Here is a 59,222-nt window from a genome sequence, read left to right as displayed (position 1 = left end):
ATTATTTGGGAGTACTCTGTTGTTGATGCTTATTATAAGATATCGTTGCTACAGTGATGTTGTGTAAGGGAAGTGAGCCGGGAGGCTAACCCTTCTATTTGTTATAATAAATTATAATATGAAAGAGATGAGATATATCGCAAGACAGTGGTAGAAATCTCAAGTAACTCTGGTGATGCTTGTTGAGTGTGAATTCCAAGTCTAGGCGAGGGGAGAATCCCAGGACAAGGCGAGTTGTAATGTGTTCTTTGATGCTGGATGCTGGTGGAAATCCCAAGTAATTTGCATGATGTTGGTTGAATGTAAATCTGAGGTCTTGGTGAGGTGAGAAACCTAAGTCTAGGCGAGATGGTGATGAGAAGCTGGTTGAATGTGAATCCCAGGTCTTGACAAAGGGAGCGTTCCAGGTCTAGGCGAGATGGTGATGAGACCCTTGTTGAATGTGAATCCCAAGTCTAAGAAAGATTGTATGTGACAAGACGCTGGTAGAAATTCTAAGTAACTCATGCGATGCTGGTTGAATGTGAATTCCAGGTCTTAGCAATGAACTTGTTACGAGATGATTAAAGCACGCGATGTTCATAACGCTCGATGATTGGGCGATTATCTTTTTTGTGGTTTGATGTGATGAGATTTATCTGTTGTAGTTTGACCTTATTGATTATGTGTATTTTCCTCAAAAAGATTTTCTCAAACTCGTCACTCACTAAGTCCATTTGACTTATTTTTTATGTTTTTCTCTCCCAAGGTTATCAGGTGTTGGAGCCAAGCGAAGGATGGTTTTCAGGCGTTGTAGCCTAGTTAAGGAGAAAAGACAGAGTTACTTTGTAGTCTTACATGGCATGCTAGCCATGACATCTCATCATCCGTCTAAGGAGCCAGTTGGTAAGTGGATTGCTCCTTAGTGCGCAGATGGTCTGACTTAAAAGGCGGACAAGTGCATTATCCAGGTCAGTGAGGTATAACTCGGGGAGCTAGAGAGCCAAAGAGTTGAGTTAGGAAAGAAAAAGCCCTAAATGCAGCCCGCAAAGAGAGGTGGTTGGACGACCAAAGGCGAAGGACGAAGTTGAATTTTTACATCTCTAGGTACCCGCCACAAGGAGCAATGTTTAAAGGCAAAGAAAGGAAAGAAAACTCTAAAGGATGTCCTTGAGTTGGATTGTAGATAATAAAAAGAAAAAAAAAAGTTTAGACCGGAGTCATATACTCTTAAATACCTTGGCGCGAAGAGAAGCACCTTGGTAGGAAGAAGAAGGACAGCGTGAGAAGATCAAACTCGATTTTGTTTTATGCAATAGTAAAGTTAAAGGGTTTTAATTTTTAATTTATGAACTCTGTAAGTGTTAAGTTAATAAGGAGAAGAATTTTAGTTATTATGTTTTTCTGTTGTTATCTCTTTGAGTTTATTGCCTAGAAGTTAAAGTCAAGTTGTGTTATGTGAGAGTACTAAATGATGGAGTAAAGTTCTAAAGAGTTGTAAAAAAATTTTCGTGGTGTTTATCTTTGTACTTATCCCGCCCCTAAAAATTGTTGACTAAGAGTTGGGCAACAAGGTTAATTTGAAGAAGTTGTTTTCTGCAGCAGAAAGTTGTGAAGGTCTCTAAGGCTCGATGGAAGAGCTTTGCGAAAAGAGACAAGAATAAGAGTTGTTTCGCTTACTAGGCATTTAATGCGTCATGTCACAGAGAAATATACAATGGATGTCTAGGTGGCACGCCTTGATTTGTTCGTGAGAAGTGACCTTTCGCGCATGGCGTGACATCTCATGCTTCTTCCTTAAACAAAATAATTTTAATGAAAGATAAAAAAGACACGTTAATTATGATAAATTCACAAAATAAAGACTTACTAGTTTTCAAATATGTCAATTTTTCTTCTCGGAAGATTCGAAAATCTATCACACTCAAATTTGTCACATTAGATTGATCAAATATATTATTATTTTATGTGCAAAATTGGCTTCCACGTTTTTCTCTTTTTCTTGTGGAGTTTTTCTTTTATGGTCATCATTTTGTGTTGTTCTTTTTTAAATTTGGATGATTATAACAACCAACCATAAAAATTAATTATTTCTTCCTTTACTGCAATCACAACTTCGGTCACAATCGTCAAATGGACAACACTCACTTTATGGAATTCAATCATTCCTATTGCCTAAAATTTATGATTTTTCATCGACCATTATTATGAAAATTTACGACATTCACTTATAAAAATGTCGTTGCTCTAGCTGATTGATATTCATGATTTTTTCAATCCATAATTTGTTATTTCATTTAGCCAAGTTAAGACACTAAATGAGTGCATAGCACTTTATAAAACATTTATCTCAATATTGCTACTATAGAAGCATATCCAAAATGTAGAAAAAATGTCTTCTCTAACTTATTGATTTAAAATTTTGGAGTTTCAAATGCATCCATTTATAATGAACTTTAGGAAGAATAGTTGTTTTCTGATGACTATATTTTATGGCTATCGGGAGATTTAATATAAGCCCAGGAGAGCTCAAGTCCCTCCTCAACTTTATCATCTTTATATAATATATATAAAGAAAACTATTCAATTTTTAATACTTGTAGATACTTCTGTGGTTATTCTGTCTATCAGCCTCTTTCCAACTCAAGTTTGAGTCGTACCTATTTTTCATATTTTTCTTTTAGTCCCTATCAATATATTTTCTGCATCTGCCACTGTTTATGGCGTCTTCGAGTATTTCAACATTAATCATTCATGACAAATAATTATTACTATTAGTACCAATACTTGAAATTTTAATTTTGTAACATTTTCAATGTACCACTATTACAAAATATTGTAATTATATTAGAAAAATAATATATACCAAATATACAACATGATATTTAATTTATTAATTATAACCAATAGGAAAAAACTAACATACCTTAAGGATCTACCTTTAGCTGTAAGAAATGATCAATAGGAGTTCATGCTTATAATTTGTTATAAAAATGAGTCACAACAGAAACATAGATATTAAAAAACTATAATATTAAAATAAATATAATATAATATATAAATAAAAAAATAAACATAAAAATAAAGACTTATTCCCAAAACATCCACTTTCTCCAAGATTTATGAAACTTTCATCAAATATGTGTCTTTTACAAATTCCACTTAATGCCATTTTTATAGGCACTTTGACAAGTATGTGTGGATTGAAAGAAAACTATGTAACGACCCAACTCTTTATACTAAGCTGAGATCATTACTAAAAAAAAATAATAAATAACAAGAGACACTATTTTTTTGAAAGGAGGGAAGACTAAATTTTTATTAAAAACGGAATATTAAAACACTGAAACATAGACGCGGAAGCAAAACTGAGTCCCCATATGACATGTCACAGATCCTTCTCTGTCGCTCGCCAGCTTTCCTCTATCTTTACCTTCGGCTGAAATATTAAACATTGAAAGAGTGAGTATAAACATATACTCAGTAAGGGACCTAATACTAGTCTCGCTAGGTGTCTGTTAACTTCCCATTAGAGTCCTGAAAAGTGGTACCCAAGAGCTGGCACGTTTCCAAACAAGTGCAACATGTGATCCCGGAGGAACATAACTGGTCTTCGGTGATCCCAAAAGAACACCTAGGACAAACTGGTCTGTAGTGTACCTGAAGGAAACACTAAGACAATCGGGCTGCGAGCGATCCCGTCGAATCACTCGAATCATGTCTATGTTAATGTCAGACTGGCGGTTCCGTCGAACTACGCAGTCCTAGAAAGGTGGTGATCTCGAAGGACACCCATGCAGGTACAACTCTAATAGACAAAGTTAACAGAACACCTTATCCATAGCATGTAGCATAACATAACATCATAACATGGCATGAATATTAATCTTAACGTCCTTAATCATGTGATTAATATATCATGCATCAACAATCATCAACATCAATCTACCAGTCATTAACATAACATCAGTCATTATCAATAGCATCAAGTTATGCATTTTAGCTACCATCAATGCATAATCATAATTACATGCGGTCTCTTAAATTCAGTTCGAAGGTCTAGTAGGAGAATCTCTTACCTTGAGATTTTAGCCAAACAAAGTACTCCTTAACTGACAGTAAAAAAATCTCCAATTAACTTGATCCTAATCATAAAAGGAAAACTCAGTATCTTAATTAATAAAATTAGCAATTGGCTAATATCCAAAAATTCTCCCAAAATAATTAACTTCTCAAACAAAAGGGGTTGAAACCAATTCAACCTTGATTGGGAAAAATTCAAGATTTAGATGTTAAAAAGTTTAGCCAATTAAACCTTTAAAGAAACCCCAAATAGATAAAAAATTAAATTAATAAAATATTAATTTAATTTCATTAGCTTACCAAGGTTACTTAGATGGAGGTTGAAAAATCCTCTTATCCTTGATGGAAAAATTCAGTTGAAGAGGCGGCGACAGAAGAGGGTTATCTCAGAGAAGAAGATGAAGGACCTTTTTCTTTTTCCTTTACTTTCTAACTTAAGCATTCCAATGCTATTTATAGACCCAAATAATAACAATAATATTTATTATTATTATTATTATTTCATTTTCCTTTTAGGATATATATATATATATAATATCAAAATATATATATATATATATATATATATATATATATATATATATATATATATATATATCTTTATTCTTATTATCTTTCCTAGATAAATGCCTTAAATGCACAAAATCTTAGGCATTTATAACCATTAATAATAATAATACTTCTTTATTATTATTACTTTTCTCTCACCAAAATCTACGATAAACATATATATTTATTTAAACCATCATAAATATATATCTTTTCTTGTCCAATCAAAATCAATCATCTCTCTCTTCATGGATTATCTTCTTTTCCAAACAAATATAATTATATTCCATCGTATAATTATATATATATATACTCAATTAAATCCAATTCCACCAAAATCAACTTTTCCCTCCAAAATCTCAAATTAACTTAAATTCTCAATTATTTTAATCAATCAAATCTTTTCCAATAAATCACTTATAACTTCCAACAAACCATAACAACTTTATTCCATAAACAATATTTATCTTTTTGCAGAATAATTAATTATCTTCCACAATAATTAATTATTCTTCATCTTTCTCCAAAATAATTAATTATCTTCCACAATAATTAATTATTATTTATCTTTCTCCAAAATAATTATCCTTTTACAAATAATTATATTTTCCCAAAATATAATTATTTTACTTCTCCTCCCTTACTAAATATTCTTTCTCCAAAATACAATTATTTTTTCCTTAAATAATTATATTTCAACAAATATAATTATCTTTTCTTTTAACATAATAATTTCCACATATACATGTAATTATTAAATCTCCAACAAACTTTTCACCCCACAATTTAATTAAATAACATCCATAATTATTTAATTAAATTCAACTTCAACAACTCTAAAAATCCACAACTTTACTTAATTCTCTTAACTTACCATTTAATCAAAAACTCAACAAACATCACATGTCAAAACCTTTAATTAATTAAATATTCATCCAAGAAATATTTAATTAATTTCAATTTCCATATAAATCAAATGATTCTCATTAAATGAATTCAAAATAACGTCCAATAAATAAAATCTAATTAAATAAAATTAAGATAATTAATTCCAAAATTATCTTAACTTTTGAGGCGTTACAAACTAATTCTTAATATTTTCAAGACACATGACAATATAGATAGAATGTGGAAGGAATACATGTGCCATTTTGAACCATAAGTGTAATGGAGCATGCATCTTTTATTACAATATGCTTATAATATTACAAATTTTGTTATTCTAAAGTTATTTTAAGTTAGAGCCTAATAAATTTATAACATAAATGACCTATTATATTATATAATCAAAAGCATATATAGCAAAAGCATATATAGCGATACATATATGGGTCTTTTGAAAAATATAACAAAGAGACAAAATATTTACACTATACAGAATAATTCTGAAAACGGAAAAAGCTCACAGGCCCACAGGCCCAAAATAGAAAATATCAAAAATGTCTCATCAGCCACGCCATTAACAACGCACGTAATATATTTGGTACACAGTCGTTTAGATTTGGACAGTCAAATTTAAACGATTTTTTTTTTTAATTCTATTGTTTAATTTGGTTACACGGTCGTTTAAATTTGGTCGTTTAGATTTGGGCCAAATCTAAACGATTTTTTTTCAAAATTGGATACACGATTGTTTAGATTTATTTACACGATCGTTTATTTTTTTAACATTCTTTAGTATACCATCGTTTAGATTTTTTTTACTTCAATTTAAACGATTTATTTCAACATTCTTTATACACAATTTTTTAGATTTGGTTACCATAATCTAAACGACGTAAATGTTTTTTCAAGATTCTTTATATACGATCGATTTGGTTACCCTAATCTAAACGATGTAAAAAAAAGAAAAAAAGAAAAAAATGATAGAAAGAAATAAAAAAAGAAGAGAAAAAGAAGAGACGATAGAAAAAAATTACAGCGACAAAAAAAGAAGAGTATTACACGAAAAATAAATATTTTAGTAGTTTATTATATTTATGAATAATATATACAATCCATTACATGACATTAATTGGACATATATATATATATATATATATATATATATATATATATATATATATATGTTTTTATTTTATTTTTATGCATGTATTGGGCAATAATGCATTGTTTTTTGTGTAGTTTGTTGTAGAAAAAGGTTCCTGGTCGTGCGGTCCAAAGTCGTTTGTGTTCTTAGCTTTGGTGCTCAATGATTTCATTAGTTGGTCCTTCAACCGACAGCCAAACTTTGAGGTTTGAGGACACACTAAACTTTTATTGTTTTTATTAATACAACACCAAACCACTATTAACTTATTTCCCTACATCTTTTATTTATTTACTATTTTCTCCATCTCTTTCACACGTGTCCTTTTTTGGTTGGGTCCTCTTTTGATTCTATGATGAAAGTCTTCGTAACCCTCAAATTTCAAACCACCAAAGAGAGAAAATGAAATATATATTACATTACATTTTTGTAATTTTGTCTATTGTCTCTAAAATTTTATGTACTATATTTTACTCCCTCTTCCTAAAATTGAGCCTCTTTTCCAATAATTTCTTTTCTATAAGATAATATATAATTTAAAGTGGTTGGGTTTAATTTATTGAGTAATTCTCAATGATGAGATGTAGAGTTTAGAAAAATCTAAATAGGTAAAGTAGTTAAAAAGTTGGGTGAAAAATATGAAACAGATGTACTATTCAAATGAAAATTATATTAAATCATATAACTTCTATAAATTTTTTCATATATAAAAAAAAATATTTTATTTATTAGTAATAGTTCAATAGACTAAGGTAGACTATTATCTATAACTTTCACAAATAGACACAAATTATCTATCTTAGTATTTCACAATCTATAGTAAATATATATTTTTTTAAAATATTTTAGATCTTTTATATATATTAGAAAATAACCCTTATTAAAAATGACTTTACATTAATTAACAAAATCCCCTCTAATACTATAAGAAATTTCGAAGTAAATCGTCAAAAAATATAGAAAAATGATTTGGTAAAGGATCTTTCAATGAATAAACGTGTGTTGGACTCCAGGTTGTAGGAATTAAATGCATTAAGAGGGATTTTTTAGACGCAGTGAAAAGTTAAGCTAGGAGATCATAGAACTCCCGACGTTGTAGAGAGAACGTCGAGAGATCTTTTCGAAACTCCCGATACCGTTTGTACGTCGTTGGGAGTTTCATTTTCTTTTTTTTAATTACCTTCCATCTTTTCACCAAATTGTTCATACACCTAAAAATTTCACACATAAACTATTAATTATGTCCACAACTAAAACAAAATGAATTTATTCATATTATTGGCCCCATTTCCACACAACTTGGAATGGAATATAGTCATACACAATCAAAATTAAAAACTCGACAAGCTATGCAATACCAATAGACAATAAATTAAAAAAAAAAAAAAAAAATCCCACACTTTCCCCCAAACCTCTTTTTTCATTTCAAACTCAACAATACAGTTCAAACAGTAAAATCCTTGATATTGCTCACTGCTCAGTAAGTCAGAAAACAAAATCAATTAGAAAGCTAACATAAAAGGGTCATCATAAAATTTCATTAACAACAAAGATATAGAAGAAGCTACTGCAAAAATTTGATGCCAATCAAATGCCCGAAAGATCATCCTCAGTCAGAAGAAAGCCAAGAAGAAAAAAGTCATGTAATCTTGGTGATAAACATTACTGATAAAGATTACAATCCTCAATAAACATCGATTAAATTTTTATTACTGTCACCAATAGATCCTGATAGATAAAGTTCATCAGTGTCTATTAATAGCTATTATTGATAGAATCTAAAATTTATTTTTATAAATATTTTGGTTAATTTTGTTACATATAGGAATGTCAAAAAAAATTCCACTAGCTAATAAATGTTTATGCTTGTTGTTTGGGAATGTAATCAGAATTGATATAGTCTGTGGGGTGTTGGAATGCATCAAGAATCCACGGTAAAATAGAAATGAGATCATGAAAACCAAGCGAAAAAACCTATCGCAAGTGGGGTCCAAAACACACAATCCAAATATTGTTATAAGATTATATTGAATTACAAACTCATTCGAGTACTAACCCTCAAACAACCCAAAGCAAAAATGAATACCAAAAGTTGGGGAAAAAGAAAAGCAAACTTTTTGTGCTTTTATAATTTGTCTGCAGATATGCCATTTACATTATCTCTATGTTGTATTTAACCTTTTTGCATATTGTCTCAACTTTTTCTATCTTCAAATTTTCATCATCCATTTCTCTCTCTTCCTCTCTCTCTTTTTGCCTCTCTACTTTACCTTTCTATCTCTCTCCCAAATATTACAAATAAAACCTTCAACTCTTCTTCTCTCTTGTTCTCAATTTCCATAGCTTGAATTCATTCTCATGGCAATTTTGCCCACCGGCACTTCAAGATTGGACCTCTCCATCTCTGTACCAGGCTTCAACTCATTCTCATCATCACTCACTCCATCTGGTATACGCTCATTCTCCCAATCAAATTTGCTCTTTGTTTTCTGTCGATCGGTTACGAATACAAGCAAATGATTCAATATACGAAACCCTATCGAACTTTACTTTTAGGGTTTGGTTTTGATAGAAAACCGAATGATTTGTGTTCAAACCCTGTAATTAGCTGAGTCTTGGGAAAAAGTAACGACAAAGAAATAATCGATGAGATATTGTAACTTGTTCGTGATGTGGTTGAGTTTAGTGGTGATTTAATATGTCGATACAATGACGTGGTTTTGTTGCAGTAGGGAGAGATTTGGACATGAACAAAGCTCCAGATGAAGAGGAATGGATGATGGGAACTATGGAAGAAGATGAAGAAATTAATAACAATGGAAACAATAATCCAAGAAAGAAACTGCGTTTAACGAAGGAACAATCTCATCTTCTTGAACAAAGCTTTAGACAAAACCATACTTTAAACCCAGTACATTTCTCAAAATTCCCTCTTTTTGTTTTTTCTTCCTTTTATATATTTTATGTGTTTATTTATTTATTTTATTGTTTTTATGTAGAATTATATCTTCTTTTTATTTAATTTTTAGAAACAGAAGGAGACTTTGGCAGAAGTGTTGAACTTGAAACCAAGGCAGGTTGAAGTTTGGTTTCAGAATCGAAGGGCCAGGTGGGTTATTAATTTTCAACTTAATAATCTTTAATTTTTTTTTTCTTTCTATTTGCTCACTCTCTTTATTCTTTATTTGAGGGCTTAATTATATTCCCATGCATAATTTGTCTTCGAATAGCTTTTCTTTTATTCTTACTTTTACATAATATATATATATATATATATATATATATATATATATATATATATATATATATATATATATATATATATATATAATCTTTTTTTTTTCTTTTCTTTTTTTGAAGCTCAGACGTTTGTTTCCCTATCTCACATTTTGATGGTTAACTAAACACTTAAAATCACTCTCAAACTTACCTAAAAACTTTCAAAAAAAAAAAAAAAAAAGTATATAGTAAAATAATAGATTAAAACATCATTTCTTAAAACAAAATAGTTATTCAATAGAAACTAGAAAACTTATATAACAAATCATCATTTTAAAAACAGTTTTGCAAAAACAAGATTGGGATGAAGAATAAACTCAATGAATTTTCATATGACTTTTTCATGTTAGTCATAAAAGAGTGTATGAACTTTTTTTTCCTAAGGAATTCTATCTTAGGTCGTGATTGGGATTGACCAGACAAAAAAATGGTTTTTTTAAAAAACCAATTCTATTTAAACTCAATTTGGTAAAAAATGAAGTTTTTTCAATAATAGAAAATTTTCACAAATCATTTATACTCCATAAAACAAAACTACTAGAAAGAAAGTTCTTTATACCTGAATTTTCTATGAAATGTAAGCATTTTGTAATATGTTCTATATTTTTTTTACAATTTGGGGACAACTTTTTTTAAAAAATTGTTTAAAAATAAATATTTTAAAATGTTTGAAAAGTTATATTGAATCATTGCTAAATACTTTAATTCCATTTCGACTTATTTTCGAAATAAAAATATCCCTTTTTCTTAACCCTTCAAACATTGTATTACATCATTTTTACTAAAAGAAAATTATATGTTATATTTCTGTTTCTAAGCTAACATAGCTGTTCAATATTTCTTTTATCAATAATATAATTAAGTTACTTTTACATATTGTAGTCCATATGTAAAAGTAAGTTATCTTTACTTTCATTTGAGAGTACTGTATCCAAATCAATTGAATTAGGTTAAAAGTTGAATATTAAATTTTCCTTTTGTTAATCTATAATTATAAAAAAAAACATTAGAAATTTTAAAACAAATATATATATATATATATATATATATATATATATATTAAGAAAAGGCCTCTATTTAGTAACTATTTTGTTTTTTTAAAATTAAACACACACTATTTTTATTTTCAATACTTTATTTCTTTTGTCATCTATATTCTATCCGTGGTTTTAACCTACGGTCAAAATTTGAAAACACAATTGAAATAGACTTTCAAAAAGTATATATTAAAATTTGACTGAGAATTCAATCATTATATTAAAGAATAATTAACATTAAAAAAATAAGTTTAATCATAAAAAAAAATAAAAAAAGAAACAAAATGATTATGTAAACCTAGCTTCAAAATTGAAATCCATAACCGTAAAAATTTATAGACTAATATATGTTTTAAGGCAATAAGTTATTAATTTTGGAAATAAATGAAATGTCTTCTAAAGTTTCCCTATGAAAATCAATAATGAAAAAAAAAAAGGAAAAGAAAAAGGTTTCATTAAAGGAATATGGATATCCAAACCAGAAAAACAAGGTTAAACTATAGAATTATTTTGTCTCTTTTCTAGAAAATAAAAAATTATAAAATAATAATAGTGGAATTATGGGGTAAGATATGCAATGCCACCAAGAGACAAGATGTGAACAAAATTATGAACAAGTAATGATGTGGTTGCCTCCCTATTACTTTTTAGATATATATATATATATATGTCAATAACACAACGTCTAGGGTTTGCTTCCAACGGCCTCGTGTGCCTTTACATTACCCATATGATATTAGCATTAAATTAAAGTTTAGCTTCTCTTTTATATTATATCTTTTTCTCTAATCCATGCATTAATATGAATACATATGTAGTAGGTTCAATTAATTATTTTAATATATTTATGTTTCTTAACCGACCTTGCTATAAAAGATGAGATTTTTCAAAATTAATTGGTAGGAAGAACCAACTCATAAATCTTATAAAATTTGATAAATTTTAAACTACATTTTAATATTTAAAAAGATATATGAGCTATACTCTTTTGATTGCTCCAATTTTTAAGGGGATCAAAATACAAATCCATGTTTATATGATAATTGACTTCTAAAAGTAAGTAAAACTCTTTTGACCAATTGGACATGTTCATGTTGACAAACTTTTGTTTGGATTTTATGATTTCAAAATGACTAAATGTAATAAGTGATAATTTCAGAGATAATAATCAAATGTATAGAAATATTTTAAAAAATTATAAATATACCAAATTCAACCGCTTATAGACTTGTGTCGCTGATAGATTTTTAATGATCTATTAGTGATAAACCAACATTTTCAATATGGTCTATTAATGGTAAACTTTTAGTATCGATAGATTCTGACAAATTTGTATGTATGCAAATTTTTAAATTGTTGCACTATGTTGATATTTTGAATTTAATTGTTATGTTTGTAACTGTTTATTTCAAAATTTTCAACTAGGTTTAGGGTTTAGGGTTTAAACTCCGTATAAGTCTTTGTTGATATTATAACTTTTATTTCGTTCTTTCATTTATTTTCATTTGTATTTTTTTTTTCTAAGTGTTTGTTTTTGAATGATAAATCATTTTGAGAATATGGGAGTGTTTGATAACAAACAAATGTACTTTTAAAAAAATATTGTGAAAGAATTTAAATAAAGATAACCTTTTCTAAAACACTTTTTTCTATAACCAAATTCAAATGGGTTCTTCATCTCCATAACTAATGAACTTAGTTTCTCAAAATACATGTTTTCCTTTACAGAAATCATGATATTTGGTCCAAATTGAAAATTTGCCAAAATTACTATTAGGGCCCACTTTTAAATTTCACTCAAACTATTTTCATTATTGTATTTAGAATTATATTTTGAAGTTCAACTTGATTTTATTGTAGTGTTCTTCACAACTTTTTATTTTACCTTTCGCCTAATACTCCAAAACATTTATCTATTTTTCAACAATTTAAAATAATAGAAATAAATAATTAGATGTTGGGTATTATATATATCTTGCTTTTTGTAACTTTTCATATTTTTGAATTTTGAATGTAAGAATATTCACATGGATACTTTCAAACTATATGCTATGAATATGACTAGTTTGAAGTTGTTTGAACTAATTATTATGTCAGATATTATGGGTACAAATAAGAAGTAAAAAATCAGTTAATTAAAGTTAGCATGAAAAAGGTAAATTTATATACCATTTAATTTGCTTTGATAATAATTAGAATCCAAGAAGACAATAATAATGTTCTTGTCTTTCACGTAAAAGGGCTTCAAATTGCATTTATTTCACTTTCACATTTCTTTTTCTCTCGTCCTTCTTTTTTGTTAGGCACAATTATTGGTATACTTTTGTGAAGTCAGATCATATTAATTTTGAAAATATACTCCATATTTTTCAAAGTAGATATATCTTATTGCATTTACCTTTTCTATGTATTAATTAAGCATTTATTTGGGTATGAGGTAAAAAGAAAATAAATCTATCATATATCAACATCATGATGAACTGATTGATTAAACTAATTGCCACTATTATTCTTTGGGTTAAAGTTGGTTTATTTGGTTTTTTTAGTTTTAACAGATTTATTATAGTTTGGTTAAGTCTCTAAAATACCCTATAGTTTCCGTACACCTAATTAATCAAGGCTTCTCTATTTACTTCAAGTAAATGTTAGCCATAAAAAGTCATTTTTATTTGAACTTTATATATATATATATAAATGGTTTAAATTAAAATACATTTTATAAATGTGTCAAAAAGTTTTAATTGCTATTTTTCTCAAAATAACTTATTTTTAAAATGAAATATTTAAACAATTAGACTCAACACACCTGTATGCTATTTTTCAATAATATAAATTGTACAAATAAATAAGCTATCTTTAATATAAATTTATTGTGATGTATGTTTGAGTGATTTTGAGAGAATAAAAAATAATTTTATCGATATTAAATTTAAAATTATTCAAAAACATTGATAATTATTATAACATTTTTTTTTTGTTATTCAAAATCAATAATTTGATTAAAAGAATTGTGTCAAAGTTTTGAATGGGTTACAGATATGTTTTGTGAAATAATCACTAATATGAAAAAAGGGTTAAAAAGTAATTTTAACCCCCGTTTATTATTTTAGTGTTTTTGTTATGTATGGTTGAGAATACATCTTTTAGAAGGCCTCACACTTCAATTAAATTCAAACTCTAAAATAATAGGGTTACTATTGCATTTTACTTATTCCGTATTAATATTAGTATCTATTTGCATATGAGTTAGAAAAGAAAACCTACATGTACGCAAATAAACAATGACATATTATATCTCAACAATGACTCAAATAATTTTCTTTAAACTTTTTAAGTATACAAAAGTTTAGGTGATAAATTAAGTATCACTTCAAACATAATCTCGAGGTTAAATATAGTAATTTCACTGAGTTGCTTTTGCTAGTTTTTGTTTTATGTCACTTTAATTATGTTCTAATAGTTTAGTCACTAACCCTTTTCTTAAATAGAACATTTCTTGGAAGGCCGATACGCTTAATTTTGATACAAAGTATGAGTAAAGATTGAATTTCTTTAGAGTCAAACTTATTTAAAAAATGAAATAGATATCTTTTTATACCAGGAAACACATTTTTTACCTATTTAGAAAACAATTTGAAACATGTCTTATTATTTTCAAATTTTTATTATGTCTTCCACAAGCTATCTTTAAAATTTTAAATTAAAGCATTTAATGAAACATGTGCCAAATGAAAAAAAAAAAAAAAGTACTGAAACGGTTAACTTGTCTCATGGAGCTATTTTAAAATTAAGTTCACACTTTCAAGATGAACATGTTAATAATAACACACAGCACAACAAAAGAAACTCACTAAAAGTGTAAGAAAACTATAAGTTTTGAAAAATATGTATATTTGACCCTAAATATATTATTTTGGTCAATTTAATTCTTAAATTTTGAAAAATAGTTTTAAAAGATCTCTATCATATGAATTATTGATTATACATTTTATATTATTTTAAAGCACTTTTCAATTGAAATTGTTTTTTCCTCTCCTCTGCATTTTAATAACTGAAAACTGAGTTAAAATAATATCAAAAGTACATAATTATATACTATATTTCCAAATTCAATGACTAAAAAAGTGATATAAAAAATATAAAACAATCTGGAGAGTTTAAAAACTAAAGGACCGAACACTCTCTTCTAAAATATTGGATAAACAAAATGTACACTTTGCAAATCTAAAGACAAACTCGATTCATTATTAATTTTTAGAGATCTGAAACATAATTCTTTATAAAGCAAGATTCAGAACACAAAACTCTTAAAATGATAGGAACTATAACGAGTTTATATGTTATGAATTGATTAGGAGCAAGTTAAAGCAAACGGAGATGGAATGCGAGTATCTAAAGAGATGGTTCGGGCTATTAACAGAACAAAACAAGAGACTACAAAAGGAGGTGGAGGAGCTAAGAGCAATGAAGGTGGCGCCGCCGACGGTGATTTCACCGCACAGCTGCGAGCCCCTGCTGGCGTCGAATCTCACAATGTGCCCACGCTGTGAGCGCGTGACAACCACCACCCTCGACAAGACCCGGATTATCGTTTAATTTGGTCGGCCGCTGCTCCCCCGCGCCCCTTTTCTTTTTTAAACTCATGCGGAATCATCACTCCATCTTAATTAATCAAAATCTTACTTATTACCCTTTTTGTTTTGTTTTGTTTTGTTTTTTTTTTTTACATTTTAGACCTTTCTCATATGCTATATATATATATCATACATAGAGATGAGTGTTTGGGTTTTTGTCATTGTTTGAAATTGAGTTATATTTATATAATACTATTTCTTCTGTATTTGAAATTTATGTTTTACATAGTTTGCTTCTTCAATTTTTACAATACCTTGAGGTGCCTCATGTTTCATTTATGACAGATTTGTTTTAGACTTTTCGAACCCTATTTATGATGTTGGTTAATTATGTTAGGTTGCACTACAAGAAAATGAAGCATTCCCGACGCCAAAATAGACGTCGACGTAAGGAACGCCGGGAAAAAAGGTTTTTCTGATGCCATCAACACCGCATCGGGAAAACACTCTTTCCCGACGCATCAAGAAGGCGTCGGCCAGTATTTGTCGGGAAAAGGGCAAATTAGTTTTAAAAAGCAAACTATTCCCAACGCGGTGCATAGTGCGTCAGGAACGGCGTCGGGAATAGGGGTTTTTCCCGACGCGTTACAAAGCGTCGAAAAAATCATTTAAGGAGCGTCGGGAATGCCCCTTTTCCCGACGCTTATTGGGGGATTTTCCGACGCCGCGACATTGCGTCGGGAAATCTCCTTTTTAATCGTTTTAGTTCTGTATTTTACAGAACCGAAATCGAGAGGGGGAAAAGAGAGGAGAAGTCGAGAGGGGAAAAGAGAGATCCGTCGCCGTTTCGCCGCCGTTCCGTCGTCGTCCCTCGCCACCGTTCCGTCGCCGTCCCTCGCCGCCATTCCACCGCCATCTGCCACTTTAGGTAAGTGGAAAATTAAAATTTATTTAGTTTCAATTTATGTTTTAGGGTTTTTTTTAGGAATTTTTTTTAGGATTTTCTTTTGGAATAGATTTTTGTTTGTTAAATGTATTTTTGTATAGAATGTGTGTAATTTGTGGTTGAATTGAAATTTGAATGGTTTAGGGTTTAGGGTTATTTAGAAAATTGAATTGAGGGGGGAGTTTATAGTGAAATGAAAATTGAATGGGGATTGAATGAGGGGGGAGGGGGGGAGGGGTTAATAGTTAAATTGAATTGGGGGGGGGGGGGGGGGGGTTATAGTTAAATTAAAAAATGAATTTGGGGGAGGGCGGTTTAAGTTAAATTGAAAATTGAAATTGGAGGGGAAAGGGGGGGGGGGTTACGGTTAATTTGAATGAGGGGGTTATTGTTACATTCAAATTTGAAGGGGGGTTTATGTTTTGAATTGAAAATGTAATATGTGTGTTAAGATTTGTTTTGGCTATCCTGCAGTTATGGTAGCCTGTTTGTGTTGAATATTTTTATTGTTGATTTGAGATGGCTATCCTGCAGTTATGGTAGTCGTTTTTGTTTTGAATTTGTTGGTTTCAAAAGGTGATAGTAGGATAGCTTGAAGTATTTTGTTGTTAATAATTAGGTTGTGTTGGCTATCCTACAGTTATGGTAGCATCTGTAGTTTGGAGGAGTTTGTAGGATGCGAAGATTTTGAAGTATTTTGTTGTTAATAATTAGGTTGTGTTGGCTATCCTGCAGTTATGGTAGCCTCTATAGTTTGAAGTTAGTTATTGAAAAATAGTGAAAATTCAGGGGAGTAAGTTATGGATGTGAGAGAGTGAGAGAGATATGTTTCTAATCGAACCTATTTATGTTTTAGGGACTTAAACGATGGATAAGGGTTTGATGAAACTTAGAAATAAGTTATCCCTTGAGTATAGACATAGAGTGGCCCAATTTTTAGAATTTGCCAAGTTTCACGTTGATGCCTACAGACGATTAAGGTGTCCATGCAAGAGATGTTTGAATTTAAATTGGAGCTCATTAGAGGGTGTGGAATGACATCTGTTGACTATTGGAATATCCTCATACTACACAGAATGAATGTATCATGGAGAGTCCTTAAGCTATAGAGGTACAGAAAACTTTGAGGAAGAAACTAGTAGTAATCATTTTAATGAAGGAACTAGTAGTAGACAATTTAATGAAGAAGGTGATATCTTTGGTATGCTAAATGATTTACAAGGCCCTATTGAACATGAAGAGGAAATAGAGGAATTTCGTTTGGAAGATGAAATGCTGATGAATGTTGGGGTAAATATAGATGAAGATAGAACAAATAATATATTTCAAGACTTATTGAATCAAGCACGTAATGAGTTGTACCCCGGTTGTTCTGAATTTTCGTCGTTGAATTTTTTGGTTAAGTTGATGCATGTGAAAGTTCTAAATGGTTGGAGTAACAAGTCGTTCGACATGTTGTTAGAACTCTTAAGAGCAGCGTTTCCAATGTGTAATAGTACTATTCCTAGTTCATTTTATGAAGCAAAACGAAAACTTCGTGCTTGGGCTTGGGATACGAGACTATTCACGCATGCAAGTATGACTGTGTATTGGCCAAATGAGTACCTCGTACAGTATGTGGCCTATTGTGTTACTTCCTTATAATTTGCCACCATAGAAATGCATGAAAGAGACAAATTTCTTTATGTCACTGCTCATACCCGGTCCTAAATCTTCTGGTAGAAAAATTGATGTTTATCTCCAACCATTGATTGAGGAATTGAAACAGTTATGGACTTTTGGGGTGCGTACGTATGACTCTCTTACAGGTCAGTTCTTTCAGCTATACGCAGCCTTGTTGTGGATGATTAATGACTTTCCGGCGTATGGTGGCCTATCAAGGTGGAGATGAAGGGGTATCAGGCATGTCCTATGTGCAAGGGTGATAGATCGTCCTTCAGAATACGAGGTAGAATATCTTTCATGGGACATAGACGCTATTTTCCACAGAATCACGTGTGGCGTAGAAGTATGCTACACGATAGAAAGGTAGAGCGTAAGGCTCCTCCAGTGGTGATGAATGGACATGAAATATTAGAACAACTAGATCAGTTGAAGTTTCCAGTTATGAGTAAACGTCCTTCAATATAGGATAAGAAAAGAAAGAGAGCTCTTAATTGGACGAAGAAAAGTATTTTTTTCGATCTTCCTTACTGGTCGAGACTACTGTTACGTGACAAACTTGATGTAATGCACATTGAGAAGAATGTTTGTGACAATTTGGTTGGTACGTTATTGAACATCGAAGGGAAAACGAAGGATACCACGAATGCTCGGTTGGACCTACAAGATCTGAAGATAAGAAAGGATTTACATCTTGTTGAAGCGGGTAATCGATTGGTGAAGCCACATGTGAGCTACACGTTGACTACCATTGAACGAGTAGAGTTTTGTAAGTTTCTGAAATCAGTTAAGTTTTCCGATGGATTTGTTTCCAATATATTGAGATGTGTGCATGAAAGAAAGGAGAAAATATAAGGACTAAAAAAACATGATTGTCATGTTTTATTACATCGACTGCTACCAATTGGTATTCGAGCATTCTTACTGAAGAACGTATACACTGCTATAACCGAATTATGTAATTTTTTTCGTGACTTGTGCACCAGAACGATAAGAGTAAGTGATCTAGACAAATTGCAAGCAGATATCATAATCATACTTTGTAAGTTGGAAAGAATATTTCCACCTACCTTTTTTAGCGTTATGATAAAACTTTCCGTTCACTTACCGTATGAAACGAAGATTACTGGTCCAGTTTCTTATAGTTGGATGTATCCGATTGAAAGAAGTCTACGCACGTTAAAGTAGTATGTTAGAAACAAAGCACGTCCTGAGGGGTCAATTGCAGAAGCCTATGTCATGAATGAATCAAACACCTTTTCTTCGCGTTACCTACGTGGTATAGAGACTCGATTCACAAGAGATGAGTGAAATGATGATACCATTGTAGACAACGAGGTAATTGATGAATTTGAAATTTTCAAGCAGAAAGTACGACCCTTAGGTGCATTAACTGTTCGTGCTATATCAGAGGAAGAGAAACGACTCTTCCATTGGTACATACTGAATAATGCTGACGAAATATCGAAGTATCGCAAGTAAGCATATTCCTCATCTTCGTAATTTTTAAATATTTGTTATATATTGTTCTTACATAAGTTAAACTCATCCCTATTAGGAAACATTTGAGGCTCCAATGTCGACATGCTCAAAATTCTATGGATTTGTATAAAATACATGAACGGGCATTCCCTGAATGGTTTCGAGCACAGGTGTTAGAATTGCGTTAGTCTGCAAACCTATCTAATGATTTCTTCTCACTAGCAATGGGACCATCCTTTGACGTTCGTTGTTACAATGGATGCATCGTAGGTGGTGTAAGATTTCACACTATTGAACTTGATTCCCAACGTACTACTCAAAATAGTGGAATAATGGTCGGTTGGTGAAAGCGATGCAAGTGGAACTAGCGACAATAATTTCTGTGGTGTTCTGGACGAAGTGTTGCACGTACAATATCCGTTGAGAAGAAATGTATGGCTATTTAAGTGTCGGTGGTGTGACATCGACGTAAACAAAAGTCAAAGAACACACGTTGAAGTAGGGTACAAATCTCTCACCACATCCCGTTTTTGGTACGCGGAGGAACCTGTAATTCTTGCAACTCAAACACATCAAGTTTTTTACGTAGATGATCTAAAAAATGGTAGCAGTTGGAAAGTTGTGCAAGTCATCCAAAATAAGCGTATATGGGACGTGCCAGAAGTGGAGGATGTTTAGAATGACCATATTAATATACTAGAAGTTGTTGTAAGCCATCAAGTGGATGACCACATTGAGGATAACACTCTATGTAGAAATGACGTTGATCCCACAATCGTTGAAAGACCGGTTGTACGTCATGTCACTAATGACTTCATCGACGATGTGGATGAACACTTGTCACATGCAAGAAATGACGAATTATAGTGACAAATTAAACCACATACCCACATATTTATATCTAGTTTATATATTTTGATTCTAGCTATGTGTTTGTATTTGCTTATTGAATGTTTGTTTTCTATGTCCATAGCCATTATGTCATATCGACGATCAAATTTTATGGAGACGGATGATATGTTCCTCCAGTCTGAGGATGATTTAGATAACATCGCGGGAGGGTCGTCATCTGTGGGCAACAATACGGGTGAGTCTAAGAATTTTCTTCATTTTAACTTACAAATATTTCATGTTCTTTTTTCTAACTTTATATGTTATTATCAATTTATTGAGCAGGATTTTCTTCTCAACAAGTGACTCTGACTCCTAACAGACGTGCACAGTCTCGACTCTTGGAGTTAGAGTGCCACGTTGCAATAAATGGGCGTATTCTGATGACGATCGCTCCTGAAGCGGAGAAGCCTATTTCTCCATATGTCGTTTGCTTCAGCCAGGCGATAGGCGTGTGCGTGCGAATAACATTTCCCGTCCACTGTCTTAAGTGGGCGGACGTTGGGAGAGAATACATTGAGGTTGTCAAGGGTGACCTCCAGGTAATTAAATGCACTACACATTTATATATGATTTCATTTGAAACATATCTAACTTTAACCAATCTAATGTGTTATGTTTGTAATGTGTAGCGATTGTTTGTGCTTGATTTCAATGATCAAGCAATGAACAGGTTTGTTGAGCATCAGATGCTCATGACCTTTAAAGAGTTCCGGGCTGACTGTCATAGACATTTCAAAGAGTACAATGACCCAGAGGAGGCTCGTGCCAACCCACCAAACGCATTGGTTGGACGTGATGAGGATTGGCACTTCCTCTGCGACCATTATATCAGCCGTGCATTCCAGGTATTTGTCATGATTAATTATGATAACTAGTTTTAATATGTATAAGAAATAAACAATATAACTGTTTTAATGCAGAAGCAATCACGGACGAACAAAGCTGCTAGACAGAAGCAGTCTTACAATCATAGTAGCGGGTCCAAATCGTTTCTACAACGACAGTATGAGCTCGCTGAAAGAAAAGGAGAACCGGCCGATCGTGTGGAATTGTTCCAGGAAACACACGTTCGAGCTGGGACAGTCGTGTCGCAGGCCGCTGAGGATGTGCATGTAAGTTATGCCCTTATTAATTATCCACTTTCATTATATATTTTTGCGCGTTACCTAACATAGTTTTTAAATTTGTTGCAGCATCAAATGCTGGAACTCCAAGCCTAGCCTACCCTAGAGGGTAGTTAGCCACTCTCTGAAGATGAGATATGCGATCAGGTTTTGGGTAGACGACTAGGCTACTCAAAAGGCCTTGGTGGGGGACCTAAGGCCCACAGAACGGCGAGTGCAAGCAGTTCGTCGACATCTTGTTTGCAGTCCACAGAAAAAGAGATTGAATTACAAGCTAAACTTCATGAAGCTTTGGAACGGATTGAAGTACAAGATAGAAATCACCAAGCATTAGCTTCGCAAGTGGAAAGTATGAAAAAGATGATAGAAGAACTAACTCGTGCACAACAGGGACCACCACATGATCCCTAGCTCTACAGTACGTATGTGTCTCTATTATTCTTAAGTTTTTACAATATATGATTATGTACTAAACTTAGTTATTTTTATACCATTTTTAGGACCGAAGGTGTAGAATGACGCGCATTCGCACCTCGTTAGGAGACTTTTTCTTATGTTTATGTTTTTTCTATTTTGAGAACTATATTTTGTTGTAGTGAACTTATTGGTATTATTAATTTTAATTCTATTTTTTTAATTTGTGTTTGTATATTTCTTAATTTATTTTAATTTTATATTTAATTTGTTTTAATTTAATCCAAAACGTCAGGAAATTTTTTTGAGCAATCTGAACATCATTGTGAATGTTTGAGCAAAATATTATAAGGAAAACAGTAGAAATAAAATATTTAAAAAATATATATAAAAAGGAATTTCCGACGTAAAGAAACGTCGGAAAAAAATGTCGGAAAAGATGTTTTCTCGACGCTGAAATATGCGTCGGGAATGAGGTATTCCCGTCGCAAACTATGCTGACGCCTTTCTCTCGACATTCTTATTGACGCCATTTGATACGTCGGGATATCCTTTCCCGATGACTTTTCATTTTCGTCGATGTTTTTTGGCGTCGGGAGTACTCCTGTCTCTTGTAGTGCTGTGGATTAAAACAATCTGTGTTATGATAGGATAGTTGTTTAACCGGCAAAAATCTTGAAAATATCTTCAAATGTAGTTGATTCAACGAATCAACAACTATAATGGAAGATAATCCAATGCTTTTAACACAGTAGGAACAACAACTAGCATGTATAGTAGAGACACTAGAGACAGCAAACGTTCGTTAACCTAGTTCAATGACATTGCATCTACGTCTAGGGGGTATTTTGACTCGATAAAGGAGATTTTATTACGAACAACTACAGATCATAAGATATCTCTCATGATGTTTAGTACGAAGGTTACAGTTCAGAGCATCTCTATATAAGAATATATGTGACAGAATAATCCACAGACATTTAGTTAATTAAGTCTTTGTTTAATTCTATCTAACCAAACCTCCCCCTTAATCGCTACTTCCTGATTAAGTAATATAAAAATGAAGATCTCCCCCTTGATCTATTTTCTCATCAATCATCCAGTCAGGGTTCTGTATGTGGTAGAGTTATATACGATCTTCATTAGGATGGTGTGTTGCTGTCTAGTTCATTTATGCACGCCTGCACAACATATTGAGAAGGATATTTACTGATGTACACTTACAGCAACAAACGACTGGTTCTTGTAGCAAAACAATTCTTCGCCAACAAGAATTAATTTTTGAAGCAGTAACCAAATAATAACATTTAACTTCTATATATAAATGGTTTTTGTTTGCATGGGCGTATCTGATCATACACATCAGATCTCCCGCAAAGCACTGAATAATCCACATATATTATTCTTATTCTCCTAGCAAACCGGTAAACCAACCATCTGGGCCAAAAATAATCTTTTTCCCTATTTTTCTACGTCATATATCTTGCACTGTTTGAGTAACAAATACGACGAGTCCACAATATTTTAACAAACCCCCTTGGGTCTAGGTGTTATTTGTTCAAACATGCACCAGATCAAGACAAGTATAACATTCAACAAACATTCCACATAACAACTGTATAGACAAAAGTAGGAAAAGACAATAACAACCGAGATCTTAACCACCATTTATACACACAAAACATATACTGATTAGAAGAAGAAAAAATTGTCCAATAATCTATATAGCCCAGGGAAATTTCCACAAAACATAACAAAAACTGTCAACTAAAAAGAGCTGGAAAAATCATCATCTAATCTCTTCACGATACAACCAAACAACCCCAAAACTACTCTCCCTTACAGGTCAAAAAAATTACTCATGGATCCAAAGACTCCTACGATTCAGCAATCCTTGCTCGAAAAGCATTAAGCACTGCGTCCACAACTGTGCAGCAACCAGTAAGCGAAGCTTGAACTCGCTGAACTTCCTCTAGAATGACACTGAGAGCTCGAGATTCATCTGACAAGAGTTGCACAACCCGGATCGCCAAGTCATGAGACAAATGTAAGCCAACGACTGGAACTTGCAAGTCGACACCAGAGGAGCTAAAGCCCCGACGAGGAGGATGAAATGTAGCAGGAAGGTCAGACACATGAGAGCCTTGGAATAACTTGTAGCTGAGAGAAATAATTTGAGGAGCAGGACCCACAACTTCGCCATCTGCAAGCACTTCTTGGTGTATGGAGAGCAGAAAGCCATTGATTAGATGAGGAAAGCAAATGGGGATGTTGATGGCATAGGTGTTGACATGGCGAAGGATGTGCTGAAATATAAATTCCCCAACATCAACATGTCGTCTAGTACTGATATGAAAATAAGTTGCGCTAGAGCGATAGAAATGGTAGCCATATGAGTTGATGGAAAGCAATTGGCCACCCCTATCTTGTGAAGAATTTCATACTTCAGAATCAGCGTAGCAACCGAAAATTGTTTGTTAGTGGGCCATGAACAAGCCATTCCCTCAAATAGCCCCAAGGCAAGCTGCTCAGAGGTGGGTTGACATACAGTAGGACCAGAAGCCACAACATCATGGAAATAATCATTTCACAGATAAGAGAGACTTGAATACATGTACCCCACACACGCACTTTGCGAAAATCAGGAGTGTCAGGTCTATTAAAATCCATGGGAAGATTAACAATAAACTTTCGAACCAATTTAAGATAAAATACGATAATGATCAGATATAACAAATTCATCTGCAATCCGACGCTTTATGACATATTTCCACTTGAATACACATTCCTCTAAATGAAATGAGATAAATTACTACTTTTTCATCTTTTTGCGGCATGTTAAAGAATCCATATATTGTTTTATAGTGATACTTTCTTTTTCCATACGATTTTCTCAATATCCAAAAATCCACACGCTGTAATAATTTTTTAAAGATATGAAATAATTAAATTATAGCCATAATTGCAAGGAACATTAACGTCTCCAACTCTACAATAGATATGTGACACTAATGATTAGATAATATTTTTGAAAGGGACTTGTCTAGTATCATCCTCCCATGCAATAATTTACAAGTCATTTGCTACTCACGTTTCATTTTAATTTTAAGTTCTTGATAATGAGGGTGGGTGCATCAACGCTGAAAACATTTTGATGGTATCGATTTTTACATTCACTCGTGGCCCTGTGGGTTATGGGTTATCAGTTATGTGCTACTATATGTTAGACACGATTAGTGGACATATAAATCTAAGACAACATAAACTTAGGTCCAGAAAAATTAATCAATAAGTTGGCTGGGACTATGTTTTAATGTACTGATGTTCTCTTCCAACTTTTATAGTTTTAAGATGCCATAGCCAGCTCTACGAGCAAAATGAAACTTATTGATTCCATGGTGGGAATTTTGAAAGGCATTCAACAGGTAATACTCATTTCCACTATTGATCAGCTTGTGACCTAAAAGAATGAAGTAACTAACTCTATTGGAGATCTATAATTGGTGAAAATATTAACTTATAATTTAGATACTGGTGTTAATGAACCATGTAAAAGAGCCACAAGATCAAACCTAGCAAAAAATATCCAAACATAGCTAAAAATCAAACAGATAATGATTGAGTCGTTGAAGGATTTCTCTTCTATGCGCCCATTAGTTACCGCTTACTTTGATGTATACATATTGTAAGATATGTTATTACAACATTACCGTTCAATAAATATGTTTGAAATTTCTTTTCTTTCATTGTCTTTTTAATGCACTTGTAGGTATCTATACACACGTATGGAATCAGTGAGAACTTTGAATCTATACAAGTTCTTTAATGCTGGGTCCATTAGCTGTGAGAGTTCTAAAGAAGAACGTGCCCAATTGTTGATTGCTCGATTACTTGAAACAAATTATGATCAACTCTTACTGATTTCTTACAATTCTTGATATGTGGATAACCTAAAGTAAAGGATTCAAATTGTGCTTACAGTAGTCTAATATATAGTCTTATTATTTCACACGTATGTTTAGGAATCATTGGACTTTGGTTATAATAACCAATCAAAGGGTGTTGCCTCTTGGATAGACCCTTTGAAAAACCGTATTGACCGAGACATAAGTAGTTGAGATGTATGTGACACTTATTGTGTTACTTCCTTTTTTCTTTATGCCACGGTACTTTAAGTAGGTAAAAGTTTGATATTCATTTGTGCATGTGTTGTGTTGTGTATGTGCTGTGTTGTTGAAGTGAATGTTCTATGTATGTCAATCTATGTATATTCTTACCTTGATGTGTAGAGTCATTATAAACCCGATATTTTCTTTGGATTTTTATAAAGAAAAATAAGAAAGGAATAAAAGAAATTAGATATTAAGTATATAATATTTTATATATATATATAAGATGGTTTTTATAAAAAGGAAAAAAAGAAAAGAAAGGATATAAAGGAAGGAAAAAAAGAAGAGAAATTCCAATTTTCTTTTTCTTCTTCTCTTTCCCTTCACCGCCAAGCTATCTTAATTCCATTCTTCACCATTTTTTTCACTATTTCTGCACTAAATTTCAGAGAGGTTTCAAAGGGTAGAAGGCTGAGAAAGGAAGAAGAATAAGTTCAAAAATTGTAGGTTGAAGGAGACAAGGAGTTTGCAAGACAAACTTCTCTATAGTTCATTAAGCACATCTCTGGTGTTCTGATCGGTTTAAGCTACATAAAAAGAATTAACAGATGAGGTTTAAATTTACTGAAAGCTAATTCTTTTTCGAACAAATTTTATGAAGAAAGCTTGAGCAAATTCGGATGTTCATTGGGTGAATTTTGACAGAGAAGACAGAGTAGATTGTTTTCACGCGAAATCAGGAGATCTCTGGTTTTGTTTCAATATTTCAGGGTGTAACGGTGGAATTAGGATCTCTATTTGGTACGGTTTGAAAGCTTATTCAATCACTACAACTTTTATGAAGAAATTGTGAACCAAAAATGACGGAAAACAAGTTAAATTGTAGGGACAAGTTAAAGGGGTTGTGGTATACGCGATTGTTGAAGCTGTTCTATTTCGAGGGACGTCTGAGATTATATACACGGAATCAGATTTACATGTCTTGCGATAAAATGAAGATTTTGACATAAAGAACTCTCACTTTAGTTAAGTATTGGAAGAGTTATGATCATTTGAATGTCATGCTGCGAATCTCGAAAATTTTGAGAAATGTATGGAATATGGTTTTATTTCTTAAAGTTAGACTTCTTAAGCATCATCTTTAGTGAGTCATATCAAGCATAACATTTGAAGATCATAATATTTAAGTTTCTAATACTAGGTTTTGGTATTTTGACAGGTCAAGAGAAAATAGATCAAGTTTATACACAAGAAAACTAGTCTAAGACTGTGACTGACAAAAACAAGTTTAAAAAATGATTCTTGCGGTTGTGTAAACCTTTTAGGAGCTACAATTTGTGTACGTTTATACACCGGAGATACTCTATAGTTTGTGTACGTTTTAGGAGCTGCGGTTGTATAAACCTTTGTTGGTTATGTTTTGGTTTAAGGTGTCTCTAGGTTTACTTGCGGAATCAGTTATTTCCGAGCTACACTTCATGTATCTATATGATTAGTCTAGGTTTCGCTTTGTTGTTGCATGTTCAATAGTTTATAAACTAGATTAGCAAGTTTATCACGTTAATGATTTCAGCAGAGTCGACAGATATCGATAGAGAAAAGCGTTTGTCGGTCGACTTCACGCTGTCTTTCGGTCTAAGCTAGCAGGTAATCTAGGAGGGGGTGTGACAGTCCTACTCTAAAATTTCATTTTCTTTTCATACTTGGTTTTGTAAGAACCCATTATAGCAGTGAAGCTATATTTGCAGCAATTCATTGATTAATAGGTCTTTTTGTAGGTTTGGTAACAAAATTTTGGTTCAAATGTACTTATTTAAATAGTTTGTTGGTACCAAAACATATATGTTTATTGCTTCATTGTACAAACCCTTTACCAACAATTGTACAGATATTACGAAGTGTATGTTAACGTATATATATATTAAAGCTTTCACAGTTTCTTTCCATATAGTTGTGTTGTAGTATAGTACTTTGTGATTGAATTGGTCTATGTAATGGCAGGGTGGCAAGAAAATCAGGGATTAAAAAAAATAGGGTAACAAAAACAGCGACACGGAAAATAAAATTATGACATTTGAATTTAAAAGGTATTCTCGACAGTTAAAGTCATGGTAGGTGAAATTAGAACACTTAATCATTATCATAAATTATAAATAATGACATTTATTATCAGTCATAAAAGATAAATAATGATAGTTATTATCTGTTATAAAATATAAATAATGAAAGTTATTATCTGTCAAGAAAGATAAATAATGACAGTTATTGTCTGTCATAAAATAAGAGATTCGTGACATTTACTTTCTGTCATGAGAAACACCTTTCATTACAGCTTTTTCGAACTGTCATAAAAAACTTTCTATAACAGCTAGAACAATGACTGCAAATAACTGTTACAAAATCTTACTATAATAGCGTTTAACTGTGACCGTAGGCCCTTTGTCTAGTAGTGAGACCATCACTTGATTCCTTTGGATAACCTACGAATAGGCATAATTTTTAACGATGTTCTAATTTCTTTGAATTTTGCACCAACACGTGTGTCGCGCATCCCTAAATTTTAAAGTGAAATAAACTTCCTTTACACAATTTCCATAGCTCATAAGGTGTTTCTAAAACATTTTTACAGGAAACATTATTCAAAATATAGACAGCAGTCTCTAAAAGCATATCTCTAAAAAGAATCTGGCAACTGAGCAAAGCTTATCATAGAGTGAACCATGTCCAACAAGGTTCGGTTTCTTCTTTATGATACACCATTCTGCTGAGGCGTACTATGTGCAAAGAGTTGTGAATGGATTTGATGTTCTATCAAATAGTCTTGGAATCACAAGTCCATATACTCTCGGCCACCTCAATCTGATCGAAGTATCTTTATTGTTTTACCTAATTCATTCTCAACTTCAACCTTATATTGTTTGAACTTTTCAAGAGAATTTTCAAACAAATTTGTCTCCAAACAAGATAGAGTTTAATCTGACAACCCTTCTGAACGAGCTCCAGCGATTCTAGAATCTTACCATGAGTAGGGGGAAGTAAGTGGAAGCAAATGTTGCTACCATGAAAGGAAGTTTTCAAAAGGATCGTCCTCTAAAATCAAAGTTGGATATTCAAAACCCAACCCTTAAATAGAGAAGAAGGGAAAGGGGAAGACTCCCAAAGAGAACAAGGGAAAGAAAACTTTTGAGAAAGGTAAGTGTTACCACTGTGGCTAGAATGAGCACTGGTTAAGGAACTGCTCAAAGTAACTTGCAGAGAAAAAGGTAGAGAAGGAATCGTAAGGTAAATATGATTTACTAGTTGTTGAAACATATTTAGGTGAATATGAAAATTCAACTTGGATATTAGATTTAGGAGCCTTTAACCACATTTGCTTCTCATTTTAGGAAAATAGTTCTTGGAAAAGGCTTTCAGAAGGCGAGATCACTCTCGAGGTTGGAATAAGAGATATGGTGTCAGCTGAATTAGTGAAAGATTTAAAGTTGTATTTTTTAGATAGGTATATCATACTTAAGAATATCTTGTATGTACCACAAATGAAAAGAAATTTAATATCTATCTCTTGTATTTTGGAACACATGTATAAAATATCTTTTGAAATTAATGAAGCGTTCAATTTCTATAAAGGTATTAAAGTTTGTTCTGCTACATTTGAAAACAGCTTATATAAGTTAAGACCAACACGGGCAAATTTGTCTTAAATACTGAAATGTTTAGAACAACCGAAGACAAAATAAAAGACAAAAAATTTCTTCTAATGCCTATTTATGGTACTTGAGACTTGGTCACATAAATCTCCATAGGATTGACGTATTGTTTAAAAATGGACTTTTAAGTCACTTAGAAGATAAGTCTTTACCTTTTTGTGAATCTTGTCTTGAAGAAAAATTGACAAAGTGATCTTTTACTGGAAAAGGTCTTATAGCAAAAATATCTTTAGAGCTCGTACATTCGGACCTCTGTGGACCAATGAATGTCAAAGCTCAGAGAGGGTACGAATATTTCATTAGTTTCATGATGATTATTCGAGGTTCGGTCATATTAACCTAATACATCATATTTCTAATTCTCTTGAAAAGTTCAAAGAATATAAGGATGAAGTTGAGGTGGTATGTTTTATGATCCTTAAGAAAATAAAGTATTTGTATCAACAAATGCCACCTTCTTAGAGAAAGACCACATAAGGGATCATTAACCTCGCAGTAAACTAGTATTAAATGAGATTTCGAGAAGTGCTACAGATAAATCGAGTGTATCCACTAAAGTAGTTGATAAAACTAGGAAATCTGGTCAAACGCATCCTTCTCAAGAGTCGAGAGAGCCTCGACGTAGTTGGAGGATTGTTCATGAGCTTGATCCTTACTTGGGTTTAAGTGAAACTCAGGTCGTCATACCTGATGATGGCATAGAGGATCCATTAACCTATAAACAGACAATTAATGATGTAGATCGTGACCAATGGATCAAAGCCATGGCCTGAAAATGGAGTCCATGTATTTCGATTCTATTTGAACTTTAATAGATCAACCAAATGACGTAAAATCTATTGGTTGTAAATGGATCTACAAGATGAAACGAGATCAAGCCCGTAAAGTACAAACTTTTAAGCCTTGACTTGTGGCAAAGGGTTATACCTAAAGAAAGGGAGTGGACTATGAAGAAACTTTCTCTCCTGTTGCCATGCTCAAGGTGATTAGAATACTCTTATCCAATGCCACTTTTTATGATTATGAAATTTGGCAAACGGATGTCAACACAACCTTTTTGAATGGAAATCTTGAGGAGAATATTGATATGGCTAACCAGAGGGATTTATAGAACAGGATGAAGAATAAAATGTTTGTAAGCTTCAGAAATCCATTTATGGTTTGAAGCAGGCATCTAGATCTTGGAATATAAGATTTAATACTGCGGTCTAGTCTTATGGCTTTGAACAAAATGTTGATGAACCTTGTGTTTACAAAAAGGCCGTCAATTCCATTGTAGCATTCTTAGTTTTATATGTAAATGATATTCTACTCATTGGGAATGGCGTAGGTTATCTTACTAATATCAAGAAATGGCTAGCAACACAATTTCAAATGAAAGATTTGTGAGATGCTCAATACGTTCTCGGGATCAAAATATTTCAAAACAATAAGACCATAACACTAGCCATGCCTCAAGGATTCTATATAGACTACATGTTGTCGAGATATAAGATGCAAAATTCCAAAAAAGGTCTGTTACCGTACATATATGGAATTCATTTGACAAAAGAACAATGTTCTAAGATACGTCAAGAAGTTGAGGATATGAGAAATATTCCCTATGCTTTCGTTGTTGGGAGTTTGATGTATGCAATGTTATGTACTAGATCTAACATTTAATACTCAGTTAGGATGGTAAGTAGGTATCAGTCCAATCCAGGACGTGATCATTGGATAGCCGTTAAGAATATTCTATAATATCTTAGGAGAATAAAAGATTGGCAATCCAAAAAAGGCGTATGAAATTGAACGATTGAAGAAGTTAGGAGCCACGTGTTTGAAGGTTCCACAGACCAGCTGATGCAAAGGATTGGTTGAATATGCATGAAAAATATTTTGATTTGATGAATTGTCATGAGGAATGAAAGGTCAGATTGGCCATATTCCTGTTGCAGAAAAAGGTAGAGGGATGGTGGAATTCCATATTAACCAGGCATGGGGATGCACATACATTAGCTAGGAAGACTTTCAAAGACATATTCGAGGAAAAGTATTGTCCTAGCACGTAATGTGAAGTGAAGAGAGATGAGTTTTTGAGGTTGAAGAAAGGGTCATTTTTTGTGGCTGAGTGTGAGTAGAAGTATACCGAGCTTTTATGGTATGTGGATGTGAATGTAGCTTATGAGCATGATAGGTGTCGTAGGTTTGAGGGAGGACTGCGTTCTAAGATATGTACTCCCATTATAGACATTGTAAAACGGTTAGATTTCTCTCAGTTAGTTAAGATTTGTCCTACGTGTGGAATAGAGCATAGTAGAGGGGAAGTCGGTAGTGGAGCCTAGTTGTGGGGTTTCAGTAGGTAGTGGTTTTTGAGGTCGAGAGCAACGGAGGTTCATACCTTGGGTGAATGTTTCAGGTTGTCAATAATTTAAGAGTTATTCTAGTGGCCAGTCATCGAGGCAGGTGAATTCAGGTATTGCATATCAAAGATAGAGCCATAGAGCACATAGTCAGTTTGTTAGACCAGTAGCGGTACTGGGACTGCAGAGGAGTCAAGAGTCTATTACTAGTGTGTCCAAGAAAAACCAATATTTGTACTGTGGTAGAAGTCACCACGTTTAGTGTTTGATGGATGTCGGTGTGTGTTACTAGTATGGACAACCAGGATATTTTAAGAAAGGTTGCCCACAATTGAGCACAGTAGTTCTAATGGATCAAGGAGTTAGGTCCAAGACAGTTGAGCAATCGAGAGTTTCAGCAGCTCTGTTGTAGGGCACCAGCGGTGCAAGGAAAAAAGAGAGTTGTAGGAATACCTAGGCAGCGAGGAAAGGTCTATGCCATGACTCAACAAGAAGTGGAGGATGTACCAAATGCAATTACTGGTACGATTCTTATTTGTAATGTACATGCAGTTATTTTATTTGACCCAGGTGCTATGCATTCCTTCGTTTCTAGTACGTACCTGACTAAGCTAAATAGGATATTTGAACCTTTGTATGAGGCGTTAGTTATTTACACTTCAGTTAGTGATGCTTTATTAGTTAATGAGGTGTTGGTTGACTATGAGGTATTAGTGGAAGGTGTCAGTATGCTAGTAGATTTGCTACCACTAGAGTTATAGAGGTTAGATGTAATTTTGAGAATGGATTTCTTATTTCCTCACCATGCATCTACGAATTGCCATAGGAAGGAAGTGATTTTCAAAAAACCAGGCTTTGCTTAAGTGGTTTTTACTGGTATGAGGAAGATCATTCCTATGAGTGTAATCTATGTTCTAAAAGCTGAGAAATTGCTAAGAAAAGATTGCATAGCGTTTTTTGCACACGTGGTAGACGTGTAGAGAGAAAAGCCAAAGTCAGAAGATGTTTCGGTAGTGAAAGAGTTTCATGATGTATTTTCAGACGATCTGTCAGGTTTGCCATCCGATAAAGAGGTCAAGTTCACTATTGAATTGTTACAAGGAACAACACCTATTTCTCAAGCACCATATAGAATGGCTCCAAGCGAGCTTAAAGAACTGAAGGTGCAATTACAAGAACTAGTTGACAAGAGATACACGAGGCCTAGTATATCGTCTTGGACAGCACCAGTGCTATTTATGAAAAAGAAATCTGGTACGCTCGGATTATGTATTGACTATATGCAGTTAAATAAGGTTACGATACGTAATAAGTATCCTTTATCATGCATTCATGACTTCTTTTATCAACTAAGGGGAGAATCATTGTTCTCTAAGATTGATTTAAGGTCAGGATGTCACAAATTGAAGGTTAAAGAATCATATATTCCTAAGACAACAATCAAGACGAGGTATGGGCATTCTGAGTTTCTAGTTATGCCATTCAGTTTAACGAATATGCCAATATTTTTTATGGACCTATCTTAATTTCCACAAAGTCAAACAATTCCAAAATAATCACAATTTAAATCAAGATAATTAAAAATAAAATTAGCTTAATTTTGGAGTACTATCGGAAAATCATTAAAAAAATGCAATAGCATGTCAACGGTTTAGTATTAATTTTGAAGATTGGAAAAAAAAAGAAAAAACTATTCACAACAACAATAATAAAAAGATCAAGATTAACAATACACACATTATTCCTTCATCAGTCTATGAGATGTTTTCCCAAGGTTTTATCTTCCAACATAATATAACGTGGTAGGAAACTTTGGTAATAGTTGAGGCTGAATCTTAAAGCAATCATTCAAGTACAATGCCTTGAGGTTAACAAGCTGAGTGAGACTTTCTTTGAGCTTTACAAAAGAATTCTTACCAAGATCACGAATTTTAAATAAACAAAATGATAGCATTGCTTTGTCCAAGATCGTTCAATGATCTTATATTTTTATTCGGCTATTTTGTAACATAAGCTAAGTAAGGTTAAAACTTGATATTGATGTGAAATTAGAGTTTAAATGGGTCAAAATGAAGTCATAAGACATCAACCGGGTTGAACCATGGACAAAGGGAGCCACTTAGCTTCTGCCATGCATCGGTATGCACAACAATGTATGCCACACCCCATTCTGAAGCACCTCCTCATTAGGTTCAAGATGTGGCATGAAGCCAATTGACATCGTTCTTCTTCTAACAACATCTACCGAACCTGCTTAACCTTCGACTCTTATCTATCTCTTAAAAAAAAAACATAGACATAAAGTGTGGAAAGAAATATCTAAACTTGGAAACAATAATTTAAATCTTTACACAACACCTTCAAGTTTATCCAAACATTGGACAATCTGTTCATAGTCTTACATACGAAAAACTAAGCTCAAAGTCTCAACCAAACAACATTATTACAAACCTCAAATCAAAAGGCCTTTGCAAATGAATTACAGACAACACAACTAAGTGCTTCTAACTTAATTTCAACTTAGCAAGCATGAATCGAATGAGTTGTACAAAATACTATTCAACTTCTAGTAGAGTAGGTAGAGCTCTAGCAGGTAGTAGAACTACGATCTCTACCTGTAAGTGAAATAAAATAATGAAGGGTGAGCTATGTGTGAAAGCTTTTAAAACAAACATATTAATAATGTTGGGGTTGATGTCCTAAATCTCGTGGTCTTGTAGTTTGTAATTATATTATACAATACAATAAAATAAAGTACTGTTTTATTTTATTTGATATTTAGTTGCATTAATCCTCAAAACCAATAAACTAACATCCAAGGTTATCTTCAAGAATGTAAACATGTATGTGAAGACATATAAGTGAATCATGTTTAAGTGATAACCTAAATGGTCTGTAGTAGATGGATAAGGTTGGATACCATATTTGGGTGACACTATGAATCTAACTTGCTTTGTAGTCTCTCTTATTAACACTCTTACTAGTTGAGACCACGTCTCACAAGGATAACCATATGTGACTTGACCTGAAAACTCGATGTGTTGTGAATTTCTACCTATGTAGGCGGTCATTTGATTTGCATGGGTGAGAGTGGCCTATGTCGCCAATTCAATATGTCTACCATTTTAGGGATTCATCTGATTGGGGAGTTGGGAACAAAACTACATAAGAAACGAATTTGTTCCTTCTCTATAGATAGAGTAAGTAGAGAAATTGCTCTCTTAAGGACTGATTTCAGGATTTGAACAATGTAGTGCACACCCTTTCTTTGTATGAGAGGAGTTAAGTTATAGTATGACTATAACTTATTATTCATTAGAGGAATCAACGGTACTTAATTAATAAGTTAGATGTAACTGCAGGGTCAAAACGGTAATTTTGGCCTAGCTGTACCTAAGAGCAATTTGTGAAGGGTCATTGCACTGTTGATTGGATATATCTAATCGACACAAAAATATATCTACAATAAGAAAAGTGCAACCATTAGTCTTTAGTGTAATGATTGATAGTTAATGAATGAAAATTAATTTAATTAAAAAGTTTAATTAATTAATCTCATACCATTGGAGCTTCAATTTGTAAGTCCATAAAGTCTCCTGGTTAGCTCAATAAGAATAAATGAGAATAAAATTTACTTTGGTTTAAATTTGAATTGTTCAAATTGATTAAAGGGAATAAATTGTATATGATAGAATTAATATAATGTATTTGATACATTATATTATAAAGTTTTTAGGAGATAATTACTATTTGAATATGATTCAAATAATAATAGGAATAAGATTTATAAATAAATTACAAGTTAAAATTAACCTAGATTCAACTCATATTAGAACTATAACTCATATGAGGGTTTTAAACTATTTGTTATATTATATATGATATAATATAAAGTTTATATTATATGAGATATAATATGGTTTAAATTTATATTAAATTTAGAGGTCTTTTCAAAAAATAAAAAAGCGGAAAAATATTTACACTGTATAGAACAATTCCAAAACTGGAAAAAGCTTAGAGGCCTAACGTGTAAAATACCAAAAATGCCCCGTCAACAATGCGCGTAATATATTTGGTAACGCGATTTGGTACACGATCGTTTAGATTTGGCTACACGATTGTATAGATTTGGGGTTCCAAATCTAGACGATTTTTTTAAAATTTGGTATACGACCGTTTAGATTTGGCTACACAATCGTTTAGATTTGGAACCCAAATCTAAATGATTTTTTTTTTCAAAATTTGGTATACGATCGTTTAAATTTACCTACACGATCATTTAGATGTGACTACAAGATCGTAAATCTAAACGAAAGTTTTTTCAAAATTTGGTATAAACGATTCTTTTGAATATTCTTTATACACTAGTTTTGGTTACCCTAATTTAAATGCCTAACCAACTTTTTTAAGATTCTTAGACACCATCATATTTGGTTACTAAAAAGGAAAAGGAGAAGGACGATCCAATGCATGGAGTGAATGAAAGAAAAAAGAAAAAGAAGAAAGAGGAAGAAAGACATTCTAGCATCTAAAAAAAAGAAAAAAAGACGATAGAAAGAAGTAGATTTGGTTACCCAAATCTAAAAACAAAAAAAAAAAGAAGGAATAAATGACAACTAAAAAAGAAGGAGAAAAAGATGGAATGAGAAATCTGGAATATTTAAAAAATGGCTAACTTTATGGGCTTTATTACAGGAGCCGTAAATATTTCACTAGTTTGTTATATCTAGGAAAGTTTCCTATATTATTTTAATTAATATATTTTTAAATAATAGAATAACTCTCAGGGAGTTATTCTACATGAGGGAGAGGGAGAGGGAGGGAGTTATTTGATAATTTCTCCCTTCATCTCTCTTTAATTATTATGGTTAGGATACACTTCAACTTCTATGTGTGATTTTGACAATCTCTCTCCAAAATCCCTCAGACAAAAAAAAATATAAATAAAGAAATAAAAACTTTTCCCTTCACCAAACCAAGTCACGAAAGCTCACAACTCTTTGTTGATTTTAACCTTGAGAACAACAAGAAAGACTTCGTGATGTTCGGAGAATCAAAGAAGTGTTCTTAAGAGAGATTCTACAAAGGTTAGTTTTTTCCCCTTTCCCTCTTTAGCATGTTTAGTTTTGTTTTCTTTGAATTTTTTTCTTTTACAAATTGAATTCAATTTGCACAGCCTTTATACACTTTCACTTTTCAAATTGCATTGCTTCAATTGGTACCAGAGCTAAATCGTGCAATTTTCTCTATTTTTTCAATTTTTGAAACAAAATTTAGAGAAAGGTAAGTATTTGTTTTTCTCTTCATTATAGATGTCGGTTTGCAAAATAGATATTTTCGATTTTGGCACCTTAGATTACAATTTTTCATTAATTTGATTGATGTAAAGGCATGGTGTTTTGGGCATTTTAATTCAATAATCGAATTTGTAATTCTGTGTCCTCCAATGGCAAGTGTTGCTGTGAAGATGGCGATTTTCAGAGAATTTTTTGCCTAAAAAAAAAAGAAAGTCAAAACAAATATAATATATTGCTTATGTGCTCATTTCAAATTCTGTGAATGGGGTTTTGGTATAATGGCAATTGGTGCTCCATGGTTGCATGTGTGTGTGGGCTCGAGCTCCAGATCGTTCAGTATGCATTGATGTTCGATTAAAATAATTATATGCATGATGTATGTCATATGGTTTAAAATCTCACCTTAGGATTATAATTATCATGCATTATTCTTAAATATAAGTGTTATATTTTAGTTGCATGATTATCTTAGCATGCTCATGCATCATATTTCATGTAATTATTATATTATATGATAGCATGTATCATTAATATTTCCATGCATCATACTATATTTTAAAATGCTCTTATTGTATGGTTTGATTGAATGATGTGTTTATTTTCATTGCATTAATATAATTGTTATATTGGGTGATGAAAATGGGAATACATTGAGCATGTCATTACTTAGTGAATATAATTGTTTTGTTTATTAAATGACAATAGAAATGCATATTTATAGATTTTAATTGTTTCGTTTTGTTACAAGTGTTATGAGTTCATGAATTTATAATTAAATTCTATAAAAAAGAGTTGCATGCTAACACAAGGTCATAGTTAGTTTTAAATGGTTTAAAATTAATTAGATTAGAAATAGGATTAATCTTTTTTTCGTTTTAATAGTATTAAAATGATATTAATAAAATATTAAATTTATAAAATATTTTTCTATAAGAGACCTTTGTCTAAGGAAGATTCTGTCTAAGTTGGGGTACTTAAGCTAATGGTAACGAAACACCCCTACCTAGGAACTGACCTTACAGGTTAATTAGTCAAATATTTTATAAGCATGCAATACATGATTATATTTATCAAAGTGTTTGATGAACAATAATCATATATTGTTAAACTATCCAATATAAGAGTTATATTGGACAAATTTAACAATAGTCTTAGATAAATAATTAGTCGTATTTGCTAAGTTAATTAACTTTAAATTGGCACCTTTGCTTGTGTCCCCCTATGGGTGGTGTTTACATAAGTCAATAACAAGGTGAATGGAGATAGTGTTTATAGTAAGTTGAGGGATATGTGTCAACACATCCTACGGTCTATTTCATTAGTTTCTAGTAAATTTTCATGCTCGATCTCGAAGCACCTTTGATTGTGTTCCCCTACGAAAGGTGTTTGCATGAGATTTTACTCAAACTTCAGAATGGATAGGATTTCTTTACTTTTTGCTAACTGGAATCGGTTTTTTCATACGGATTACTTATTGGGACGGAACTCTAAAATAAAAAATAAAGGGTTACACTTACAAGAAACTTTTAAGTAAGTCAATCATTTCTTTACTAAATAATGATAACTAACTATTATAGGAATAAGAGTTATTCTAGTGTAATATTTAGTTGAGATTGTCTCAATTTAGTGAAGGGATAATTAATCACTCTATGTAGGTTTTTATCCTACCTCACTGAAGCATCATTGCGAAATAGACATCACTTAGAATATATTAAAATTTTGCTAAATTGATTGGTTTTCTATATGGAAAATGCTAGTATAATTAATATAAATAAATTGTATGTTTTAAACAATTTGATAATGACGAGTGCTACCTTGAATATGTTGGCTACTAATAAACTTAATGGTAATAATTATGCATCTTGGAAAAATACTATCAACACTGTGCTAACCATCGATGACCTGCGATTTGTCCAAGTTGAGAAGTGTCCTCAAGTCCCAATAGCTAATGCAACTCGAACTGTTCGAGAAGCACATGAGTGTCGGTCAAGGCAAATGAAAAATCCTAGCGCATACATTCTGCCAAGCTTATCTGAAGTATTGACCAAGAAACATGAATCAATGCTCACTGCTCGTGAGATCATGGACTCTTTGCAGGAGATGTTTCGTCAGACCTTTTATCAGATCAAGCATGATACTCTAAAATACATTTATAATACTCGTATGAACGAGGGATCTCCAGTCCGAGAACATGTTCTTAATATGATGGTTTATTTCAACATGGCAGAAATGAATGGGGTTGTCATCAATGAAGCAAAATAGGTTAGCTTTGTTTTGGAATCTCTGCTACATAGTTTCCTGCAATTTAGAAGTAATGTTGTTATGAACAAGATTGCTTATGCCCATATCCTTCTCAATGAGCTACAAACTTTTGGAGTCTTTGATGAAAATCAAGGGACAAAAGGGAGAGACAAATGTTTCTACTTCCATAAGAAAGTTCCATAGAGGTTCGACCTTTGGTACTAAGTCTATGCCTTCTTCATCTGGCATTAAGAAGTGGAAGAAGAAAAAGGGTTGTCAACAGAATAAAGCTAACATTACTACGGTTAAAACGAGTCAGAAAGTCAAGGTTGCAATGGGAATATATTTCCATTGCAACCAGGAGGGACATTGGAAGAGAAATTGTTCCAAGTACTTGGAAGAAAAGAAGAAGGTCAAACAAGGTAAATATAATTTACTAGTGCTGGAGACTTGTTTAGTGGAAATTGATGATTCAGCTTAGATAATAGATTTAGGTGCCACTAACCATGTGTGTTCTTCATTTCAGAGAATTAGTTCTTGGTGACAGTTGGAAACTTGAGAGATGATGATGCGGGCTGGAACTGAACGTGTCGTCTCAACAGTTGCAATGGAAGGGCTTCGACTTTGTTTACAGAAATCTTCTATTTCATTAGAAAATGTATAAGTTGTTCTTGATTTAAAAAGGAACTTGATTTCTGTAAAGTGCTTACTAGAGCAATCTTACTCTTTAACTTTCTTTATTGGCAAAAATGGTGTATAGATTTGTTCTGCAGAGTTAGAAAACAATCTTTTTGTGTTAAGATTATTAACATCTAATGTCTTCCTTAATACCAAAATGTTCAAAACTGCAATAACTCAAAAGAAGAGACTTAAAATTTCTTCAAAAGAAAATTCTCTTCTTTGGTACTTAAGATTAGGACACATAAATCTCAATAGGATTAAGAGATTAGTAAAGAATGGACTTCTGTGTGAGTTAAAATAAAATTCTTTACTTGTATGTGAGTCATGCCTTGAAATTAAGATGACCAAAAGACCTTTTACTGGAAAAAGTCATATGGCCAAAGAACCCCTAAAACTTGTACATTCAGACCTCTGTGGTCCTATGAATGTTAAGTCAACAGGAGGATTTGAATATTTCATCACTTTTATTGAAGATTATTCGAGATATGGGTATGTTTACTTAATGCAACGTAAGTTTGAAGCCCTTGAAAAGTTCAAGGAATACAAAGCTGAAGTTGAAAATGCATTAAGTAAAACTATTAAAACATTTCGATCTGATCGAGGTGGAGAGTTAATGGATTCGAAATTTAAAGACTATTTGATGGAATGTGGAATTGTATTCCAACTCTCAACACCTGGTACACCTCAACAGAATGGTGTATCAGAAAAGAGATATTGAACCTTGTTGGACATGGTTCGGTTTATGAGTAGTTACCTAATTCGTTTTGGGATTATGCAATGCAAACTACAGTCTATATTTTAAATTGTGTTCCATCTAAAAGTATTTGTAAAACACCTTTAGAATTATGGAATTGTCGTAAAGGTAATTTACATCCTTTCAGAATCTGGTGTTGTCCAATAATGTACTTGAGACTAATCTGAAGAAATTGGAATCATTCAAAATTATGTTTATTTGTAGGTTGCCCTAATGGAACCTGAGATGGTTACTTCTATGATCCTAAAGATAATAAAGTGTTTGTATCGAACAAATGCTAAAATTTTAGAAGAGGATCTCATAAGGCAACACAAATCATATAGTAAGACAGTATTAAATGACTTTTCTAATGAAACTACTGAAACTTTAACAAGAGTTGTTGAAGAACTGAACCTTCAATAAGAGTTGTTGAAGAGCCTAGTGCATTAACAAGAGTTGTTCATGTCAGTTCATTTACTAGGTCACATTAACCTCAACCATTGAGGAAACCTCAATGAAGTGGGAGAGTTACAAACTTACCTATTCGCTATATGAGTTTAACTGAAACCTTAACTATCATATATGATGGTGAAATTGAGGATCCATTGACTTTTAAGAAGGCAATGGAGGATGTGGATAAAGATGAATGGATCAAATCTATAGATCTTGAATTAGAGTCTGAATTCAATTCAATCAGGGATCTTGTAGATCAGCTTGATGGGTTAAAACCTATAGATTGTAAATGGGGTACAGATGGTAAGGTGCAAACTTTGAAAGCTAGACTAGTAGCAAAGAGTTACATCGAAGTTGAGGGAGTTGACTATGAGGAAACTTTCTCACCTATTGCCATGTTAATGTCTATTCAAATACTTTTGTCCATTGCTACATATTAAGACTATGAGATTTGACAAATGGATGTTAAACTGTTTTTTTGAATGACAATCTTGAGGAGACCATCTACATGCAACAACCAGAAGAATCAACGCTTCAGGTTAAGAGAAAAAGGTTTGAAAGTTTAATCATTCAATTTATGGATTGAAACAAGGTTTTCGATCTTTGAGCATAAGATTTGATACGGCAATAAAATCTTATAGCTTTGATCAAATCGTTGATGAGTCTTGTGTCTACAAGAAAATCATAAAAAATTCACTAGCTTTCTTAGTTCTATACATAGATGATATCTTACTCATTGGCAATGATGTAGGTGTACTAATTGACATCAAACAATGGCTGACGTCCCAATTTCATATGGAAGATGTAGGAGAGGCATAGTTTATTTCGAGCATTCAGATCTTTAGAGATCGCAAGAAAAAAACACTAGCTTTGTCTTAAGCATCATATACTGAGAAGATCGTTAGTAATCATTGAATGTAAAACTCCAAGAGAAGTTTACTACCTTTCAGGCATGAAGTTACTTTGTTTAAGGAACAGTGTCCAAAGACCTCAAAAGGTTGAGGAAATGAGACATATCCCCTATGCATGAGCTATTGTCAACTTGATGTATGCGATGTTATGTACTAGACTTGACATTTTTTATATGGTGGGGGTAGTCAGTAGATATCGATATAATCCAGGATTTACTCGCTGGATTACCATTAAAACTATCCTTAAATATCTTAGGAGAACGAGGAACCATATTCTTATGTATGGTTCTAAGAATTTGATTCTTACAGGATACACAGACTCTGACTTTCAAACTAATAGAGTTTCTAGGAAATCTACTTTAGGTTTAGTGTTTACATTTAATGAAGAAGCTGTAGTTTGGAGAAGTATCAAGCAAGAGTGTATTGTTGACTCTACCATGAAGGCAGAGTATGTCATAACTTATGAAGCTGCAAAAAAGGCTATCTGGCTTGGAATATTCTTGACTGATTTGGAAGTTGTTTGAAACACGTTAAAGTCAATTACTCTTTACTGCGATAATATTGGGACTGTGGCTAGTTGTAGGGTGCCTAGAAGCAACAAGGGTGGAAAGCTTAATTAATGAATGCATGTATCACTTGATCCAAGAGATAGTGCAAGAGGATGTGATTGTCACCATAATAGCTTCAGCGCAAAATGTTGCTGATCTGTTTACAAAGTCCCTCACGGCTAAGGTGTTTGAGGGTCATTTAGAGAGTCTGGGTCTACGTGACAAGCCACATTTAATCTAGGGCAAGTGAAAGATTTACTGGGTGTGTATTGTATGCCCTAGTTTCTTGTTTTGTGTACTACTATAGTGCTTTAACTTTTATCTTGTACACCTCACTAGCTTTACGACAAGTGGGAGATTGTTGGAGTTGATGCCTTAAATCTCGTGGTCTTGTAGTTTGCAATTGTATATATTATACAAATATTTTATTTATCTAATAAAATAAAATGTTTTATTTTATTTGACATTTAGTTGCATTAACCCACAAAACCAATAAACTAACATCGAATGTTATCTACTATAACTTAAATATATATGTGGAGATATACAAGTGGATCTTTTTTAAGTGATAACCTAAATGGTATGTAGTATATGGATAAGGCAGGATACCTTAGCCTAATGACACTACGAATACGACTTGCTTTGTAGTTGTTACAATCGTTCTAAAATGCTACAAATGGATTGATCCTAATCCTTCATGTCGAGACATTAGAGTAGGAGTATTATATTCAAAGATTTTGTATAAGATCGGACCATGAAATGTATAATCTTTCTTATTAACATCGTTATTAGTTGATACTACATTTAACTAGGATGACCATAGGTGACTTGGCCTGAATCTTAAGTGAGTTGTAAACTGCTGCCTAGAAGGCGATCCTTTGATTTGCAAAGGTGAAAGTGGCTTTGATTTGCAAGGGTGAATGTTGCCTATGTCACCGACTCTATATGCCTATCATTTTGGAGATTCATTTTATAAGGGAGCTGGGAATACAGCCACACAACAAGGAATTCACTCCTCCATAGATAAAGTAAGTAGAGAAATTGCTCTCTTAAGGGTTAATTCTAGGGCTTGAATAATGTGGCGCCACACCCTCTCTTGGCCCGAGAGGAGTTCAGTTATAGTGGGACTAAACCTTATTGTTCATTAGAGGAATCATAGTACTTAAGGAGTTAGATGCAATGACAAGGGCAAAACAACAATTTTTTGCCTAGTTGTAGTTACGAGCAATCTGTGAAGGGTAATTGCACTGACAATTGGTTATATCTAATGGACCTAAAATCATTTCTACAATAAGAAGAGTGCAACTGTTAGTCCTTAGTGGAATGACTGATAGTTAATGAATGGAGATTAATTTAATTAAAGAGTTTAATTGATTAAACTCATATCATTGGACCTTCAATCTGTAGGTCCATAAGGTCCCTTTGTTAGCTCAATACGGATAAATACGAACCAAATTTATTTTGGTTTAATTTGAATTGTTCAAATTGAATAAAGGGAATAAATTGTATATGATACAATTAATATAATGTATTTGATACATTATAATATAAAGTTTTTATGAGAGAACATGACATCAAAGATTAGTTCTAGTATTTACTCATCAATTAGGTGGTATAAAAGAATAATAAATTATGAATAAATGAATTTGAACATAACTAAGCCACTTAAGTACTCTAAAGATTTTGTAAAGAGGAATTAGGTGGATGCGAAATGGGGATGTGAACTAACTTGCATGAAGAATGGTTGAAGGAATGTCTATACATGACTAGGTGATTAGACCATGAAATGTTGGATGCGATGTGACTCTGTCTAGTTTATAATTAAGGTGAGCTTCTCTCATAGTCTTTCTATGCCACACTTATCCGCCTTTCGGGGTACAAATGACTCAACCTAGTTATGAAAGATATATCTAGAAGAATTTACTTACTAAACATATAGAGCTTCACGAATAAGGGCAACAACCTCTCAGTGCCTATTGCCTACACTTGTCCTCCTTTTGGTGTACAAATGATGGAAGTTATCTTGCCAAGGTGGAGTTTGTCTTCAAACTCCTTTTAACGTGATAAGAGTTATAGGCAAAGCAACTTTTCAAGAACTTATCACAAGAGTAAACTACAAATAACAAATTGAAAAATGAACAGTAATAAGATGGATGGATTAAAAAGGTATAAACATGTAATATATATTAAAGAATGTAGGGCATTGGCCATTGTTCAATATGAACAATATATATTATAAAAAATACAAAAATGGGGAGAAAAGAGAATGGACAATGTTTACAAGTTAAGGGAAGTGGAAAATGGACGGAGAAGAAGAAGATGACTTTTACAGAAGGTAGAACGGCTACTTCTTTTCGCCACTCTTTAGACTTTGGCCAGAGATCAACATATGACTTTTCACACTGTTGGCCATTTTGGCCTCGCTAGGTCTCCTTTTGCTTGATGGTGATGAGTTCCTTTATATAGGCAACTTTTGGTGGGTAACTTCTATTCTTCTAATCAGGTCAGCATCGAAAGCCGTTATTGTTAAGTCACATCATGTCCAACTACCATTCTTGTCTTCTAGTGAACCGTCCTTGCATAGTGATAAAGCTTCTCACTTAGCATTTTTTTTTTACCAGACAGGCTCTTCTCGCATAGCTCTTGCACAATTTCCTCTACGATTCATTAATCTCTTCTTTTTCTTTTATCCTTCGTTAAGACACTGAAATGCAGTAAAACAGACATAGATGCTTATGTAAAGTGTATTTCTAAATACTTATGTTTTTTCAACATAATCATGATGTTTTGATGCACTTCTTCTATATTTTGGCCTCGTTATTCTATAAAAAAGGCTACAATAACTTGTATTTCTATAAGTTATCAACATCCTGCGAGGAAGGATGCGAGAGGAGAAAAGGCAAAGTGAAAAGAAATGTTGGGTCTAAGTTCTATTGCATAAGGTAAGCAACACAATAAGAATAACTAGCGAGGAAGAATCATGTGTTGGATGCTATGGGCTAGGCATTTAGCGTAATAATGCGGGAAAAAGTACCTACGTCTAAGAGAATGTGGGGAAAAAATAAGTGTCCTGTTGAGATGATTAGACAACTTGCTATAGAAAGTAAATGTCTGTTGCTTAGCTTCTCGAGAAGATAGAGAGAGTCAGACGATTAAAGAAGTTGGCTTTCCAAGGAAATAAGGTTGGCATCTCAAGAGAACGTTTAAAGCATGGAAGTAACTCTTGGATGTGAAAGGACACTTATAAATAGAGTCCAAGATTGAAAGAAAAAGGTGTTTTTTAAAATGTTAAAAACTCTTATAGATTACAAAAGAAAACTCTGAGTGTTGAATGATTTGTCGAGGAAACCACTAGGCAAGAGGAGAAAGCCGAAAGTAGAGAAGGAAGGAGTTGAGACTAAGTATTTTCGTGAATAATACTTCTTAAGTAAAACAAGTATCTTTGTGAAAGATATTTGTAACAAATGACTGTTTTTTAGTAACTTTCATAAGCAAAATATTTTTGAATTTTTCATCAATGGGAGAAATGTTTTATAAATGATTTCCATAAATAATTAATTTTGTGTTTGTGATCTTGATAAGTGAAACATGTATTTTATTCACGATCATTCGAAAGTATTCTTTCGTTCATGTTTATTGCATGATATTGTTATTAATGTGATTTTATGAAAGGAAGTTGGGAAGCTAACCTTTTTGTCTGCTAATTGTAATGATTATATGATGTGAAAAAGTTGAGACTATCACAAGAAGCCGATGGAAATCTCGAGTAACTCAGATGATTCTGGTTGAATGTGAAGCCCAAGTCCAGGCAAGGGAAGAACCCCAGGTCGGGGTTAGCTGTGATGTGTTATTAACACTGGATGCTGGTTGAATGTGAATCCCAGATCTAGGTGAGGAATGATATGTAAGACGCTAGTTGAATGTGAAATCCAAGTCTGAGAAAAGATTGAATGTGGCGAGACACTAGTTGAATGTGAATCCTAGGTTCAGGCGAGGGGAGAATCTCACATTTTCTGTGATGAGTTTGGATTGTGTAATGACTTAAGCGCATATTGTGCTTGTTGTGATTGTGGTTTGATGCGAAGAGAACCTTATGTTTAGTGAACTGTCCTTGTTGTTGTTATATCTTAAGTTGTGTATTCCCAAAAGGTATTTCTCCAACCTATCGTTCGCTAAGTTCATTTGACTTATGTTTTAAGTTTTTCCTCCTCAAGTTGTCAGACGTGGAAGCCAAGTAAAAGATGGATATCAAGCATAAAAGCCAAGTAAAAAAGGAAAGGAATGGTTGTTATGTAAACTTGTGTGGCGTGAGAACTATGTCGTCCTACCTCATATTTAAGGAGCCGATTTGTAAGCACATCGCTCCTTAATGCCCAAAACTTAGTTCAAAAGGAAGGCGAGTGCACACTTAGGTTGGTGAGGCTAAACTTGGAGAGCAAAAGAGTTGAAGAACTGAGCCAGGGAATGGAAGTCTTGAAGACTGTCTTCAAAGTTGGGGTAGCTATGCGACCTAGGTGAAGAAAGGAATGAGGACTTTACACCTCTAGGTACCCCGTCTTAAGATGCAGCGAAGAAAGAAAATGAATCTTATACTTTTAAACACCTTGACGTGAAGAGAAGCACTGTGGTGGAAGAAAGGAAACGTGTAGATTAGAACTTGATTTTATATTCATACTTGCAAGAAAAAGGAATGTAGTTGTAATTTATGAAGTCAATAAAGAGAAGAAATCTATTTATTCAGCTGCATTTTCTTTTGTGCTTATTGCTTAAAAGTTAATTAGAACTAAGGATTATGTTTCAAGTAAAAAAAAAATAGAACTAAGGATTAAGTACCAGGTGATAGAGCTAAGTTTAAGAGTTGTTTTCCGTTGCAAAGAGTTGTGAAGGTCTTCGAGGTTCAAGTAAAGAACTTTGTGAAGAGACAAGTGAAAGAAATTCTTCTGCTCACTAGGAATTTGGCGCGTCATCATGCGAAGAGGTACGCAAAGGATATCTAGGTGGCATGACTCCATCTGGTGGCATGGAGTTACAGTTGGGGCGGGACGTGACACAACTTATCTTTGTTATAGGTTATGTTTTAAATGTCTAGTCGATTTTACAACTCATATAAAACTTTAGACAATCCTTTAACATTGATCTAAACATTTCATTATATAACAATTATATAAAGAAATAATTAATATGGATTTTAATTTATTTAACTTTTAATTAAATCATATGTAATTAAGTTAAATAAATAAATAAATTTTATTAGATCAATTTTAATAAAAATTAATTAAATTATTTAAACAATTAATTTATCATATTAATTCATTAACCTGCATACTATTTATTACAACCATTATAACATACTTTTTTAATGCAGGTTCATGTTAACCTATTGTGAGATTTTAAATCTATATGACATACATACAATTCAATTTCATTATAACATACATCAACATGCATAATTAATTAAAAAAACACTCTGAAATATATTGGTTTTCACCAATAAATTAAGCTAAGAACTAAATTATTACAATAATAATTTGACTTAGTACAAAATCGCTTTAGAACCATTCGAACTGACTGAAAAACCATAAAAAAATACGTTAAATTGACCCAAAACTCAATAAATGGGCTGGAACCGGCCAATCCACGAAAACAGGTAGCAGGTCACGGGTCAACAAAGCAAAAGAGTAGGGTGGGGCTTCTGGTTGGGTAAGCCAAAATACGCAGGCGCGCAAGTGAAATGATGCACGAAACGATTGGGTCGCAGTTGGCCTGGGTCGAGTCACAGACACGTGTGAATGGGAGAAAGCCGAGCGGGTATGTGATCGTCGGTCGGTTGGACGGAATGGAACGGGCTAAGAGATAAACTTGGGCCAGGTGGAGCGCACGGCAGCAAGCTGCCTAAGATAGAAACTAGGTCATGTACGGGTAACTGAGTTGGGTCGGGCGAAAGTTTCGAGTGTGAAGCCTTTTTTGGATTTGTCTTGTTATTTTCTTCATATTTTAAACTTTTCTCTCTCCCGATTTTTGCAGTTGCATTCTAATTACAACTTTAATGACTCTAGAAAAGTTACAGACCCTATATTATGCATATTAAGCCACAAAACCCTATACGTAATTAGTATATTAAATCTTGAAAAACCCTGTACGACGTTTGGGGTGAGGCATAACACCATATTTTATATAAAAATGGGCTATCGAATGATGGAAAGCAATACATGCACAGCGTACGGGTCAAATTTCACTCTAATTGCATCTAAACACTTTAGAAGCTAACATGCATAAAACAACTCTAAATAAAATATTTAGGGTCAGAATAGTTACCTTTGAAGATTTCCCGAGTCCTCGATAATCAACTCACGAACTCAAACCAAGACCTAATTAGTGGCAGTTAGGCCTTATATCATGCATTTTAGGCCACGAAAACCGAGACCTAAAAGTTTAAAATTTGTTTATTTTGTTTTTCAGTGTCCAATCACACCGTAAAAAAGAATTGGTGGCGACTCTTATTTTGTTTTAAAACTAATCCTTTTAAGGATGTCGGTTTCTCCGTGTCATCTCGGACACGCGGCATTGTTTCATTTTTACAATACTTTGCATTTTTTTTTCTGTCTCTTTGGATTTTCAAACAACATTTATTTGAAAGGCAGAAAGCAAAAAAGAAAAGAAAAAAAAAAAACAAACAAACAAAGGATACATACGTGGAATGTTATTAACATTATATTTTTTTGTAGTTTATAAGTATATGATGATATTATTGCTAATCAAAAGTTTCCCATTTAGTTGTCACCACCACAGGTTCAGAATTCCTTGGAGCTTCCTTCAGTACTCTCAAACATTGCTGCTTTGGCTTCAAATTTTGCTTTGCCTTTATAGTTGAAATAAAACCACCATTTTTTGAGTTTCCAATTTCATTTTTGCTATTAAGAGTGGTACAATATTGTAGCTTCATCATGTCAAGACTTTCAATTTGCTTTTGAACTTCTCTCACCTTTTCCAGATATTAAAAGTACATCAGTTTCGAATTAAATTAAAGTTTAAGTGTATGAACTACCAAAATTTTAAATAGATATCTATTTAAATTTATTGTGGTTTATCAATATTACAAAGTAATTTTTTTACAGTATTTGAGAATATATTCAATAGTTTAAGGTTATTTTGTTTCTAGGAACATCCTTTCCAAATATGGAAAAAAGAAAGGTTTTGTTGTTCAATTGGTTTTTAATACGGTTCAAGGTTTCATCACATGCAAAAGAAATCTCTACTGCCAAAGCAATCTCCAATGTAATTAATTCTCTTGTTATATACGATTTGATACTATATATGTTTATACCATTTGAAATGTTCAATTTTGAAAAAAAGAAAAAGACATATAAATTTGAAATATTAAGCTTTGTGTGTATTTGGTAGTTGTAAAATATAGACTATAAAATTAAAGAATTTGATTACCTGTTGTCTTCTTTGTAGTCTCAAATCTCCCACGACTTCAATTTCATCTAATTGTATCAATTTTCTCATAAGTAATTCAATCAAATCATCCACTTCTTTTTCATAAACTCTCCCATCTTTACAAGCTTTCAAATGAACGGATCCAACCTACCATACCAAACAAAACATAAACTCCTAGGAATATTTACAAATTTAACACCTACAACTGTTTAAAATTTTATTAAATCAAAAAATACTAAATTTCAACTCTTTAATTAAAGCTCAAGGGACCAAATTTATAATTTAACCAAAGAAAAAAAAAGTCATTATGGAATTCATATATATACCGTACCTCTTGAAAGAGTTTATTGACTTCCAAGTTTATTTCTTTTAGGAAGTTGGAGGATATTTGAAACTTTTGATTTTTAAGAATTTCAAGGCATCTTCTTTCCTTGCTTAAAATGTCTTCAACCAACACAATTTTTGAGCCATTTTGAACTCTTGCCACATCTAGATAAGCTTTTGAATTCCTCTCTTTGTTTTTGTATATTAGCTTTTGCTCTTCTGGGTGCAACCCTGTTGGCTCTGCCAACAACTTCTTCAATTCACCTGCCCAAAATTTTTGCATATATTATTATTGTTCCGACCACATCAATTTTAAAATATTAAGAAATTATCCCATCTAAAATGAAACATAGCTGCCATGGTTTTATATCAAAATTTTAGGCTAAATTAAAAAAATAAAAAATCACCCCAATATCTCCTCATCATTACAAACTTTACAATTATTTTGCATAAAATTTGTAATGAAATTTGCTACGATGTTAAACGAGAATTGAGATGACCTACGACAATATCTTGGTGATATCAAAACGGAAATCAAGAGGTGGACATGATGATTACCACACCATTCTGTAACATTTATCGATGTCATCCGTTTTAAGTTTCAAATTTTCATATAAAATTGTAATAGAATTCTACTCAAATGTTATTTCGGCTTTCAAACATCGATGAAATTTTGAAAATTAAAAGGAAGTATTTAATTATTTTTTAAAAATAAAGGCAGTTTCTTTTTTTAATTTAACCTAAATTTTACCCAAAAGGCAGTTTATTTATCTAAAATGAGACTTTCTATATATTTTTCTATATAATGAGTTTAGTTTACACCCAATCGTATTAACCAAAACCATTTGATACCAAAATAGAAATAATATAGTTAAGGCATGGACTAAAAAGTGAAAAAAAAACTTCATATACAATCAAAGATACAAAAATTTCTTAACATATCAAAATATAAGTTCGATATAGAACCTAAATCCACTACTAAAATTCTATATTAACTAATGAAGAACACAGAGTCATATGCACACAACAACAAAATGAACAAATTAAATAGATTAAAAAAAAAAAAGTGTTACCAAAGCTTGCATGGGAGTTGATTTGAATATGATGATAAGAAGAGCCAAATTTGACCTTAACTTTAATGGTGGGGAAGGAAGGATTTGAATTAAAATCCCTCTTTTGAACCAACATTCCTCCAGGTCTAATATCCAATTCTGAAACTCTCTGACTTTGATTTTCAATTGAAACCATTTTTCGCTGAACCTTTAATTTAATTTCTATATTTCTCTTTGGTTTCACATTACAATTTATTTTGGAGACAGAGAGGAAACCCATGGGAAGAAGAAAGAATCTTGGGGTTTGCTAAACGATCAATTATGGAATCATAAAAAGGAATGTGTTTTTTATTCATTGCTTTAGAACAAATGTATGAGAAAGTTTAAAGAGAGAGAGAATATGGGAATTTGAAAACAAAAGGAAAAGTGGGTGTGCAAATGGCCACACAACTAATTTTTAGTGTGGGAAGGAAGAATCTAATCTACAGAAGGGAATTAATGGTAAAAAAAAAAGGCAAATTGGAAATTAGCCAAATAAGGGATTTTTTATTTTTGGAAATTTGAGCCACCAAGTAAAATTTTACTTTGAGCCGGGGATAAATCGTGATAGTTCATGATAGATATTTGTTAAATTTAAGTTTTTTAGTGAACCGGTTATTTAAAATGGTATTGGCGCAGTATGATTCAAGCTATTATGTGCTAATCCTCTTGTTGTGTTGTTTCTTCCCCAAATAATATTCATTTCCGTTTGTTAGACCTTCTTCATATTTTCAAGCCCAAAAGTGATGGTGAGTTTTAAATTTGTCTTCACCCATTAGCTTAACTTTAGAGTTAATCAATGATTTAAAATGACATTAGAACGACGTGGTTTCAGATGTTGTGCAAACACTTGTATTGTTTCCTACCAATATAATTAATATTCATTTCTACATGTTAGGTTTTTCATATTTCAAGTTCACAATAAAAGGGGAGTATTAGGCATTATATTAAGTTTATATATTCACTCGCCAACTTAAGCTTTTTGGTTGATTAGTTATTTAAGATGATATTTGTGAGGCCCTGATCCGAAAGAAAAGGGACCTTTGATGGAAAATTTATTTTGGATAAGTGTTGAGAAGTCCTTAGAGAAAGGGATGCAAAAAAGGCAATGGGGTGATGCAAAGAGAAACGCGTAAACCAAGGTTCTACTGCGTGAAGATAGGCAACGCAATAAGAGTAGCTCGCAAGAAAAGTATTGCATTGGGAGCCAAAGTCGAGCCATTTGGCAAGATACAGCAGGAAGAAGTATATACTCCCAAGAGATTGAGACGAGGAAGTAAACTTATTGTCAGAGCGAAATGACAACTCGATGTAGGAAAGGAAACAACAGTGACCTTTGGGAAGAGAAAATGATAGTCGGACAATTATGGGTTTGACTTCCCAAAGAGATAGGGTGTGCATCTCGAGGGAAAGTTAAATAGCTGCTGACTATTAGATTACGAAGGGAGAACACCAGAAGCCAAGAAGGAAGAAGTTGAGGCTAAGTATCTTCTATGAGTAACAAGATGAACTATATGTTTTGTTGTGAATGCTACACTATTTACACTATTTCATTTTTTACAAACATTGTTGAAAGTAATAAATGTGATTTACAAGCATTACCTATGATTTATTACCTTTATGTGTTTGATCAAGTACGTTTTATGAGCCCTATTTCTTTGAATGGTAAAATCCATTTCATAAACGTTTTCTAAAAATGAACATGAGTTATGAATGCTTTTCAGCGAAAGGTTAAATGTTTTCCATGAATATGAGTATTCTTCGAAAGGTGTTATGCGTGGTTTATAAACGGTTGTGAATTGTTAATAAGTTTAAGTGTTGTTTTATGTGTTCTTGTAAAGTGTTGTAATCACCTAACTTACATAATAAAAATTTGAGTTTGGTTACTTATGATCGTGTTAAGTTTGTATATCGCCCAATGTTTATTTTTTTTTTCTTTTAAGTTATAAGTTAAGTCAAGGAAAAGCTATTAGGCGATTAAGCAAAGCTTAAGGACCTCAAGCTTAGTTTTTTTGGCGTTTAACGCATTAAAGATACTCTAAGTCATACCATGTACCGCATGGCGAGTTGGATTGCATGTAGACTGGGGTGTGACAGGTGAAATCCCAGGTAACTCGCGTGATACTGGTAAGAGTGAATTCTAGGTCTAGGCGAGGAAAAAATCCTAGGTCTCAGAGCCAAGCTTGTTGTGAAATGAATCCAGCGTATGACATTGTTGTGCTCGATGTATAAAGTTTGAGTAAGATGATGATGAGACATTGGTTCAGCGTGATTCCCAGGTCTGAAAATGAACGAATGTTGTAGGATGTTGGTGAAATCCCAGGTAACTTACGTTATACTGGTGAGAGTGAATCGCAGGTCTAAGCAAGTGGAAAATCTCAGGTCTCATAATTGAGCTTGTTGCTAAATGAATCCAACATATGGCATTGTAGCGCTCGCTGTGTAAATTGTTAAACAGTTGAGGATTATGGATTGTGACTTGATGTCACGCCTCCCTCTTGAATCAATTGCTCTGGACCTGAGAGGTGGCGTGATGTCAATCAAAACCATCCACCTATAAAACGAATCCAGCTGACCCTTGACACGAAAATAAGAAACCTCGCCAGTGGAAGTCTTTAACGTGATAAAAAAAACATTAAAACTATAGTGTAACCCATTTGAAATGCCTTTTATAAGTATCAAGTAAAATGTATAAAACATGGAATATACTCCTTTAAACAAATACAGTAAAACTTTTAACAAATTTTCATGATGGAAAACTAAATTGGCTTGGCAGCAGTATGTTCAGCACGCGAAAGTTCACAATCTGTACCTGGAAAGAGGGAAAACATTTTGAAATGGTAAGTCGAAAAACTTAGTGAGCAACGATTTTATAAAACAAGTTTTCATAGCTTAAATACATTAATAACAAACAATCATTTCATAACACGATACTTGAAACATTGAACATTTGCATAGATTTTGTAACACAATGTTCCATAGCCACAGGCAGTATTAAACCTCTTCGTCTGAAGACGGAACAATCGATATGAAATAATTTTCACTATAATCCTCCTCCTTTAAGGCCTAAAAAATATACCCTTCCTGATGGCCCATAAACTATAGGCTAGTCAACTCTACCATCAGTATGAAGTTGACCACATGTATACAATAGGTCTCATGGAATATTCAGGCAAGGATAAAACATTTGAAAACATTGACAAACATAGTATAGCTCAAAATATTAGTTCAGTAAACATTTATCATAAATTATATCCTTGAACAATAACTTGGAAATCATGCTTTATAAATCATTTCACAAGTTATTGCTTGTGTAGCTTAAAACCATGTTTAATAAATACTTTTGAAATCAATGTGTTACTCATAGCACTTGAAAGGACCCTTTGTCAGGAAATTCCTTTACAGCCTCTTTGATCTAAAAAATCCATATTTAATCCTAAATTAATCATTTTATCATGAAAATATCCAAAACTTCCCTTAAAATTCTCAAAAACACCAAAACAGCCTAAAAATGGCCCATTAGAGCTCACTTACATTGTGGATGAGGTTAGGTGTGCGCATAGCCTGGGGGCTTTGCCACATGCTAACCTCACTAAGGTGGGCCACACTTGCACGCTAACCTCGCTAAGGTCGTCCACGCGCCACATTGCTAACCTCATAGTGAGGGCAACTCGTGCATCATGGTCGTATACCCAACGTCCATCGGATGTCTTGTGCGTGTTGTGCTACGCGCATAACCTCACGCTAACCTCCTTTTCGCAAGTCATCCACGCAACCTAAGGGTATACCTTCTAGCTCGGCTGTACCATGAAGCTACCTCATATACCAAAACATGTTAATATAACCTCTATAGAATCAAATCAGGCCCAAAACACCTAGTCATGCTTGACACTTACCCACGGGCCATAGTTACTTTTTCATCCAAAAATATGACTTGACTTTGAACGCTTATACCTTTAAATATTTAACTATTTTGGAAAAACGTCCTGCTACAAAGTTGTTCTAAAATGTCTTAACTTTCTTACCTCAAAATTTCTAAATCAAATTCCAATGGACGTGCTCTATAGGCCTCCAAAAGTTAACCTTTCTTTGATTCTCTTCTAAAATGATCTTCTCGCCTTTTCCTGATCAAAATGCTTATCTTCTTGCCTCCAATTTCCACAGAAGCCCTCTGCTGTAAAATATACTCAATTACTGAACTTTTGAATGTGTTTTGAGAGAAATTTCACGACTGAGTTATGATAAATCCTTTATTGACACCTTGCATGAACAATTTCCACAGAAGCCTTGCATGAAAATGAATTGACACCTAAACTTTGCCTAATCCATCCTTAATTTTTCTTAATACACCTCCTACTTCAACTCCAACTCCACTTGGGCCACAAAAATTTATGCGATTAGCTTAAGACACTTAGATTAATTTTAAACTGATTATAATAAGCTTGCCACGTAGCTTACCAAAACACCTAAATAACCTCTATGGTCCTTCTCGCATAGCCTTCCCTAAACGCCTAATCTTCCTCTTGCCTTGCTTCTCACTCACTAACCTCCATATCTATCTTCACATAGCCTTGTCACCCAACAAATGAGCTTGCTAACGTCACAACTTCTGCTTGCCTAATACTTATACATGTCATTCTAGCCTCTTAATCCTCACCTACTAACCTTTTAGTACATCATTTCTCTTAGTACATCATTCTCTACTAACTTCCAAATCCTTCTTCTCGCCTAGCCTGTCCAATATTGTCAAGCCATTCCAAAATACTTAGACTTGTCCTTGGAGGTTATTTTCATGGTTTTGGCCCCCAACACATGTCCCAAACGCATAGCTTAGGGGTTCTCGACTTTCTTTTGCCACCCAATAGGTGTCCTTTAGAGGTTAGTTTGTGTCCCTTGGTCATGAATTCTAACCTCTAAATTCCTCATGTTTCTTTCTTTGACACTTACCAAATTTTTCCTCTTTTCCAATAACCATGTTTTTTATGACACTTTTTATTCTTATTTCTTTAACACTTAAACTTCCAATCACTTCAATGAACATAAGTTTTCCAATGGTCTTAGAACAATTTGAGGTTTCACACTTGTTATTATTATCATTATGGATTCTATATGATTTTCCTAAAATTATTTTCTTAAAACCCATCACTCACTAAGTCTGTTTGACTTACATTTTAAGTGTTTTCCATCCCCAGGTTGTTAGGCATTGTGGTCGTACAAAGATTTGTTCTGAGGTGTTGTACCCTAGTTAAGAAAGAAATATAGAGTTACTTTCTAGTCTTACATGGTGTGCTAGTCATGACTTCTCATCGTACGTTTAAGAAATCAGTTGGAACAGTTATTGCTCCTTAGTCCCTAAACCTAAGCTAAGTAAGGAAAAGAGAAGTAAAAATTTTGAGGAGCTGAGGTAGGGAAAGGAAGCTTTGAAGATTGTCTTCTAACTCGAGATGGTGAGGTGAACGAGGTAAAGAAGAAAAGGAAAAGCTTTACACTCTAAATCATCCGTCTCATAGAAGCAAAAATGGCGAAGGAGAGGAAGGAAGGTCTTGGAAGATGTCCTTGAGGTTGATTTTGGACAACAAAGGGAAAGAAGACGCGATCAGAGACTTAACCACCACGACGTGAAAGGCTGCAAATTGGTAGGAAGAAGAAGGATGTGAGGATATCAAAGTTGGTTTACTTTTATGAAAAGTCAATTTCTACTTCTATAAGCATTAAGTTAATAAAGAGAAGGAGTTTTAAGTTATTCCGCTATGTTATTTCTTGAGTGTTTCCACTGCGAAAGATGTGAAGGTTTCGAAGGCTCAAAATGTAAGAGCTTCTTGAAGGGACAAAAAGAAGAGTTGTTTCGCTCACTAAGTGTTCGGCGTGCTACCTTGCGTGAGGTAAGGATTGAAAATCTAGGTGGAGCATGACAATATCAGTAGATGTCTATTTAAGTCTATCACAAACTTTTAATTATTTTGAGATTATTTTTCTTTTTTTGTCATTTATAACACCTTTCAATGTTGTAAGCAGTTCTTTCATGAATTAAAGAAGTAGAAAAGAGACTTATTAAAGTGCATAAGAATTTTGAATTAATTTCGAGAAAAATTAGAAGATGGGAAAAAAAGAAGGAAAAGAAAAGCAACTATAAGGCTCATGGAAGGTGCTTTGCAAAGAAACAAGTGAAAGAGTTACTCCGGTTACTAGGCATTCATGTGTCATCTCGCGGAGAGGTACATTATAGATGTCAAGGTGGCATACCCTCATCTGGTCGCATGGAGTGACATTCAGGGTTGGGCATGATAGTGAGAAACCTAATAGAGGAGGATAAGTTCACATGCGTCCTTCTCCCACTTACTATGAACATTTCCCTGATTCACCTTGGTTTGACCCATACAAACACTTTCCAAAGGAAGACTACATCGAGGGAAACATGAAGTCGAGTATGGATCTCACGTGTGAACTCTTAAAGACATTGGAGCTAAAAACTGATATATCAAATTACCATTAATTTATGGTTTGTTGTACTTACCTAAATTCCAGCTAAATGAATCAAACTAAGTCTACACTTATTATAACTCCTATGATAAAACTTTACTATAAAGTTTCTAGGTGTATTAAACTATTTAATTTACGTAATAAAATTTTATGCTAATAGAAATAAGGTTAATACAACGCTGATTCTGGGTGCATTCTATGTAGGAGGTGATCCGTAAACTGTCAACTTAAGTACCCTCAGACTTAGATAGAACATTACAGGTGGAGTTACCTTATAACCATAAATCCTATTTGTCCTACTTAGTTTTAATAAACTAAAATAAGACATAATTCTAATCCTATTAAAATTAAAGTGATCTTATGTGTAAAGACCCAACCTCTTATACTAAGTTGAGGACTTTACTTTAAAGGAAAAGAATTAAAATTTATTTAAGGTAAATAGAAAATAAAACAAAACTGTGAATTGTCGTTAAAATCATAAATAGACTGTATGGAAATAAATTAAAACAAATCCTATCTCGAGCCCTACTAGTTTTAAAGGGAAAGAAAAACAAAGAAATAAAATAGAATAAAATGAAAGAAAATAATAACTCTGAAATCTGACACATGACGTATGCGGAAGCAAACATGTCCCTATGGCTCGCCACAATCACTTCTAGTCATTTGCCAGCTTGCCTTTGCTTTTACCTTTACCTCTGCCTAGAAAAATAGAAATGGAAAGGGTGAGTACAAAAATACTCAGTAAGGGACCCACTACTAGTCCCGCTAGGTGCCTGTTAACTTCCTATTAGAGTCATGAAGAGTGGTAGCCCT

General features: G+C 32.9%; 2 protein-coding genes across 10 annotated transcripts; one reads left to right on the top strand and one right to left on the bottom strand.

The window, feature by feature from the left end:
- Positions 1 to 8,858: 8,858 nt before the first annotated feature.
- LOC103495072 (homeobox-leucine zipper protein HOX3-like) lies at positions 8,859 to 15,796 on the top strand. The gene is made up of 4 exons (XM_051090839.1): positions 8,859 to 9,089; positions 9,370 to 9,551; positions 9,670 to 9,749; positions 15,312 to 15,796. Exons 1-4 carry the CDS (start codon positions 8,999 to 9,001, stop codon positions 15,550 to 15,552), a joined length of 594 nt encoding a protein of 197 aa, XP_050946796.1. The 5' UTR covers positions 8,859 to 8,998; the 3' UTR covers positions 15,553 to 15,796.
- Positions 15,797 to 34,516: 18,720 nt separating this feature from the next.
- Positions 34,517 to 52,210, bottom strand: LOC103495073 (BAG family molecular chaperone regulator 1-like). Of its 9 annotated transcripts, none has more exons than XR_007824169.1 (5): positions 51,912 to 52,210; positions 50,846 to 51,102; positions 50,515 to 50,661; positions 49,390 to 49,498; positions 34,517 to 34,825 (listed from the first exon to the last, which is right to left on the bottom strand). XR_007824169.1 is itself a non-coding variant. In XM_051090785.1 (5 exons), exons 1-4 carry the CDS (start codon positions 52,168 to 52,170, stop codon positions 49,431 to 49,433), a joined length of 675 nt encoding a protein of 224 aa, XP_050946742.1. In that variant the 5' UTR covers positions 52,171 to 52,210; the 3' UTR covers positions 34,517 to 34,825; positions 49,390 to 49,430. The 9 variants fall into 9 exon arrangements, 7 of the variants coding, with proteins under 7 accessions (XP_050946742.1, XP_050946744.1, XP_050946745.1 ...); XM_051090785.1 differs by having other exon boundaries at positions 49,390 to 49,442; XM_051090787.1 differs by lacking the exon at positions 34,517 to 34,825 and adding an exon at positions 37,686 to 37,703 and having other exon boundaries at positions 49,390 to 49,442.
- Positions 52,211 to 59,222: the final 7,012 nt, after the last annotated feature.

This window comes from Cucumis melo, chromosome 10, assembly GCF_025177605.1.
Source record: "Cucumis melo cultivar AY chromosome 10, USDA_Cmelo_AY_1.0, whole genome shotgun sequence".
NCBI classification, from domain to species: Eukaryota; Viridiplantae; Streptophyta; class Magnoliopsida; order Cucurbitales; family Cucurbitaceae; genus Cucumis; species Cucumis melo.
Note: the sequence above shows the minus strand (reverse complement) of the source record. Positions and strands in the feature narration are given on the sequence as shown.

Bases quoted from the DNA above. Each gene is read 5' to 3' on its own strand.
- LOC103495073 (XM_008456516.3), bottom strand. From the start codon at position 52,170: ATGGGTTTCCTCTCTGTCTCCAAAATAAATTGTAATGTGAAACCAAAG. The intron at 51,103-51,911 runs GTAACACTTTTT...AATTTTGGGCAG, and splicing joins CAACTCCCATGCAAGCTTTG to GTGAATTGAAGAAGTTGTTG. The intron at 50,662-50,845 runs GTACGGTATATA...TTGGTATGGTAG, and splicing joins TCAATAAACTCTTTCAAGAG to GTTGGATCCGTTCATTTGAA.
- LOC103495072 (XM_051090839.1), top strand. From the start codon at position 8,999: ATGGCAATTTTGCCCACCGGCACTTCAAGATTGGACCTCTCCATCTCT. The intron at 9,552-9,669 runs GTACATTTCTCA...TTTAATTTTTAG, and splicing joins AAAACCATACTTTAAACCCA to AAACAGAAGGAGACTTTGGC. The intron at 9,750-15,311 runs GTGGGTTATTAA...TGAATTGATTAG, and splicing joins TTTCAGAATCGAAGGGCCAG to GAGCAAGTTAAAGCAAACGG.